At 41.1% G+C, this 72089-nt stretch overlaps 1 pseudogene and 2 gene segments (V, D, J or C); all 3 read right to left on the reverse strand.

Moving 5' to 3' along the window:
- Positions 1–29798: 29798 nt before the first annotated feature.
- LOC140487753 (Ig heavy chain C region-like) lies at positions 29799–46361 on the reverse strand. The segment is given in 6 exon segments: positions 29799–30224; positions 30679–30987; positions 32912–33217; positions 35045–35350; positions 45544–45634; positions 46274–46361. Coding segments are annotated over 5 exon segments (1332 nt in total).
- A 362-nt stretch (positions 46362–46723) lies between these two features.
- LOC140487754 (Ig heavy chain V region-like) lies at positions 46724–47364 on the reverse strand. The segment is given in 2 exon segments: positions 46724–47115; positions 47244–47364. Coding segments are annotated over 2 exon segments (426 nt in total).
- An 8469-nt stretch (positions 47365–55833) lies between these two features.
- LOC140488207 (heat shock 70 kDa protein-like) lies at positions 55834–57554 on the reverse strand (annotated as a pseudogene).
- Positions 57555–72089: the final 14535 nt, after the last annotated feature.

Here is a 72089-nt window from a genome sequence, read left to right on the forward strand (position 1 = left end):
AGGCACCAATCCAAGCCCTAAGTTCATCTGTCTTTCACACTATACTCCTTGCATTAAAGTAGATGCATTTTAGGCTACCAGATTTTTTGTGCTCTGTCTACTCTTCCCTTTATGAATGCAATCTTCATAATTCTTACATTCTCCACATCACTGCCTACTTGTTTTCTCTTCTGGTTCCCAGTCTCCTGCCACATTAGTTTAAATATTCCCAAATGCAGTAGCAAAAAAACCCACTAAGGACATTGGTTCCAGTCTGGTTCAGATGTACACCATTTTGTAATAGTCCTACCTGCCTCAGAACCGGTCCCAATGTCCAACAAATTGAGCCCCTCCTTTCTACACCATCTCTCAAGCCATGTGTTCAACCTGTCTTTTTTTTAAATTTCTACACTGGCTCGCACGTGGCACTGGTAGTAATCCCAAGATCACTATCTTCGAGGTCCTCCTATTTAATTTCCCTCCGAGCTCCCTGAATTCTTCTTTGAGGACCTCATCGCATTTCCTACTTATATTGTTGGTGTCCATAAGCACCAAGACAACTGACTGTTCACCCTCCCCTTTTAGAACGCTCTGCAGCTGATCGGTGGCATACCTGACCTGAGCACCTGTGAGGCAACATACCATCCAGAAGTCCCATTCCGGCCACAGAACCGCCTATCTACTCCCTTCACAAGAGAATTCCCTGTGACAATGGTCCTACGAGTCGTTTTATCGCCCTTCTGAACAGCAGTGCCTGCCACGATGCCATGAACCATGCAACTGCTGCCCTCCCCTGGTAAGTAATCTCCCCCAACAGCATGCAAAACGGTCTACCTGTATTGGAGGGAGATGACCGCAGGGGACACCTGCACTGTCTTCTTACTCTTTTTCTGTCTTTTAGTCACCCATTCACTGTCTCCCTCAGCAATTCTAAACTGTGTTGTGACCAACTCACTAAACGTACTATCCATGGCATCCTCAGCATTACAGATGCTCCACAGTGAGTCCATCCCCAGCTCCAGAGTCGTCATGCGGTCAAACAAGAGCTGCAGCTGGACACACTTCTTGCAAGTGTAAGAGTCAGGAGCATCAGCCACATTCCTGAGCTCCCACATCAAGCAAGAGGCACAGGCCACGGGTCTGAGTCAACCATTGTTGACATCGTACAGTGGAAGTTTATAGTATCCATTTGCCTTACAGACATCTTACATTTCATGATTTTCACATATCCATGGTGTGTGTGTGTGAGAGAGTGACAGAGAGAGAGGGGGGCTGACAAGAATCCTATTGTTATTTTGGTATACTCTAATTATATTCAGGGGTTCAGCCTTTTTTACATGAATGTTCATTACTTCGGTGTTTGGAACTGAGAATTAACCGGAGTTCAGAATGGTTAGGATCATATAACTTGAGCAGCTATTTAAAACAAATCTGAATCTGCTCAAATCTTCCACGTATTGACTCACAGTCCATGACTCACGAAGGAATTAATATAAAGCTAACATGACAAAAGAAAGGTTAAAAAATAATTTCAGATGACATTGGAGTGCTATAGAGAAATGTAGGTTAAGTGAGTCGTCAAAGGCCTGACAAATAGAGCTTTAAGTGGATAAAAGTGAAGTTGTCCATTTTGACTGGATGAAAAGCATTTTTTTAAAATTCCATAGCTGTGAGATGCAGTGGGATCAGAGTGTAACATTACCTGAATCACAAAGTGCTAGCAATACGTAATTAGGAAAGCGAATAAATGTTTTCCTTTTATCGTGGGGCAATTTAAAGACAAAGGTAGAGAGCACTGTTGAGCTTGTGTCTTGAATGCTCTAATTCTTATCGGTCACCCTGTTTATGGAAGGAAGTAAATTCATTGGAGGCAATTCAGAGAATGCTTACCAGAATAATACTTACAGAATGACTTTCATACAAAGGGAATTCGGATAGTCTAGGCTTTTGTCAGTTTGTGGTTAGGAGAGGAAGAGACAAATTAATTGAAACAAGATGTTTCCTCTTACGGAAGAGACGAGAATGAAGGATTGCTGTCTAAATGTCAGTGGTTGCCCATTTGAAACACATCGAGATGATTTGTTTTCTCTCAAAATGTGGAAACTCTGACACGTTATTAAAGCAGAGCTATGGAATATTTTAAAGGCAAAAATAAATAGTTTATTGTTGAGAGAGGGATGTTGAAAGGTTTTCAGGGTAGGCAGGAATGTGGATTTAACGTTACAATTAATGAGACATACTCATGTTGAATATCCTACTCATCCCTGTTTGTATGGGATGTGGCAGGTTGATTAAACTGACAAATTGGAGTTTCAATGTAAAGATCCAAAGTTTATAATGCTGAAATCCTCCATCTTCAGAGCTTTTTCAATGGTTGAATTTTTCAAGTGTTTGTTTAAAATCACCTAATTTGTGCTGTAACACTAATTGCCGATATGGAAACTGTGAAGAGATTCCAGTAATGAATGCAGTGATCACAAAGAAAGTTTTAGTCCAATGTGGGACTTAATTAAGATTCATCTAGAACTCAACAATGTGAAAGAAAATTAGTGTTACTTCCCGTAAGTTCTATGGAGAGGCTTCTGTCTGAGAACATGCCACAACAATGCAACAATAACAGTAAATTGCTGGTGGACTGACAGTTTCAGTAAGATAACGTAGAGACTCCTCATGAAAACAGCACACAGCAATGTAGAGAATACCATTCCCGACCATAGCAATCACATACTGCCTCTCCATTATCGACATTATCCTTCGGGTCAGAGAGTTTATTACAAAACAGACAGTTTTAGGAGAGGACATCAAGGAAGCTTGAATTCAAAATTGCTTGCAAATTTGAGTTACTTGTCCCTCCTCATTTTAGTGTCTTAAAATGGGTATATTCAAGAAATACGTATCCCATCACACTCTTACCTTTATCACCGGCTATAATGTTCATCAAACCTATGAAAGGGGTTGAAGAATAAAATCAGTATTGATTGCAGTATCCATCTGGGTTGTAAGAAGTTGAACAAAAGCAGCTGAACGCAAGCTGCAGGACTGCATCCAGAGTCTTCAGCCATTCAAGCAGCTGGCACTCAATAGTAGCTGGAGGCAAATGCTAACTTCAGGATTTAATTTATCTTGTCTGACCAGTTACAGGCATGGTAAGGTTGACAATCCAAACTGCAAGGGATATGTAAAATATAATTCTCCAAGATTGTTTGCAATAACTGGAAAATATGTTTGATCTTTTGTGTAATTCGTACTTCATTTGATATTATATTTTCCAAGGCAAAGGCTGGAGAAGAAGCAGTTCCTGTGAAGTTATGTAGATATTTCCTTCTGCATCCAGGAACCATGTAGCAGGCCCGAGTTACCACAGTCAGCTTTAACCCCCAAAAGATGTATTACATCCAGAAGTGGAAGATAGTGTTCTTTCTTACAGGAGACTTTTGCGGTCATCATTTTATGAACTCTGGTGAAGCCCTGCTGGTTGAACTGAGAGCTGGAGTCAATCGTGATGGTTGGCAGTGCCAAGGGTGGCATGGTACTGACAGTAGGTAGTAGAGAAGATGCTGCCTGATCACAAACCATTATTGAAATGGCATGATCCCAGGAGCTAACAGCAATAACAGAATGAAGACAGAGCAGTGACCTGTCCTTTGCTGCCAGTAGTGGTGGATATTGCTGAGCCTGTACTCAAGAGATTTGCAGGCCACGGCCCACTGCGGGAGTTGAGGAGCTCTCCTATTCACTACACAGGCAGACACGAGTGGTTCTCAATTGGTGACTTCATTTCCCCCCCCACTGACAGGATAATATAATGGGGCAGAAGGGAGTTGGGCTTTGCTCCTGGACTCCCCTCCGCTTGGCCTGACTCATGAGAATCTTGGCAAATGCCAGTTGACATGGAAAATGCAGCCCTGCATGTGGAGACAGTACCAAAGGTCTTCATTGGAGATATTGGAAAATTGGTTGCCAAGTCTCCATTTGGGCCTGGAGCTCTTCAGCTGAGATATTTTGAGACGCTGCAACAAGTATAAAGTTTTGAAGAAATGAATTGGTTGCATCGTATCTCCCTTTCTTTGCTTCCACACTCCAGCCTCATTAGCTTGTCTTGCCAACAGTTAATGAGGGTTTTGAGCTAATAAATCTTGAACCAGTTTTATAAAACTAGCTGTCAATCGCTTGAAATATTTACTCAATTCTTCAGGTTTATTATGATGATTTTATTGTGGATGTAGAGGTACGCTTAAAATGACTGAATAGCACATTTCTGACTATTTGCAGATCACCTGAGAGTCCAAAGTACAAGGTCGATGAAAAGCTGTACACTCCAAAATCTATCATGAAAAAAGTAAGTTTGAAAACAATATATGATTTGCTTCATTCAGAGGACACAAAATAGAAAGTAAATCACTTTCTCTGGACTTTTCAGGAAACATCACACAACAGCACAGGGAAGACCACTGCAGGCAAGAGCATTTGCATTACTGTCTCTCTGTTATCTGCATTAGAATTAGGGATTCAGAATTTTGTTTCAAAAATATCAGGAGAGAACATCGAAGACACTTCATTGTAAGTTTGCTTACATTTTATTATTGAAGTTTCTAAACTCTTAATATGAATACATTCAAGACCTTGCTATCCCATTTTTGTCTCTAATCATTATCACCAGCAACAAAGGTTTTGAAGAACAAATTCATCATTTATTGCTAAACATCACACAACACCAGGTTATAGTCCAACAGGTTTATTTGGAAGCATGCTAGCTTTCGCAGTGTCGCTCCTTCATCAGGTGATAGTGGAGGGCTCAATCCTAGCACACAGAATTTATAGCAAACATTTACAGTGTGATGTAACTGAATCATGAAGCTTTATTGCAGTCCCCCATCTGGAGTGTGGCCAGTTTCACTCAAACGGCTGAATGCAAGCTGCAGTCCTGAATCCCGAATCTTCAGTCTTCCAAACAGCTGGCACACAATTGTGGGATGGAGGCAAATGCTCATTTAAATAACTTCATGTATCTTTTATCATCAATTGCAGGCATAGTAAGTGTAACAATCCAAACTGCAATGGAAATGAAACCTATAATTGTCAGGAACAAATGAAGAAATTGAAGTGTCAGTTTGATCCAAAGTGCAATTTAACTCCTGAATAATATTGTATTTGGAATAAAGGCTATTGCTGCAGAACCAGCAATTCTTGTGAAGTTATGTAGGTATTTCCTTCTGCATACATGCAAGAACAATTTCAAATACGCTGTTCCAGGCCACAGTTAGCACATTGCGGAAACTGCTGGGTTCTGCCTCCCAAGTGTGTATTTTACCTAGAAGTTAGATTGTGTTGTTTTTTTATTTAAACAAGGCTTTTGCAGTAATAATGTTGTGAATTGTGGTGGAGTCCTGCTGCTTGGACTGAGAGCTGGAGCCAGCGCTGCTGTGGTGGATGGCACCACCAAGGGCAGCATGTTGCTGATGTGGCCTGACCAAGAAGATATTGCTGGGTCACTATCCCAAGGATGAAATGGCCCAATCCAAAGAGCTGATGGTGAAATCGGAACGATAACAGAGTGGCAAATCTTTCTGTGCCACCATTAATGTTTACAATTGCTGAGCCAATACCCATTGATGAGGAAAAGTCAATCCTGTATTAGAACCAGTATCCAAAGCTCTTCACTGGAGAAATTGGACAGTTAGTTGCCCTTGTATAATTGCCCCTAAGCTCTTTATTTGAGACTTTTCTAGACTGTGCAACTGTGAAGAAATAGGTTTGTAACGTCATTCATTTCCATGTTCTAGCCTGCCTGTCAGTGGCTTGAAATCCTGACACTCCTATTCAAGTTTCTAAAAATGTTTTTATTCTGAATGTAAATGTTTGCTAAAATTGACTTAATGGCACTTGATGACCATTTGCAGCTCTGAAAACATCAACTGCTGAAAGTGCAAGGGAGCTGGTGATTCTGGTTCTCCAGAAACTAAGAAGGTCATTGAAAAGTAAGCTGAATACAATGTGTGACTGTCTACTAATAGCTCGCAGGTCTGGCTGCATCTGTGGAGTGAAAGCAGAGTTAATGTTTTTAGTTGAATGACTCATGTTCAGAACTTCAGACCTCTCTGAAGAAGGGTCACTTGACTCAAGGTGAACTCTGCTTTCTCTCCACAGATGCTGCAAAATATGTTGAGTTTCTCCAGCAACTTTTGTATTTTTTTCAGATTGTCAACTTCCACAGTTTGTTTTTTTACATTAAAGAAATTATTGACTGGCATATAATCTTTGCTCTATCGTTAATCTTGTAAAAAGAGATTTTAGGTGGAAGCTTGCAGTGAATGCTGCAGACCTAATGCTGGGACTGAAACCTCGAGTTTTGGCGTATGCTAAGGATGGTATATTGCCAGCAGTGACCAATGAAGAGATTCTTCATTGATGAAGGGCTTTTGCCCGAAACGGCGATTTTCCTGCTCCTCAGATGCTGCCTGACCTGCTGTGCTTTTCCAGCTCCATTCTAATCTAAAATGAAGAGATTCCTGCCAGGGTTACTCATCAGTTGACAGTGCAGCTTAATTTCAAGAGTTGCTACTCCAGTAAGAGGGACACATTTCTGAGCCCTACTGTTCATACTGATCATTGTTGAGGCTGCAAAGGTGGGCACAATCAGGGATATGAGGGAGGCAGGACTGAGAGATCATGCAGAGTCAAGTTGTCAAAGAGAACTGGTCTATGTCAGCATGGCTTAGCAATGAGAAGGTGCCAGACTCCCTACTGCCATTTTCCAAATTCGACCACCTCCCAGTTAAAAGCTAGTGAATAATTGAGTGAATAATGCATTAATACAAAGTCTTTCAATAATCATTTCCAGCCCTTCAATGTTCAGGCCTTCAGTTGTTCACTTCAAAGCACTGAACTGTACAATGAGGCTAAACATATTGAAAACACATTGACTACCTAACGCTCTGCTTCCAGACAATATTATATTGGCCACCTCCCCTCACCCCATCTCTTCAAAAATAACAGACTAAGGTGTCCTGCAAACCTCTGTGGAAGTTGAAAAAAAGTCAGCATATATTGCAGTCATATCTTTTAAAAGTGGCCTTTTTTAACAGAATATAATAGAACTTAGAACAATACAGCACAGAACAGGCCCTTTGGCTCACGATGTTGTGCCGAACATTTGCCCTAGCTTAAGTACCTATCCATGTACTTATCCAATTACCGCTTAAAGGTCACCAATGATTCTGACTCTGCCACTCCCACAGGCAGCGCATTCCATGCCCCCACCACTGTCTGGGTAAAGAACCTACCCCTGACATCCCCCCTATACCTTCCACCATTCACCTTAAATTTATGTCCCCACGTAACACTCTTTTGCATCCGGGGAAAAAGTCTCTGACTGTCTACACTATCTATCCTAATGTAATCAGGAATTTCTGGAGTGCATTAATTTCTGTAAGATTTCTGTAGGAACTTCCTCTTGACAACATCTCTCAGTGCTATAGCAAAACCCACCATTCCAGAAAACAGCCCCTCCCAATATTTGCATTACTCCTGGTGATTAGAGTGATTCCTCTCTTTTTTAAAAATATGCTGTATTAGCTCAATAGAGCCTTTTGATCTTCAGGGTTTATTTTCAAATGTTTGCAAGTCATTGATAAGTGTAAATCCTTTGTTTAATTTGTGCTTCACAATGACTTGTGGCTGGGGACATTTTGACAGACTAGATTGTCAGGAAGATGGGAATCAAAGTTTGCCAGACATGAGGAAGCAAGTTTGATTTGATCTGATTTTGATGTGATTTAATTATGCTTCATTGGGAATACAACAATGTGAAAAGGGAATGTTGGAGAACCATTGATTCCTTCAAAATGTTTTGTGCAATGCAACGAATGCCAGTTCAGACAACAGCAGCTACATTAAAGAGGCTGCTAGACTGCCTCCCAAGAATTTAAGGTTAGTGACAGAGTTGTCTTAAACAGTAGTACCACCACCCTAAATGCTGAGACGGGAAATTACTTGCTGATCAATATTGAGGTTCTGTTTCTGGACATCGGAGCTATAGTGAAAACACTGAAGAATTGTGTTCCTTTCCTTCATTCCACCTCATCGCTTCTTTTTCTTTCTCTTTCCTGCTCATCCTCACTCCCCCACCCCCGATTCCTCACTAACTCCAAAATCATCGCCATGGTCTCCAGAGTTCAGTGACATTTGATGAAATATGGCTGCATATTTGAAGAAATATGGCTATGGATTGGGACCAGCTCCTGGTCTCCTCACCTTGGTCTATCTCCCATACAATGTCGCCATTGTATACTTCGCACTTTTTATAATTTAAGTTGGCCAGAGGCCATGTGTATCCACAGAGTCAGGCACATTCCCTCGTTATAGTCATTTGTTTGAATCAAGCTTATAAATTGCTTTCATGGTGAATTCAATACAGGCAGCATCACATCCACACCGTTTCACTGACATCATCAATGAATAGAAGACTAAATACTGAGGTCATTACAGTGCTCTGGGTCAGAGATCTGTAATTGCTCCCGGGTTTATTATGGTCAGGTCTTTCAGTAAACTCCAAACGGATGAAGGAGCAGGAAAGGAAAAGGAATAAAATTCTCTTTTCAACAAAACAGCCAATACTGACTAATATGACATGAACATTCAGTGAATTTGAATAATGAGAAATTACTATATTCGGATTCTGAATCAAACATTGAGCTACAAATTGTGCTTGTAAGGGTTAAATTAGCAATAGTGTATAAAGACCTTGAGTTTCTTTTTCAAAGATAAGGAAGTTAAACTTGAATCCTTGCATTTGGGATGTTTTCCCTCTGTCCCAGTACAGACAAGTCTTTATTTGACCTCTTTACTCCCCACCCACCAACTCCTACCCTCACAGCCAAAACTCTCGATGTTAATAAGAAGTGCCAAATATTAATTGTGTGATCATGCACATATTTAAAATGATTTAACTGGTAATTTATAATCAATTGCAGCTGTGAAAATGTTGACACCTCACACTGTGAATTAGGTGGAAACCTAAGTTTGTCAGAAACTAAAGGGAACAAATTGGCAAGTAAGTTTGGTATAATGTCAGATTTAAGTTTGCTATATTAGGGATCCAAAAACGTGAAAAGGAAGTGCTGGCAGTTGTTGTAAGATTATGTCAGGATTGCCTCACGAAGGCATCCCATGGCAGCGTGGTGAACACCAACACAGATGAGAACAATCGCAGAAAACAGCTGCTTAACTGGTTCAGAAATGCTTGGTTATTTTGAAAGACCAATCTTGAATCAGCATAAAATATCCAAAGTTTTTCAATGGTTGGTTGAATTTTGCTTGTCTTTCAGTATGAAGGTCTTGCATAGACCAGAAATAGCTATAAACAATGGTGACATACTAAATAAATGGTTTTCTCTTCTTTTCACTCTGTACTGTCTCTTCCACACCCCAACCCCAGCATTCCCTCATTGTATTGTACTGTCGAGATCCTGTGGAAGTCAAAAGAACCCCATAACAACAGGACCAAGATGGTTTATGATGCATCTTGAAAACAAATACCATTTTTTAGACCATAGGACAGCATTGTCAATACACTCCAGGGGGATGGGTGGTGAAGGCATCAATAACTAGTTACATTAGCAAGATTACAAGACTGGGATTCAAGGTATACTGCTTTGTCATTACCCCCTCATTAATTTCACCATTACAAGGCTAAAATCGGGAGCATTGGAATCTTCACTGCTCACCTGGTGATTGGTTTATTTGCAATAATAGTCAAGAAGCTCAATATGATCAAAGAGAGAGCAGTTTGATTGACTTGCAAAAGAACTAATGAACCTAATTTCCACTCCCATCACCGTCACTGAGCTACGATGTTGGGCTACCTAGTACTTACACTCTACGGAATGAACTGCAGCAACTTATTAGCCTCACACTGAAAGGACCTTTCCTGTCTATAATCTCTATTTCTGAACAGAACAACGATCAGCTAAAGGTCTGTTACACCAGATTCTGACTTTGTATGGATATCTCTGTTCTGTTATTATCGCTATGGCAAAATAATGTGATTTATTAAAATTGCAGTCATTAACTAACTTATGAAAACTAATCGATCAGGCTTGGAATATTGAATCGCAAGTCTGCGATGTTTTTTGTTAAATTGCTTTGGACTTAATTCTGAATAAGTTTACTGATAGCAAATTACTTAATTTGTGCTCTTCGATGAATTGCAGTTCTGGAAACATTGTCAGTGCAAACAGTGAGGAAAGTGGGAATGTAGGTTCTCCTGGATCAAGTGAAGTAATTGCAAAGTAAGTTTAGTTTCATGCATGACTGACGAAGTCATTATTTCAGAATATGACAAACCATTAGGAAATAACTGGTGAGCTGGGAGTTTGTGCAATGTTATACAACGATCAGTGGTAACTACTCGGAGGCAATGATTTGATGAACTCTCAAAGAGGAACATGCCTGTGTTCACTCCAAAGTCCTTTTAGTATGTGATACTGCAAAACCTCTCCGTATGAAAATCGTAGATTCCCTTTGAAGACCTCAGTTGAAGCTGCCTCCACCACTACACTATTAGGCAGAACATTCCAGTTTCCGAACTACGCTGTTTTTTTTTAAAAAAGGATTCCTTGTAACCGTTGTTTTATTTTGCTGATCATCTAAAATCGATGTCCTTTTCTTCTCAAGCCTTTTTAAAATAGAATCCGTACAGTATGGAAACAGGTCACTTGGCCCAACAAGTCCACACCAACCCTCCACAGAGTAGCCAATCCAAATGAATTCCCCTACCCTTTTACTCTACTCTATCCAAATCCCTCATGATTTTGAACACGTGGAAAATGTCTTCTTCATCTTTTGTTCTCCATAAAGAGCAGCCCGAGCTTCTTCAAACTATCCACTTAGTTCTCCAGTTGCTCATCTCTGGTACCATTTTTGTGTACCTTTTGTGCACATTCTCAAATCCCTACCTGAAGCATGCTGCATAAATACTAAACATGTGGGAAAAGCAGGACTGTTTATAACTATTTGTCATAATTTCTTTATTTTGCATGCGACGGTCCTATTTCTAATGTTCAGAATCCTAATGATATCTTCAATCTGCATTGCCAACTTCATAATTTGTGTGCATACACACAATATGTATAAAATGCATTAAATATTAGACCGGGATCATTTCAGAAAGCATTGATCATTGTATCAAAAGATTTTAGCTTGTGTATAGAATGAACAAAGAACAATCCAGAATAATTCTGAGTTGGAGGAGGGCTGAGTTCAATGGGGCAAGAGGGCATTTGTGCATGAACATTTGAGCACAAATCTGGGCAATGTTCAGCTTCAGCTGTATAGTACAGCTTAACATTTCCACAAGCAGGAAATGGTGACAAAAACAGTACTCTAATTCCCTGCATGATGTTGCAAAGGATATGGATTATTGTTAACTTCAGTGAGGACCATGCTAAATATAGACTGTTCAGAGGGGAAATAAAGAGTAAGGGAGACTGGCAGCTAACTTTAAAAGGGAATCCAAAAGTCATCATTAGTCACAAACAGTGAAAGGGCAGCAAAGGAATGAGTGGGGCCAATTCTCATTCATCTCCTGTTTAAACGTCATCGGGGCAGGTGCCTGACTGAGGTATTATGAAGAGGAAGTTGATGTCCAGTTCATGGTGAAACAAAATGTAGTTGAGACTTGGATGAGATGAAGTTTGACAGAATTTTAGAAAGGCTAAAATAAAACAAAATTGTAGATGCTGGAAATCTGAAACAAAATTGAAACTGCTGGAGAATCTCAGCAGGTCTGGCAGCATCTGTGGCGGGAAAGCAGAGTTTTAGTTTTTGAGTCCTGTGACCCATTGAGTATATCCAGCTCTTTCTTTTTCAATGAGAAAGGCTGATCATCATTGAGTGTTGTAACTGATAACAGCGAAATTGGAGATACCTGAGGATACAGAGGAAAGTAACATTGAAGCTGCAGTGGGAATATCCACAACAACCGAATCCTGTTCAAATAGAGGCATGGAATCAGAGACAGGAGAATCACAACATTTCAAATACTTTTGTTCAAAATTGTCTGGATAAATCCAGCAACCAGATTCATCTTAGTGGTAGGAAAGTTTCTAATGAACTGTAATCACAGTTCAAGCAACAATACTGGGAGATCATATGGACTAAATTTATATGCTGACTAAAGATCTAATATGTAACCTGTTTACCTAAATCAACTGATGAAGGCTCATAATTCTGAATCTTCAGTTTTCTTGGGTATTTAATCCAGTTTAGAAATGTAGAAAATAGGGCAGGAGCAGGCCATGCAATCCTTCGAGCCTGCTCTGTCATTCATCACGATCATGCTGATTGGAGTATGACCTTGTTTCATTAAATTATTTGATCAAGGCTTGAAATGCAGCATTGTGAGACTTCTGCTTTTTAAATGTCTGACAATAAATTACAGACCCAGACACCATTTTAGTTTGCTTTTATTTTTGTGGTTATTGATCAATTGCAATTTAACAGACAGAGCATTCAAAAAAATTATAGACTCAATTCTACAGAAAAAAAAGGGACGAAAAAGTAAGTTTGATTTGTCATGTGGCTAAATTGTATTTTTAATGTGGAATCTAACACCATGAGAGAAATTGCAGGAGAGTCAGAATATCCTGCAAAATAATGTAGAGACTTTCTCATGAAGACATGCCCCGAAAACCAGTCTACATTGTTTGTCCTTGAATTTTTCCAAAAAACTTTCAAGGATTATGATCAATATGTATGGTTGTCTCAGATACATTACTGGCAAATGTTGTATCGCCAATACCAAACTCAAGGTCTCTTTCTCAACTTTAAATGTTCCTAGGAGAAATTGAGGATGGCAGAGTCTGGAGATCAGAGATGAAAAATGTGTTGCTGCAAAAGCACAGCAGGTCAGGCAGTATCCAAGGAGCAGGGGAATCGACGTTTCGGGCATAAGCAATAGTCAGTAATTTCTATCAGTGTCCACCGTTACAGCTACAAAAAATCCTCTAATATCTCTCCTCAATGGGTCATTCTTCCCCTTTGAATGTGGGCAGTGAGCACTCAGCTCTATCTTTTTTTTGGCAGCAAATGGCTACCTTACTTCCAGCCTGCTCTCAACAAGAGGTTAACTTGCACTGTCAAAGTGTGGCAATACTGAGAGGAATCCTCCCCATACATGACCCATGCTATGATCACAAGAGAGGGGCTTATGCCCGAAACGTCGACTCTCCTGCTCCTTGGATGTTGCCTGACCTTTCAAATATTCCTGTTGATGAATGTTTAGCTTCCTGAGAAACAATTGATAAGTCTTTTTATCTTCCCGATGCTTTCTGTAAGAGTATAGCACCAACACTTCTATCACTTGCATCGATAACTACATTGAATAGCTTTGGGTTATTAGTTGTCGCTAATATTGGGGCAGTAGTTAACACAACTTTCAGGCTGACAAATGCCTTCTGACAGTTTTCCATCCATTGAAACTTCTTGCATTTCTACAGCAATTCAGTGAGTGAAGCAGCCACACTGCTAAGACTCCCTACAACTTTCTGATAAAACCCACTTGTAGTACTACCAAATGCAGAACAATCTCTGTTATATGAACGTCAATTATCCAAATTTCAGATTATCTGAACAAGATCTCAAGGTCCTATGTTTGCAATCTGATCAGTTATCCGAGCAATGCGTTATCTGAACAATTAGTTATCCGAACAATTAGTTATCCCCACCCGTCTAATGTGGATAATCAAGATTGTTTTGTAGTCGTACTGCTCTTTTGGTCGATGAGGACACCTGTCCATGTTCAATAACATGGTCCAGGAGAGTGATTTGTGTTTTCTTGAGTTCGCTGTCAGCCAGGTTTATCACCAAGCCTGCCTCTCAAAGTCGAGTGAATAATTTTGAGAAATTCTGCAAATTTTCCATTCACGTGTGACTAAAAACCAGGTCATCAATGTGTACCAAGCAATTGGGGAATGAAGAAATTGCGTCATTGGTTAGTCTTTAAAATGTAGCTGGCACATTCTTCATACCACATGACATGGCTGTAAACTGTACAGTGCATTTTGGTGTCATGAAAGCCGAAATTGTCTTCACCTTTTTGAATAGAAGTAGCTGAAGGGATCCTTTGAGTAAGTCGTACAGAGAAATATAAATTGCTAGTCCCATCTTCTCAATATGGTCCTCCAAACTTGATTTAGGACATGTATCAGATTTAGTAACTGCATGGATTATGCATAGGTCCTCACATAATCATTGGATATTATCTGGCTTTGGTACCACTGATGTAGGTGAGCTCTATTCACTACGACAGATTTTGATTATATTGTCTTTCAGCAAGTGTTCAGTCTCTTTCTGAACCTGAGCCAACCTTCAAAGGTTAAATCTGTAGGATATTATTTGATTGGAACTGCATTTCCTCAATCAATATTATGTGTAGTGAGATTAGTAATTCCCAGGTTATTCCCACATATATCCCCATGTGATTATACTATTTATTTTGGGTCATTTCGATTTTCATCTGGAAGGGAACTCAGCAGTTTATCCCAGTTTCCCAGAACTTCCTCATTGTTCAATTTAATTTGAGGAGACCAATTCACAATCATCTGAAATTATTTCGTCACTCTGTGTTGTAACCAGTACTACATTCTCTTTTGTTTTCCTATCAAAATAGCTTTTGAACAAAACACATCTCTTCAAGCCACAGAATGGTCACAGAAGTAAGTGGAGCAGTAAGCCATTCAGCCCATGAAGCATGCACTGCTGTTCAAAATGACGATGGCTGATTATCTAATCCAGTACCCTGTACCATCATTCTTTCTGTAAGCTTTGATCCCTTTAGCCCGAAAAAAAAACTATTACGTTTTGGACTCAATCAATTTCTATGACAGTGAATTCCAAAGAGTCACCACTGTCAGGGTGAAGAAAGGTTTCCTCATCTCAGTCCAAAATGCCCAAGCCAGTATCCTTAGACTGTGAGCCCTGGTTCTGGACTCTCCAGCCGTGGAGAACATCCTTCCTGATTATCTAATTCTGGACATAAACACTGACTTATGCTACATCTTGTGATCTTAGCCTGGGTCAATATGGGGAGGGTTGTTCTCTGTATTGCCACACTTTGACAGTGCAAGTTAACCTCTTGCTGATAGCAGGTTGGAAGCAAGGTAGCCATTTGTTGCTAAGGAAGAGATAGGACTGAGTGCTCACTGCCCATATTCAAAAGGGAAGAATGACCTATTGAGGAGAGATATTAGAGGACTTTTTATAGCTGTAAGGGTGGACAGTGATAGAAATTACTGACTCCCGTAGAACACACAGGGAATCAGCAAAGGTGACCCAAAGTGCTGATTCCTAATTTCACATGTTGCACTTTCCAAATGACAACAGCCCATTGGTTGAAGAAGTTTTCCTTTATTTAAAATTAAAATGCCCATCGATGTATGATACACTTCTGGAGTAGGTGGGACAGGAAGATAAGCCTACTCAGTCTAACCTAGGAACTTAAGCTACTGATCTAGGGTAGGGAGACTACCATTCGATGATAAGAGGCCTGTTTGGCATCTCATACAGAATCGATGCAATTGCCCTTAATTGCTTCATTAATCCCTGGGGATGTAAGTAATAAGCCACTTGTCAGAGTGTTGTGTTTTGCTCAGGTGTCACTGAGTCGTGTGCTGATCTTTAAGTCGGAACGTTCAGGGTTCAAGATCTACCCTCGGGGTTAAAATAGACTAATTGATACTGCCACAGCAGTGCTGTCCTGAGATAATCCTACACATCAGACATATATGAGGCATTAAACCAAAGCCACTTATTATTTTGAACTAACGTGAGGAGATTATACTTGGTGTCCCGGCCAATATTTATTGCTCAATCCCGATGAGCAGATGATCCAGTCATCATCTCCTTCCTGGTTTTCTCATTGCACACAAATTAAATATCACTTTTCTGACATGTGACTACATGATCAAAAGTACTTCGGTTGTTGTATAGAATATCTCTGATTGAAAATTGATTTGTCAGAACCTGGATGCATTGTTACTCAACTTTGCTGTTCATTTTTTATTCTCTTCACTCTATGCTGTAAGAAAAAACTCCTTTCCAACTTCCACCAAAGGAGAATGAGACAAAGCTCAGTGCTGTAATATTTCACTTTGTACTAACATCTGGATGAAAATAAAATACCATTCAATGGAAATATAAAACGAATTGAACCAGTTTTAAATGTTTAAAACAAATTGCATATTTCACCAAAGGAGTGTATTGAAATATTTCAATAGTTCTCGTTGTGTCAAGTACCAGCAAACAGTGGAGTCTGTTCCAATCTATTTTATCTTGTCGAAAGAATAGGCTGAGGAAAAGAGCAGTGCATTATGGGCTCCTTCAATTTGAGAATGAGGAAAGGAGTACAGTGTGGATCAGTGATTAACAGCAGGAACAGTACTCTCCAGGTTAGAATAGATGTGCAGTGGAATATACTAAAATGATAGAATGAGAGAAGCTGAAGTGGGATATTGTCAGCTGAATGTTTTATAAGTCTGTTCAAATCGGGTCAGTCAGGATCTTATTAAATGGTGGAGCGGGCTCGAAGGGCCAAGTGACCTATCCTTGTTCATTGTTCATACCTCGAAACAATAATGTTAGTTACTCAAGTGGAAGCATTAAACACACATTTTAAACTGTTACATGGACACGTGCTGATATTTCCATCTATGACTCCCTGGGTTTGATAACATGTAATTGACAGTGGCCCCAGGGGTTCTGCACTTGTTTCAGAGATCTGGAAAGAGATGTTTAGGATACTCTGAGATTGCATTAAGATGTTATATAAATGCACAACTTTTCTACTTGTCTTCCTGCGAGGGTAGAGAGGGTTTTGCTCTTCATCAAACCTGTGCATCATTTGACTTCAATCTGCTTTTCTTTTTTGCATTATTGTGTGGAGTTTATTCTCTGAAGTCAATAGCCTGGGTTTTGCCCAAAGTTTAAGAGGTTTTTACTCATATTGGTGAGTTTCTGTATCCCATGAGGTAGATTCATTGCAATCAGTAATGGGAAATATAGCAGATCAAATAAAATGTTGTTAACTGTAATTAGGTCATTTAACAGGGATAACTATGTGCTGTTCTATGCCCCTCAGGATTTAGAAGCCTTTTCAATGGGGCCACTACTGATTTACCCAAGGCACTATACTAGTGAACTCACTGAGACTGAAACCTTTATAATCTGGGACAATGATGAAATACACACTGACTGGAACTGCAACTTATCAGAAAGACGAGGGAACAGGGAGAGATTGGGGCCGAAGCTCAGAACACAGAGTCACTGTAAACCCAAGCACCCATTGACACAACTTCTCGAGATGAGTTATGATGTGGTTCTGCACTATTCGGGTCTGATCTCAGATCAGAACCAATGCTTCTCTGTCAAACCTATGTGGTTTGTGGAAACAAATAATGTCTGCTCGGAGGCAACTACAAAGCTCTCCTGCAATAATGTGACACACAATCAAGTGAAATTTGGAGTATCCCCTTTTGGGGCTTCTTGCATCCTTTCAAGTGGCAGCTGAATTTGTTGATCAGGTATCAGTTACCATCAAATTGGATGAAATCTTGTTAGTGGTTCATTTATTTACATTTCCCTATCTCTGAGGTTTGCCCCATTTCTTTATTAAAGATCCAATGGGTGTGAGATCTCTTTAGTGCTGTCCATAGGAGAGCCGTGCTCCTGCCACTGTGCAACTTCATATTGATATCTGCCTTTAAAAACAATCTGAATCTATGGTCACATACTGGTGTCAGAACTGAGTAGGGCTCATAATAGAATGACCAACTCGACAACTGCTACAAACCAATGTGGGCTAGATTTTCCAACTGTCATTATCACAAGGGTGCTTTTGGTGCCACATTCACTATTCAGATTAGCAATTGGTTTTTCTGCTCGTGCAGAATTTCTTTCTATTACTTTAAGTAATATTGTAATGATTGTGGTTTGTTTCTATTTATTTCTGTTCCTCAATGACTTTGAAATTCTTACTGTAAAAGGATCAAAGGCAAAGTAATGCCATTCTTCTCTCTCCAGAAGTACATTGTTGCTGGTTTTCCTCTGAGGCCAGTGCAGAACTCTACCAGTTCATTGTAGGCCTGATACATTATAGTTAAGCTTCACCTCTGCCAGCTGGTACAACATGGAAATTTTGAGTATTGATGAAAATAAAGATTTTTTAAAATTTAAGTCTTTATTATTGTACTTATCAGGACACGCTCAAGAATACCAATGGGAAGGAAGAAGACATTTAATCTGTCTGGGTAATGAGTGCTGATTGGTAAAGGCCTGGAGAATGGACCAGCTGATGATTGGCAGTTTACTGCCAATGCTTGTTGTGATTCGACTAAATTGGTGATGGCCATTCTCTGATTCATTTGGCAGGGCAATACCTTAACCACTCAGGCAACCTGCCAATTGAAAACTTAACAAAGTTTAGCTGTTAACTGTTCGTCACCATCTGACAAGCCCATTTCCATTGGGGACATCTCAATCAATCATTGTGCACTTTCCAAAGCAGCAGATCTCTTTTCCTGTTCAGTGTAAACTGTTGTTTCCCTTTACATCAAAATCCTTGCAGCTATGCTGATGCATGCAAGACAACAAAAAAAGAGTATGTCCTATTTTACAGCAATACCCAATTTCTGTATTTGCAAACAACTGTTTGAAAATGGGAACCTTTTGCTAATGGAGGATCCAACATCCGGCTGATATGATTAAAATGGAGGAGAAAGTGAGGACTGCAGATGCTGGAAATCAGAGCTGAAAATGTGTTGCTGGAAAAGCGCAGCAGGTCAGGCAGCATCCAAGGAACAGGAGAATCGACGTTTCGGGCATAAGCCCTTCTTCAGAAGGGCTTATGCCCGAAACGTCGATTCCCATGATTAAAATGGAATCTAGTTTTCGAATTTGAAATAATTTAACCCCCTGACAAGCCCACTTTGTACATGCAGATCCTCTTTGAATATTGTATCAGTCTGGCTGTTGAAAGACAGCTTTGGAAAGTTGTTTGATTATGTTAACTTCATTTAATGAATTGCTGAACCGGTGGAAAATACATTCTATTGCATTTACAAAACTAAGATATCTTGTGAAATCAGGAGATGTGCACAATGCAAATGAACATCCCATTTACTGCTGGCCTGGACAAGACTGGTAAACTTAAACTGGCGCTTATAGAGAAAAGACTGAGAACTTAACTGGCTCATTATCATCTAATGTATTGAGTTTAAACTTATGTCTGTCTGTAAATTCTTCAAGGCCTTGATCCACGCTGTCTCTTGTACCCCTAATATACACACTCTGTTCTTTTGGTTCTCTGATTGCTTTATATCTTTTTGTCCACGAGTATGGTCAAGTCCCCTTAATTAGCTGGACTTTACTGATAAACTTCCTCAGATGCCCTCCTTACTCATTCTCTCTTTGAAAGCTTACTTAAAAGGCAGTTTCATGTTTCTGGTCATTGGTCCAAACTCTACTGATACATGCCAACAACCTTCTCCTGTTTGGCTTTCGGTGCATCCTTTTCCAGTTTGGAAGGTCGAACTCAAATGCTGAATATAGGGTTAAAGACAGGATTCTTGGCAGGGTGGATGAACAGAGGGATCTGGGTGTGCAAGTACATAGATCCCTCAAAGTTGCCACCCAAATGGATAGGTTTGTTAAGAAAGCATATGATGTTTAGGCTTTCATTTACAGGGAAATTGAGTTTGAGATCCGCGAGGTTTTGCTACAGCTCTACATGTCCCTGGTGAGACCACGATTGGAATATTGTGTCCAGTTCTGGTCACCCTCCTATAAGAAGTATATAGAGGCTTTGGAGAGATTGCAAAGAAGGCTTACCAGGATGCTGCCTGGACTGGAGGGCTTGCCTTATGAAGAAAGGTTGAATAAGCTCAGACTTTTCTCTATGGAGAGAAGGAGGAAGTGAGGAGACCTGATTGAGGTGTCCAAAATAATGAGAGGAATAGATAAAATCAAAGCTAGAGAGTTTTCCGCATGGCAGGATTGACAGGTACGAGGGGGTCATAGTTTTAAGATATTAGGAGAAAGGTGTAGAGGAGACGTTAGAGTAGGTTCTTTACACAGAGAGGTGTGAATGCATGGAAGACATTGCCAGCGGTGGTGGCGGAAGCAGAGTCATTAGGGACATTTAAGTGACTGCTGGACATGCACATGGTTAGCAGGGAGTTGAGGGATGTGTAGGTTGTTATTATATTTTACATTAGGATTAAAACTCGGCACACTGTCGTGGGTCTGAGGACCTGTTCTGCGCTGTACTTTTCTATGTTCTACGCGAAAGCATCTCATAAATGTGAGTAATAATGTCCACTTTTGGCAGATTTAATTGATTCTAATTGGAATGTATCTGCCAAACCTTTAGCAAAACTGAATCAGCAAACAGCTTCAAACTGTGCGCACATCCATCACATAACATTGCTGCTCCTCATTAACTCTTCAAATGCACTGCTCCATTCCAAATAGCGGACCATCCCGTTCCCATTCATAGAAATTTGTTTCTGATGGATGGAAGCGGTTGATTCTGTACTTCTGCCATTTTTATTGAACTCATCTCAAGCTACACTTTAGAATTTGACAGTCAGGCCAAGACTGTTTGTGTTAAGCTTTATCAATTTTGACCAGTTTTCCAGCTCTTCATGTTCTTGAATATTGGAATGGGACTGGGGTCTATCAGGCCTCAAGGGTCAGGCAGCAAGGTCATTAGGTGGATAATACGGTGGAAGATGACAAGGGAAGGAAGGAGTTTCTGTGGCTCTCATATTTCCACCTCCGTAGTGTTTTATTGATCCCAAATTCGGGAAAGGATGGCTACTCAGGTGGTCAATGTAGAGTCTGTTCCCGCCAGTGCTGGCAGTTTATTAGCAGTAGGTGGGTCCTCCATTGCGTGGGAGACCTCCTCCTGCATCCTAGAGACACGCCTGCAGAATGTCCCTCCTAATGAAGTACCTCATGGCTCACAACAGGGTATCCCATCTGCATACTGGAACAGTCTCCTGTCCATGGTAGCGATCATACGGGAACTGGAAATCAGAGTATGTGAGTGAAAGAAGCCGTGAGGGCTAGAGTGTTCACAACATTCCCAGGACCAGGTTGGCAGGTCCTACTGAAGCCATTAATAAGTCATTAAGATCCCCCAATTGGTGCATGGACAATGGGTTACTCCTACTCCTAGTAAGAGTATTGTGATTAATGCTTTTTAGTGTTATTAAGCAAATAGTGAAGTGTGGCCATGTGATAAAATCATTTACATTCACTGCTGAATACTCGGGACTTTTTGTGAGAAACTTTATAATTTTTCGAGCTGTTCTGAATACACTTTTTTATTTCATACAATGGTGATTTTCTACATAGGGTTACAGAGGAAAAACAGACCATTTGGCACAATCAGTCCATGCCAGTGCTTCTGTTCCACTCAAGGTGTTTCACATCTTTCCTCATCTAAATCGCCCATTGTAATTCACTATTCCCATCCCTTCCAAGTGCTCGCCTAGTTTCCTTGAAATACATCTAAACTATTGATTTCAACTATTCCGTCTGGTCACACATTCCCCATTCTCATCATTCTTTCAGTGAAGAGGTTTCTTCTGAATTCCCTTTTGGATTTCTTGAGGTACCGCCTTATATTGACAGCCTCTAGTTATGTTCTACCCCAAAGTGAAATGTTTTCTCTGTACCTTCTCTTTTCAAAACCTTTTATGATTTTAGAACTGTCAGCCTTCTTTTCAAGAGAGAAGTGAACAGCACAACAATTCTTCCTTGATATGCACAGCCAGAAACTTGTGTAGCATTTTTATAAATCTTCTCTTCACTCTTTCTCATACATTCTATAATATGTCAACTCGACCTGCAAGCAATACTCTTAATTATAGTCAACCAAATTTTTATAGGGACCCTACTTTCAAATCTATCCCTTTCGGGATAAAGCTTAGAGCTTTGTTTGCATTTTTATGGCCTTTGGTACCTGTGGTGAAATTGTTAGTGACTCATGTAATTGTCTGAAATCCCTTTGTTTATCTCCCTCCCTTAGACGTGCATCTTTGAATAAGTGACCTGCACATTATTCCGACCAAGATGGAACACCTTACGTTTCTCTGTGTGGATCTTCATTTGCTAATTTTTTGAACATACCCTAAATTAATTAATGATCGCTTGCAACTTCTTGTAGTCTTCAGAATTGGCTACATTTCAACATTCCTTTCCAATTTGGTGTCATTGAATTGCTCATTTTTTTTTGTCGTAATTAGATACAATATTTAATTTGCAGTTTTACTTTATTTTGTTTTGAATTTTTAGAGAGGTGCAGTAATCCACACGGTAACTATAACAACTAAATGTAGAATGACAGATAGATGAAAATTATTACAAACACAGGGTTAATTAATAGACTCTATTAACTGCAAGGTCAAAACAGGGAATTATTTTTTACACGAATGATATGGTGAGATTATCCGTAGTGGAATAACTTTTTGTCCATTTTTTTGTTGCAGTTTATTTCCTCAGGTCTTTCTGTGCTACTGGTCCGAAATTGAAAAGGCACCCATCCTCCATTTTAAGCTAAATGATAATTTTTTAAAAAAGCATTTGTATAAAATGTAACATGATTTATGAAGCCATCCCTCTAGGCTTATACATATTCACAGCCATGTAGAGTTATATAGGGAGAGGCTGAATAGGCTGGGGCTGATTTCTCTGGAGTGTTGGAGGCTGAGGCGTGACTTTATAAAGGTTTATAAAATCATCAGAGGCATGGATACGGTGAATAGACAAGGTCTTTTCCCTGAGTTGGGTGGAGTCTCACCTAAACCTATACTCGTGAGTATAGGTTTAGAGTGAGAGGGGAAAAAGTTGAAAGTACCTAAGGAGTAACATGTTCATGCAGAGGATGGTGTGTATAGAATGAACTGCCAGAGGAAGCGGTGGAGGCTGGTGCAATTTCAACATATAAAAGGCATCTGAGTGTGTATACAAATAGGAAGGGTTTAGAGGGAAATGGGCCAAGTACTAGCAAATGGGACTAGATTAGTTTAGAATATCTGGTCAGCATGGGCAAGTGAGACTGAAAGGCCTGTTTCCAAGTTGTAAATCTCTATGACTCTATGATCTACCCCTTTGCTCTTAATGTACTAGTTGAATCTCTTTGGATTATCTTGAACATTATCTCCCAAGGCTATCTCATTTTCCTTTCTTGCCCTCCTCATTTCCCTCTTTAGAATGTCCCTGCACCTCTTGGACTCTTCGAGATTCACTTGATCTCATTTATCTATATCTAATATATGATTCATTCTTAATCTGAACCAGAGCCTCAATATCTTTATTCCTCCAGTGTTCCCTCCTCTTACCAGCCTTATCTTCACATTAACAGGAACATCACGCCTCCGAACTCTCGTTATCTCACTTCTGAAAGCTTCACTCTTGCCAGGCCTCCCTTGAGCTGTAAACAGTCTACTCCAATCAACCCTTGAAAGTTTTTGTCTCATACTATCAAAATTTGCTCTAGTCCAATTAAGAACTTTAACTTATGTATAATGCCAATCCTTTCCATAGATATTTTACAACTAATCGAATTATGACCCCGGCCACAAAAAGCTCCCCTACTAACCATTCAGTCACTTGCCCTGCCTTGTATCACAAGAGTAGGTCAGGTTTGATCCTTCTGTGATAGTTATGTCTGCATATTAATGAAGAAAATTGACTTTAGCACTTACCAAATTCCTCACCATCCAAGCTCTTAAGACCATGGCTGTCCCACTGTATGTTTGGAAGTTTAAAATCCTATTATTCTTCAATATAAATAAGATCTTTCAACATATTTGTTACTCAATTTCACTCTGACTACTGGGGGGACTATTACAATTGCATCAAAGTAATCATGCCCTTCTTATTTATGAGTACCATCCACATAGCTTCACTGGACCATCCCTCAGAAATCCCTTGTGTTAGAACAGCACTTATATTTCACCACAAGAAAAATTGACTCCAATCTCCATCTAGCTCTTCCTATTTCTGCCGAACTTTTGATGGTGGGATGGGCTTTGAACATAAATTATTCAGTTTACTGGTGATGGTTCGTAGTTGAAAATAAAGATACCATGGGTGATTTGGGTGATGGGAAATAAAAGGTTACATTGTGTGGAAGGAAAATTCTGGATATAAACAAGAATTTTAGAAATCGATCTCCATTCTGTCTGCCCAGGTCTTGCCTTCACCGCTGTACCTCCAGAGGACTTTCCTTTTATTTTGATGAGTTCAAGTTAATCTCAGCCGCTGTTTTGTACTTGTCAACTATTTCTTAACGGGGGTTTGCCGTTTCAGAATGTAGGTTACCTTATTGTGTACCTTCTCAGAGTTCAGTGTTTGGGGTCCTTGTTGGTTCACCCTGTGCTTTGGTATATAATACAAAATTACAGAAAAATATTAATAGCAATTTAAGGTAAAATGTTAGGATATTGGAAGAACAGCTAAGAGCATCAAGTTTGACAGAGGGTTGTGGGACAGGACATGGAAAGCAGCAGGGTTTCCAAAACTTCTCATCTCTGCCTTCCCTGATCGAAATCAACCTGCGATTTATCATTTATGAGGATTGTTATTCATTAATATCGGTGTGTCAGATAGATCTCAGTCTCAGGGAGGTGTGACATGCTTCTTTGTTTTGTGATGAACTCAGAGAAACATACAATAGTAAGGGTGTAAACCCAAAGGGGTGAAGGAGCAGAGGATCCCCCGTGTGTATGTGCACAAATCAGGGAATGTACCATGACACGTGGACAGAAGAGCAAATAATCCCTACTTCACCAATAACGCTGTAGAGAACAAACACAAAGCAATTATATTAAACTCAAATAAAACAGTCTCTTGGCTCACCTGGAATGTTGCATCTTGTTTCTGGTGCCACGTTTTTGAAAAGATGCGAAGTTATGAGATTGAGTGCGTGACTGATTCACAACACTATTCCCGGAATGATACACCTCACCAACTCTGAGAAATGGAGAATGTTCTCCTCTGCTGATAGTTTCCAGACTCTGTGAACAGTTGCTCTGATTGGTTCTCAATTCCGTCTTGCTTCACATAGATCCCAATTGCTGAATATTTCAAGTACTCATGAGCTCTGCATGCCTGATCAACATCGACCTCTGATTTATTATTTGGGAGGGTTGCTGTTCAGTAATATCCCTGTCTCAGATAGATCTCAGTCTCATTCCCTGGGATTTGACAGGTGTGGTGTGTCAAATAGACCCCAGGAATTGTGCTCCATGAGATTTAGGTGTGAGAAAAACTCCAGACCTGAGAATCCGCTCTTGGATTGTGCACGTGTTGTGTCTGAATACCTGACTGAACGATGACATTTTTGGCTGATGAATGTTTCGTTGGGCACTTTAGGTGGCGATTTCTGCATTACTAACCCAGGCTTTCCCCACATTGGGAGCACTTTTAGTTTAGACGGTGTAGAGTAAAGTTTCAAAGTCCTTTGCCTGCCTTTTATAGGCTTCTGGTGGAGCAAAGCTCCTCATTTGTATCATTAGATGACCCGAGGTCGTGACCCTTTGTGCATAAGAGGAAATGTTCTCTAATCATTCTGCCTCTGGAGTGTTCCATCAGGCATATCGTGTGATAGATGTATTGACATTAGTGGGCTGTATGGTAGCGCAGCATTAAACTAAATGACTGGATGAAACACAACCAAACAGAACAAGTGAAAGCATTTGGCTGGGAAAGGAGTAGGATGTGGGAAAATGTATTATTACTGACTGGCCTTGAAGAAAGAATTAAGTAAACTCAAGATTAGTGCATATTCATTTGAGATTTATTAACAATTTCAGAAAGCATTTTTATCCAAAAAGTTGATGTAAAAGATAACAGAAGTGAATATAATGGCTCGATGCCACATTGAGATGAGAACACATGCGCTGTGAGCTGGGAGTTTTCTGTACATCAGTAACAGTCACAAGAAAGGGAATACAAAGGCTCATCAGAAAGGGTTACATCAGTAACAGTCACAAGAAAGGGAGTACTAAGGCTCATCAGAAAGGGTTACATCAGTAACAGTCACAAGAAAGGGAGTACTAAGGCTCATCAGAAAGGGTTACATCAGTAACAGTCACAAGAAAGGGAGTACAAAGGCTCATCAGAAAGGGTTACATCAGTAACAGTCACAAGAAAGGGAATACAAAGGCCCATCAGAAAGGGTTACATCAGTAACAGTCACAAGAAAGGGAATACAAAGGCCCATCAGAAAGGGTTACATCAGTAACAGTCACAAGAAAGGGAGTACAAAGGCTCATCAGAAAGGGTTACATCAGTAACAGTCACAAGAAAGGGAATACAAAGGCCCATCAGAAAGGGTTACATCAGTAACAGTCACAAGAAAGGGAATACAAAGGCCCATCAGAAAGGGTTACATCAGTAACAGTCACAAGAAAGGGAGTACTAAGGCCCATCAGAAAGGGTTACATCAGTAACAGTCACAAGAAAGGGAGTACTAAGGCCCATCAGAAAGGGTAGGCAACCATTCGGAGTCAGGAACAAATCAAAACAAAACAAATAGGCTTCAAACAACTGGGAAGCTACAAATTCTTCCAACCACAACCATCTCAAAGATATCAAAGTAAAAAGGAAAATCCATCAATAATTGTCTCAGTTACACGCTGATAAACTGAAGTAATCTCACTGTTAGAGTCAGCAACAGGACAGATTGTAGATTGGGAATTCAGAGACCTTGATAAGCAGATCAGGAAAATCAAGGGGGTCCACAATTCATTCACTTAACCTGGAAAAGAGAGATAAAGCAATGATGCAGATATTTATGATCAGGGACTTTCAGACTTAATGTTTATTCAATGGCACACTTAGAGATTTCACAAAACATATTGGGCTGCTTGTCGTGAGAAAGATGTGATTATTCTCACCTTCACCAGAGTGACGGCAGCGCTATAGAAAATACTCAGGAAGAACAAGGTGATGAATGTGGAAGCAGTTGTCCAGATGTTGCTGTTATCATCCTCATAGTCTTCAATCCAAGTGCGATCTATTGAATCTATGAATATAAAGACGAGAGAACGCATTTAGATTGTTTATTGATCCAGATCGATCTATCTGCATCCAAGTCATGTAATTAGAGACCATTACATCTTCATAAAGCAGTCAGGTATTTCTCAAATGTGACTCTTATCTGTATCTATTAGTGCATTATTGACTCTCAGCAAGAAATTACAAATACTAACTGCACATGTTCTTTCTTCATTGTCCATGTCAGAACGTTTTAAATTATTTTTCTTTCAATCTATTATTTAAGGATATTATTATTTGAGGAATGCTGATAACTAATGATTATTTTAATTGAATCATTATATTTTAAATATAGGCTGTGACAGCACTTTAGTTGAAAATTGTGGCCATCACTGAATAAAAGTTCAAATGTGGTTCTCATCTTTATGTATTGGTGACCAATTGCTTGGCAAATCATGAATATAAGTGACATCACAGTCAGGACATTGCTTCATATTTTTGTTTGTAGGATCTGTACATTTAGGAATAAGTGTTTGTACATGTGTCCCTTAATTTATTTGATCTACTGCTTGGTGTGTTTGGTTTTCCTTCAATGTTTGTGTATGTGGTAATGAGAGTCTCTTACTTCACTCTTGCCCATGTTGGAGTCTGTGCGTGAATAAACATATTCCTGTTCCTTTACTGCTGGTGTGCTCATGTGTTTGTGTACCTAAATTTTGGTCTTTTCACATTGTGTCAGCATCATCATGCTAATATGCCACTTCATTGCTGCCTATGCTTATCTTGTAATTTCTTTGTGAGTGTTCACTTTTCATTAGTGCTATCTAAAATGTGTGGTTATGTGTCTGTTTCAGATCCTACCTACATTAGGTTATTTTCATGTTTATGCTTAATAAATGTTAGCATGCAATGTTATGTTTTGATGGATGTTTATCTTTATATGATGATGTTTGCTTGTGTGACAATCTTTCCCAAACCATCTCCTGAGAAGCTTGTTTGTGTTACTGTTTGTGGATGCTTGCTGATGCTTGTGCCCCTTATCCGTATTTAATAAACACCCCTCTATTTGTTGATCTATGCACTTGTGTGTCTGCATGTGAGACTCTGAATTTGTGTGTACGTGTGATATTGTATCCATGCTGATCAATGTGGTTTAAAAATAACTAATTAAGCTGCCTCTGTCATTGTATGTTTGTGATTCTGAAAATGGGAAAATTATGATATTAATATTTATCTCTGTGCACTTACGTGCCTGTGTGAGTTGACAAGTGGGAGGACATTTTTCGGAATTTCTATCAGTGTTCATGCGTGTATGTCTGTACGCATTGTGCTGTATGAATGTAAATGTATTTGTGTGTTACCGTGTGTCTATGTTTCTCATGGTTATGTGTGAGTACCCCTGTTCATTTGTGCAAAGGATTTTCATTCGGTGTATGTGAGTTTTTGTATGAGCTTAGAGAGTGTTCAAGTGCCACTTGCATGTGTGGCTCTGTGTGAGTATGCATGTGTGACATCTTATCTATATGCACATTTGAGTGTGCACATAAATATGTGTCTTTAGGTGAGAGCTCGTATATGTGTCATTACGAGTGTATTTGTGATCATCTCTCTGTATCTGTTCTTATACCAGACTGCAATTTTTATTATTCTAATTTATTGTTCTAATTTTAATGGATTGCCCATAATTAGATCTGACCTTGGTGTTGTAGGAAACATTTCGCATCGTCATGGAGAGATAAGTGTTTTATGAGCAACACTTCTGTTGCAGTGATAGAATTTCTGTCTCTGAGAGAAAAGTCTTGAGTTCAAATCCCCACTGCCCCAGAGATAACATTTCTGAATATATTTATTAGAAAATGTCGACTTGTGTTCTGTATGTGAAACAAAATGATATCAGGTATTCGAATAGCAGAATTGATCCCATGTGCTCCAGAAAACGGAGACAAAACTATGGAATTCAAACTGGGACGATGCAAACACCAGTTTTGGATTATGGGAATCAATGTTAATCATTTGTTAACAGAGCCAAGCATGTCCAACATGCTTCAAAGGTATTATTTTGCATGGAAATGTTAAATCTTTGGACAGTAAGCAAGACGCTGACTGTTCCTGTTAGCAACTGGGTTACATTACAGAGGACATCTTCCATGAAAACTCTTCACAGGGAGCAAGAGGACAGACCATTCATCGTTCCCCTCCCCTCTGCTTCACGACAATTTATCTGTTGATTCTCTTTGGTGTGAAAGTGAAGATACATTCTGTCAACTCATGCGCTGGTGCAAGATCCCTGGCAGTTCCCCAGAAACAAAGGTTACATTCAAACTGTTCTGCACTATTTACGATTGGTATGTTCCAATCAAATTTAATTTTTACGTGTCTTAAATTTACATTTCCAATTGGTGCAATGTGGCAGTTTAAAACTGACATGAATTTTGTAAGAGTGTCCAATCGGGGGAATCAAGAACACCAAGTTCAAAACTCGTGCTCTACCCTTGACATAAAATGGACATTGTCAGATTTTGTCACAGAGGGATTTAGGATGGATAAGGTATTTGGCGGAATCCTGCAATGAGTGAGCTTTACTCTGTCTCTAACCCAGGGTGTATCTGAGCAGAGAACATTAACTGCACAAGACACTTGTCCAAGACCTGTTAATAATCCACTTTAACTACACAGATGGAATGGAAGTCAGGGTGGGAAACAATTAATTCAGTATTTAACTCACAACTGGAGGGAAAAAAAAACACTTCTATTACTTCTGTTGAATTATTAAATGCAACTTTGAGATTTTTATTGACATGAATTAACAGTGTCCATCAGTGCAAGCGAAATGTTTACAAAACTTGGTTTACCGCTGGATTTATCGACTGTTCTGTTGATGATCTTCAGTGGAATCGCTTCATGTCCCACCACACAGGAGTAAGAAGCACCGCTGGCCCACTCCTCCGCTGTAATGGATAACAGGCTGTACATGAAGAAGGAGATGTTGTCACTCTCCGCCATCACCTCAGTGTTCTTGTAGTTACTGGGATTCACTGGCTTGTCATTGTTTGTCCACTTGATGAAGATCTCTCGGGGGGAGAAACCTCTCACTAAACAGGTGAGGGAGAGAAACCTCTGAGCGGAGATTTCTTCTGTTGGTGGCAGGAGGACCGATACTAATGGCTCCAGCGGATTAATCACTGCAAAATATTTGAGACAAATATAAATCAACCAAAAAATGCTGAACCAATATCACAATTTCACTAAATATTAAAATATGCCATGTTTAATTTGGGATTTATTCACTTCCGTTTACTAAAGGAGCAGAATGGTAGACATTCTGTCCAGTAAAAAAGGTCGAGTTTAATGTGAAAGTTGCCTCCATGTTTCCAGCCCACAACAAGGACATTCTGTCCAACTGTCATTGCTGATGGTGACGTCACAACCCAGGCTTCTTCCCACTTTATCTGACTGAATCAGAATACAATATCCTTTGGTCCATCTTTTTCTTAATCAGCTACCTAGCTATCCTGCCTTCACATGCATCATTAATACTCCCAACGGTGTTTGTTCATTACCAATCAAAGCCTGACATTGATGTAACTGGATCTGGATTACACATGGGATCCTTTGTGTTTTAATCTCACCGCTCACCTTTCTCCTTGTGGATGGAGTCTCTCAGCGGAGTCGGTAGATTCTGATGGTACACCATACATTCAAAAGTAACGCCACTCAGCCAGGCTTCAGTAGAAATGTCTAATTTGCTGATCACGCTGTCGGGATTCTGTCCAGGCTGGTCAGCAATCTCTGTTTTCAGAGGCTTCTTTTCTTGTTTCCAGGTCACGTTGACTCCAGAAGGAAAATTGGACACAACGCAGGTTAACGTCACCGTCGCCTCCAGTAAGACTTGTTCTACTGGCGGTGGGAGGATTTTAACGGTGTTAGGGTGGCACTCGGTATCTTCTATGAAACAAAAATCAAAGTCAATGAAAAATGCCCCTTTATGATACAAACAGTCAATCTTCAGATTCCTTCTTCACAGGGTGAAGACACCACCTTCAAAATGGCAACTCCAACTATTGCTGAAACGATGCTTACTGTTGTTGATGTATTTTGATTTGTGAAAGCATTTGTGATTACCTATAACATACCCTGTGTAATTACTCCTAAAGAACACTGGCTTTGTAACAAGTGAAACCTGAAAAAAAAAAATAATCGAAGATACCATCATATAACCCATGGAATTACCTTTCTTTCAGAGTCTGTCTCTCACTTAACACCATCTATTGATACTTGTGACAAGAGTAATCTCAATATAATGAGTTCATTTCCATGTTCATAACCCTTAGGTGCAAATGCTGCTGGTCATGCTGACTGCCAAATCACATCCTACATTTTAGACAAATTATAATAAATAATAATTATTCTTTTGCAGAGTTCTAAACTGTTACAGGAGCGGTGAACAGCCATGGAAATTCTGTTCATTATATTTAACGTGATCAAAAATACTTTGCGTTATTGGTGTGATGTCATTCTCTAATTTATGTAATTGTTCCTCGTGAGCTGTGTTTGGAGTAGATCGAAAAACAAGACATTGAGTACAGCATTGGATATCGAGAAGGACACCCATCTCCTTAAGTCTTTCCCTCCATTCAGTTTGTTCGTAACTGGTCTGTACTTTCACTTTATTTACCAAGGTGCGTTTTTTAATTTCTTCATAGAGCAGGGGAGAAAAGAACAAACAAAAGCGTCTTAAATTCATCTACAAACGCGATGGAAATGTGCACTAGTTTTATAGACAACCACTACTCACTGTGTAAACATCACTACCCCAAACCAGGCTAAATCAGCCTGTCTCGAGTTCCTAGTTCATTCATCCCTATTGGACCGTTCTTACCAGAATTTATTCTCCTGCCTCATCCACTAATTACAGAGAGCATCTTAAAGAAGCTCATTGAGATCACGTTTATCCCAGTTGATGTGATACCCCCTTGGTCTGGGGTCTGATCCCATAAATGAAGTTAAGGAGTTCAGTACCAGATAAAAATCGATGTCGTACAATGTCCAAGGCCAACAGGTCATTCCTGAGCAGGGAATGAAACATTGAACGCATTTTGATTTATTTTCAAGTAAGGGTCACTGCATATTTTAACCACATCTTTTTGAGACCACGACATCATAAGATAGAGGATCAGAATAAGGCTGTACGGCCAATCCAGAGTTTAGATGCTGGAAAAGCACAGCAGGTCAGGCAGCATCCGACGAGCAGGAAAATCGATGTTTCGGGCTACAGCCATTCTACTGTCTTCTCTAAACAAGAGCCGATCTATCTCTGGCTTGAATACACACAATGGCCTGGCCTCCACAGCCCTTTGCAGCAACAAGTTCCACAGCTCATCACCCTCTGGCTGAAGACATTTCTCCCCACATCTCAGTTCCAAACGGTGCCCCTTTGACCCTGAGATTGTGCCCTTGGGTCCTAGTCTGGCCTACCAGTCAAAACATCTATTCCACGTTCACTCGACCTCAGTCTTTCAGTATTTTCTATGTTTCAATCAGATATCTCTCCAATATCCCCCCTCCACCCCCAAGCTTATCTTTGAAGCGGACTTTGAACGCCTCTCCCAGCATGGTCAGGCAATAAACTATTTAACAAAGCTCACTGTCTATATATCTATCTTCAACAGAGAGGAAACATGCTTTTCTGACTTGCCAAAATGTTGAGTCATGAGCGATGCTAATGTAACATTCAAACTGAAATGCAATATGTGGCATGTTGGGAAACGAGAAGCTGTACCGTACTGTTTACTACGCCTGATAAATGAGCGTGTTTGATTCACATCTGAGTTTAGAATGATTTGTAGCTCTCTCAGTGTGTGTCTCTTACCCTGGAGTGCGGTGATGTTTTTACTTTGAATGTTCTCTCCATGAGTGACCTGGCAGGTATAGACTGCGCTGTTGAACCATTCACCATAAGGGACCATCAGCCGACTCATCACTGAGAAGTTCCCGTTTGCCTCACACACGGGAGACGTGAAGAAGCCAGAATCCAAGGGTCGGCCATTTTTCAACCAACTCCCGGAGATTGACTTCGGATGGAAATCGATGATTGAACAGACGACGGTTGCAAACTTGCTGCTTGTGATTTCTTCACTGGAGCTCACAGGTAGGAGAAGAGTTGGTGGGAGAATACCTAGATCATTAGGAAACACATCGCATAAATTATCTGACGAAATATCAGAACAAATACAATCAGTTCTCATATATCAAGGTTTCTTGTGGTTAATGGATACAAGAATCATAATTGTGCAGAGTGCTGGAGAAGCTGGGATCCACACAGAAAGATCAGCAGGACAATGTGAAAGGCTAAAATTATAGGGCACAGCAAGGGAGTCAAGGAGGCATGGAAACTATAGGCCGGTAACATCAAAAGGGAGATAGCAATGTTGGATGGTATTCGTTTTAATGACAGAGTCTGATGAACAAGGCAGACGAATTACCGGCATAAATGAGGAAATGATGCGGTTGCTATCACGGAGACATATTGAGAGCCAGGCAGGAGTGGGCTATTCAATATTCCAGGATTTAGTGCCTTCAGGCGAGACAGGCAAAGATGGAAAAGGATGAGGGCTGGGGGTGTGCAGTGCAGAATGTTGCTTCTGTCGCAATTCTGACAAGAGTATTTTAGGCTGTAAAGAGAAATGAAACCATGGATACCTCCTCGAACAAAGGCAAATGGACAGTACTTCAAAACCAAAATACAGCAAACATAACTACTGGGAGAGCACGATAGACCTTACTATCGGTCCAAAAGAGCAAGTGAACATACATGGGCAAATTTCAGAGAAATGTAAATTAAATAGGGGAATGAGAAAAGAGGTTTTTAACTTCCTCAGCATAGGCTTGGATATTCATTTTGTCAAAAATTTAGAGGGAGCAGAATTCTGAAAATGCCCCCAGGAGAATATTTTAACAAAGTATGTGTTTAATATTGAGAATTTTAATCCAGACCTTGCAAGAGAGGGTTGAACCTGAACTTAACTTTAGGGAATGAAGTCGACCCAGTGGGTAAAACCTCAATGGTGGAGCACTTTGCAGACAGTGATCGTCAATCAGTTGGATTTCAGATTGTACTGCAAAGGAATAGAAATTGGCCCAAAATTCTGAAAAAGGGAAGGACAATTTTAGTAAGATCAGGTAATGACTTGACCAGAGTGGACTGGAAGCTGACACTTATTGGTAAATCTGAGTCAGAGCAGTGTGACACATTTAAGAGAGAGATAAGAAAATCACAGGGAGGACGTTTCCCAGGAAGCCACTGAGTGGGACCAAGAATGCAGTGGGCTCGAGACATTGACAATGAAGAGTAGGGAGATGATACTGGAACTTAATAGAACACTGGTTAGGCCATACTGAAGCGTTGTATGCATGTTATCAAAGGAATGTGATTACACTGAAGGCAGTATGATGAGATTTGCCAGGATCTTGCCTGGGTTGGAGGGTTTTAGTTATGAAACTAGTTTAGATACACAGGGATTTTCCTTGGAGCAGAGGAGAATTAGGGAGAAGATTATCATGATGTCTAGAATTATTTTAGGCATAGACAGGGTAAACTGGATGAAACCTTTCCCCTTGATGGAGAGATCAATGCCTCAGGAGCACAGGGTGAAGGTAAGGCCAGGAGCTTCCAAGTGGATCTCAGGGGAAAACAAAATCAAACAGAGGGTGGTGTTAGCCTGGAGCTCAGCACCTATAAGTCATGTAGAGACTGAGCCCCTCATAATAGGTATGAAGTATTGCGATGCATCCTTGCAAGGGCAAGTCACACAAGGCAATGGATCAGCTGCTGGCACATGAGACTGGAATAGTTAGGTGGCTGTTATTGATAGGCGTGAACTGGATGGATCAAAGGGCCTTTTTCCTGTGCTGTATAAGGTGATTCTGTGAAAACGGTTATAAATAATGCCTTCTTCATATTAATCCCAGATGCTCTGTTTATCTCAGTTCCCACAACACGTACCTGAACATGGCATTTCTTTGCTCTTGTGTGACCCGCTGTGTTGAACCTCACAGTAGATTTTGCTGGGGCAATCTGCCGCTGACCCGGGCAGGGTTAACTGGCTGCTCAGGGTGTAGGTTCCCTTCTTGTTTCTCACTGATGGGTAAGTCTTAAATCCAGTCGTGATTAACTCCCCACCTTTCTTCCAGGTTACCTTGGTGACGTCAGGGGAATAGTCCATCGCCAAACAACCAAAGGTCGCAGAACCGGTGTCGTGCTCCTGACAGGAGGAGACCAGGCCATAAAGCGTGGGGGAAGATGGTGTCTCTACAATAGAATGACCAATTGAGCAAGTTAGTTTCTGTTCATTTGACCTTATCAGTTACTCAAATGTATCCTCAGCTGTAAACGTTTGCCAGTATGCTCCCACTGAGTCTACAGCGTAACTGGAGTTTAGTTTTGTTTCCTACCAGTTGCTGATCATGATCATTGGTTCCTTCTTTAGAAACATGCCCTTGACCTTGACCATTGCCATATAATTTAGGAAGAAGAACATCCTGATCCCACCCCAGTAACTTTGAAGATCTCACCAACTGACACTTTCACTGGATTGCTGTGAAGAGCAAAGACGTTTCACAAAATACAAACCAAGGAAATGCAGATTCATCGAAATTCTACAGTGTGTGCAAACAGGCCATTTGGCCCAACAAGTCCACACCCACCCTCTGAAAAGTAACCCATCCAGAACTAATCCCCTACCCGATTATGCTACAGTTAACCCTGACTCATGCACCTAACCTCCCAATCACTGAACACAACATTTGCAATTCCCCCAGCTTGCACATCTTTGGACTGTGGGAGGAAACGCACACAGACCTGGGGAGAAAGTGTCAACTCCACACAGACAGTCACCTGAGGCTGGAATGGAACCCGAGTCCCTGGTACTGTGAGGCAGCCGCGCTAACCACGGAACCAGCGTGCTGTCCCACTAAGGACCGTGCTGCTGGAAGTACCCAACCGCTGTCAGTACCCCCGGAGAGAAATCAGAGTGAATCATAGAACATAGAACATTACAGTGCAATACAGGCCCTTCGGCCCTCGATGTTGCGCCACCCTGTCATACTAATCTGAGGCCCATCCCACCTACGTCTGTATGCCTAGGTAAAAACAATGACTACAGATGCTGGAAATCCGATTCTGAATTAGTGGTGCTGGAAGAGCACAACAGTTCAGGCAGCATCCAAGCCTGTCCAATGATGACTTAATCTTGGCGAATCTACTACCGATGCAGGCAAAGCATTCCATTCCCTTACTACTCAATGAGTAAAGAAACTACCTCTGACATCTGTCTTATACCTATCTCCCCTCACTTTAAAGTTGTGTCCCCTCGTGTTTGCTGTCCCCATACTTGGAAATCAGGTCCAGTGAGCCTTCCTCACTTATCAATGCAAGGCAGAATGTTCTCTGTGGGAGGAAGGTCACTGCAGCAGCAGCACAGGCAGGAGCTGAGCACTGGGACGGGGAGGAGGGCTCTCACGGCTGAACTCATGCCAATTGTCTGGAAGTTGAAACATCTAATTTACAATTATCTGAATTCTGGAGGCCTCTGAAAAATGGAGGACCATTAAGGTTCAGAGACTTTGGAGTGTTACAGCTGAGTATTTACGTAAATATGATTTGAGAAATGAACTGGTAATCTTTAACTTTAATAACTATCAAATTGACACACAGTTCAGCACCAAACCTCATCTTTCAGACTAACCACTGCACTTACTCTGTCTAGACCTAAATTTCCACTCACATTGACAAACCCTACCCATTCATGCCCGGAACACACAACCCCTATCACACAAAACACATCCAAGGCAATCCATATTGGTAGTATAGCTGAGAAGAGAGATCTCGGTGTCTATGTACATCGATCCCTAAAAGTTGCCAGCCAGTTTGATAAGAGTTATTTAGAAGGCATACTTTCTGTTGGCTTTCATCAATAGAGGGACGGAGTTTCAGAACCACGAGGTTAGGCTGCAGCTGTACAAAACTCTGGTGTGGCAGCACTTGGGAGTATTGTGTACTGTTCTGGTCACCACATTATACAGAGAATGTGGAAGCTTTGGAAGAGATCAGAGGAGGTTTACCAGGATGTTGTTGGGTATGGCGGGAAGGTTTAATGAGGAAAGGATGAGGGTCTTGAGACTGTTTTGTTTGAGAGAAGAAGATTGAGAGGTGACTTAATTGAGACATAAAAGATAAACAGAGGGTGGACAGTGAAAGTCTTTTTCCTTGAATAGTGATGGCTAGCAGGAGAGGACATAGATGATAGATGTCAGAGGTTGTTTCTTTACTCAGAGAGGAGTAGGGGCATGGAGCGCACTGCCTGCAACAATAGTACACTCACCAACTTTAAGGGCATTTAAAGGTCATTGGATAAATATATGGATGGAAATGGAATAGTATAGGACAGATAGGCTTCAGATTGGTTCCACAGGTCAGCACAACATTGAGGGCTGAAGGGCCTGTACTGCACTGTAATGTTCTATATTCTATATTCCAGAAGGACATATGATCTCAATTCCTTTCACTCATTTACACTCCTGCCGCCCTGTACCTGGCCCATGGTGAATCTGGCCATGACTGGACCTGGCACCATCATTTTCACAACCTCTGACAAAAGCCCACTACCCAAGACATGACCTCAGCCCTTGATCACTGACCTCTCATCTTACCCAAGTCAACCTGTGCACATTGCATCCTCGCTCCTTTCGCATCTGTGCTTTATAACCTACCATTTTGCCAGACGAGCTTTGCATTTTGACAACACGTCCACCTGTCACTTCATTACAGTGACCTTCCACCCTGAAACATCCTGGCACTCTGCCCACCTCTACACTAACCAGCCTGGCATCCTTCCCACCTCTCTATAAACCTGTCTGGCAAAGACAGACCTCCTGCATTTCAGCTCAAACTACCCCTCACCTACCAAGCACAGTTCGAACAAATTATCCTGTGACCATTACCATTTACCTTGATGCCACCTTGCCTGACAGAGTGCATGCAAGCTTACCCAGCAGCCAGCCAACACCTCACAGCCTACCAGCCCAAACTCTCCCACATGCCCAATCTAGCCCCTCACTTGCTCACCACCTTCCAACTTTGAGCCTACTCCAACATAAAGCCAGAGAGTCATAAAGTCGTACAGCACAGAAACATCCATGCTGACCAGGGTTCCCAAATTAAACTCATTCCACTTGCCTGCCTTTGACCCATATCCATCCAGACATATCCTGTTCCTTTAGCTGTTCAAATGTCTTCTAAATGTTGGAGCTATCTCTGCATTTACCACTTCCTCTGGCAGTTCATTCCAATGTTTTGGACAGTTACAACATGAAGCCCTAACTCCTGCACTCAGTGCTCTGACCAATGAAGGTACATGTGCAAAACACCTTCAACGCACTGGGTACTTGAGACAACGCTTTCAAGAATCTATGAGTCTGAACCCTCAGGTTCCTCAGTGTTCAACATCACTACCCAGTGCCCTACCATTAACTCTGTAAGACTCTATGAGTCTGGACCCTCAAGGCCCTGTGTTTAAACATCACTATCCAATGCCCTACCATTAACTCTGTAAGTTGTGACCTGATTTATCTTCTCAAAAAGCAACACGTCGTATTCATTTAAATTAAACTCCATCTGCCACTCCTCAGCCCATTGGCCCAGCTGATCAAGATCTCATTATACGTTTAGATAACTTTCACTGCCAATTATACCACCAATGTTGGCATTACATGCAAACTTACAAACCTACAAACCATGTCCCATTCAATGTTTTCATGGCTTTCAACCAATATTGTAGCCTGTTTCCCTTTCTCCCACATATCTGTAGCACTTTTTTAAAGATTGAAGGAATCTATCTCCTTATTGAAATCATTTAATGTTTTATCCTCAATCAATTTCTGTGGTGGAGAATTCCAAAGGTTCACCATTCTTTTGCTGAATAGTAAACAATCAGGTTCAATGTTATCGAGTGTTGGGAAGATTGGTGAGCAGCAAGATTAATGATGATCCCATGAATGGAATAGCATTCTAGAGGGGCCAAGGTGCCTTCTTCAGCTTCCATTTTGCATGCTGTCATGTCCCTTCAGCAGCATGTTCCACAATTGTGACCCTTGAGGATAAGGGCGCACATGTATGTAAATGCTTCTCCTGAAAGCTTTCCTCCAAATCAGACTTCAACTTGACTCTCAACTATTTCCCTGCCCGTTTCCTCTTCCTCAATCACAGCCATGGGACGCACTTCCTACCAGCGCTCTGAATGTGCTAATACCACACCAACTTCAGCAATTCAAATAGACTGATGATAACTGGTTTCTCAAGGCAATATAAAAAGTCTGACACTTCCACACCGGTCTAGAGATTCAAACAACCACTGGAAGAATTGTAAATAATTTGAGGCACTTGTGTGTCTACACAAGATGACATGGTTTCCTTTTGTGTGATTTGACTGTGTTTTCACTAAAGGAACAGAGCTATTTCTAAATCATATAATAGGAATCAAGCATCCCTCATTTTTAGCAAGGCAATCACATATTATATTTCTTTATTCCAGGGAAGTATAGTGTTAACTTAATGAAATATGATGATTGGGATGTTTCAATTGGAAATAGTCAGAGATTTAAAGTTTACTTTCATGAGCAATTAATTCCAGCCTCATTGTTTCACAGTACTCACAGGAATGTCTTTCAGAAATGGTGTCTCCCTTTGTTTACTGAATCAGTAAATCTGGGATAGTTTTTGCTTGTTAATCAAAGGTGTTAAAGAGTTTTAGCCAAAGGGAGACCTGCGGATTTAGCTCACAGATGCTCCATGATCTAAGTAAGTGATGGAACAGCTCGAGGGGCTGAGTGCCCTCCTCTTGCTCCTACCTTCCTATCATTGTGTCATTCATTAAACTAGCACTGGCGGTGAACACTTTTTATTAAAATATTTCAACAAATTAATTGTTTCACACATGCTTTAAAAAGAATTCTGTTGAGTATTTGGAACGAGATCATTGACATTCTCTATTTGAGTGATCAAAATAACTTCCACCCAATTACAGCAGCCACTGCACTCTGGAGTGGGTTGTTACTTCATAATAGTTTCTTGTGAAACTCCAGCTCGAGATCAGGGTGCTCAAATTCAATGATTCTCTGATCTTTCATATATCTGAACATTCGCAATTTGTTCAAATGCATCTTTTCTCTGAAGAACGTGTTTAATCGAACAGAACTTTTTTTCAATGAAACAACAAACTTTGAATGCTAGAAAACCAAAATAAAAGACAGAAATTTCTGAAGAAACTCAGCAGGTCTCGCAGCTCCTGTGGAGAGAAGGCAAGGTTAACCTTTCGCATCCAGAGACCCCCTCTTCACCAAATTGTTTTCATGTTTTTGACACAAGAGCTCACACCTGTTGAGATAAACAGCGATTATGTTGGCTTGACTCCTGTTGGAGAAAGGATTCTTAGCAGAGGGACTGGATGGTCGGATATAGCAATTGAAGACCATCTGAAAAGCTATCTCCATCTGCTGCAAGTGTTGGATTCAGCGGAACTCCCACCGTACTGAACAATCAAATTCAGCTACAGCACTGGTTTAATATAAAGTAAAAACAGCCGAAGCATCATCTCATCAAATATGCTTCGAAAATGATTCAATCTGGATTAGTTATAAATTATATTGTTAGAACAGCAAGTCAAAAGCTGGGATTTCTTTGAGCACTTACTCCATTAACACCATCTAGCGATGCCCAAACGCTTGTGAACAAATATTGATCTGGAAAAAGCTGCTAACTGCCAAAATTCTGTTTAATATCTAAGAGACACAAGTCAGGATAGCGATTGAATAGATTTCACTGGCCTCTGTGAGTGGAATTCCAACAAACACCCAAACATCTCAATCTGCTTTCTTGCACTGAAGTAACCTGATAAGAGATGGTGTTACATACCTCTCTAACAGGTTGTAAGTGAACACAGGCCACCTGGCACAGAATCAGGAACACTACTACAACATCACAACAGACCTGAACACAATGAGCTCGACACTATCACAGAGAACACAGTCCACCTGTTTTTACATGTTAGTTATTAACACCTTCCAACAACCAGGAATTGTTCCAGAATGTTTGTACAATGAAAGTAACATTTCAACATTTATCCAATAATACTTCGATAGCAGCTCCGAATTGTTCAAACTCTATGGGAACTACAGAGGAATAAAACTAGGAATTGCATTGCCATCAATTCACTGTCACTGGATTCCAACCTCAAACTCCCTTCCTCTTTCCCCTGTGAATGTTGCTGCACCAGATGGTCTACTTAGTCTGAAAACGATTAAAATGTTTTGAAGTGTTATATGACCGTTGCCAGTGACATGAAAAGCTGATAATAGGTTTTCAAATAATAAGATGCAAAAACATTCTGATTCTACATTGTGCCACGAAACATGTCCTGCATAACTGAGGCACAAAGAAAGTATACAGCATATTTCCATCTGCCTCGCTCAATCAAATATCTCTTGTTGCCAACAACCAATTTCAAAACTCTTGCTATCTGCCTTTTGTTCCTGAAACGTTTGTTCTGATTGGAACAACTTAGTCAGGGCTGTCAATTCTGAGGCACCTAATCGAATATTGTATTTCTGGCTGATAAAAGTGGTTTTGAAGGGCGAGATGAAATTGAACTGTCTGAGATTCAGGGATCCGAACTGAACAATTTACAAATGGTCAGGACCGTTGACAAGTTAGTCAGAGATAGCACTGAAACAAACTGTACAACAGACTTAATCCTAGAGGATACATTGCTCAACTCCTCACGTCAAATATATTCACTGTACTTGAACATTCATCAGAGGAACTAACCAGTGGATTAATGTGAACGAGAATGTGTTCACAATGAACATAAATAACCACTGAGTTAATAAACTTAATAAGTCATTGTATTTAATAAAATGATTGAGGTGGGAAATATCGCCAATTAAAGCACAGATCCAGAGGCAATGGATTATTCTCTAAATTATTTTTACATATTTTTAAAATGTTCCTTGTACTGTGGAGATTTTGCATGCACTGCATAAAGTCAATACTGCATTCCAGTGTGGAAAGCATTTCTGTTGAAGGAATCAGGGCAAGGTCATTTTCTTGTTTACTGCTTTTAATGAACGAAAATGTTTAAAAAGGTATGAATTGAAAACATGCTTCTGTCTGCAGTTGCCTGCTTTAACAGATGTTTAAGTAAATGTGGGCACTGCTGCCTCACAGATCCAGGTACCCAGGCTCGGTTCCAGCCTTGGGTGACTGCCGATGTGGAGTTTACACAATCTCCCCTGTGTCTGTCTGGGTTTCCTCCCACAATCCAAAGATGTGCATGGCAGGTGAACTGGTCATGCTATATTGTCCATAGTGTTTGGCGCATTAGTCAGGGGTAAATATAGGGTAGGGGATTGGGTCTGAGTGGGTTACTCTTCAGACGGTCGGTGTGGACTTGTTGGGCCAAATGGCCCGATACATACTGCAGGAAATCTAATCTAAACGATTGTCACACTTAACAAATGTGAGCTGATTCCTTCGGATCGCTACATTGCAATAAATCGGTCAAGTATATTAATTAAAATAAATATTACTCTATTTTCAGTGTCTGAATAAACAATGTGCTCCGTTATCCTCTAGTTCATGTCTTCTGCAAATTTGTGAACTCTGCACACGTCTGAACACATCGATGTAAAATGAATTCTCTGTGTTTGCAGCAAGTACTCCCATGGTTTTAAGAGTAGAGTTCCTACAGTATGGAAACAGGCCATTTGGCCCAACAATTCCACACTGACCCTCTGAACAGTAAGTAGCCCACCCAGACCCATTCCCCCTAATTTATATTTACCCCTGACTAATGCACTCTAACCTAGTCATCCCTGAACACTATGGCTGTGCTAAATTGCACAAATCACCTGACCTGCGCATCTTTTGGACTGTGGTAGGAAACCAGAGCGCCCGAAGGAAACCCACGCAGACACAGGGAGAATGTGCAAACTCTACACAGGCAGTCACCAGAGGGTGGAATCGAATTTGGGATCCTGGCGCTGTGAGGCAGCAGTGCCAACCACTGAGCCACCATGCTGCCCTGCGAGTTCATGAGTGAATTATTTTAATTAATTCAAAATTTGTCCTTGGTCACATAATTCACTATAGCAGTTGTTTCCGAAAGAATGACTCTTCAGTTGATATTTTTTTGTAAAATGTAACTATTTAATTAAAATGCACAGATTGGGAACACATAAAGCACTGTGCAGATTAAATAATTCAGTTAGTTTTATTTTTATTCTGCAAATCCAGTTTAATCAGGGACATAACAATGAATTAACTCAAGTTATGTATGAAACTGATCAAAGCAGTGAAACTGATCTGTTCTTCATAGAATTGTGCAGAATTTCCAAATGGTCTTTGCCAATGATCTTTTCCAGTCAGAAACATATGTATGTAGTGTACAGCGGAATTGAAAGGTGTTTCTTGATCAATTATAACACAGTCATGGCATTTTTGGTCAAGAGCAAGAACTATTAGAACATTAGATTTTTGAAATGCTATTTATATTTCTCTATGACTTGTAAACTGTTTAAAGACAGACCTTGTGATTGAACTAGATAGTGGAGTTCTGAATTTGGATTGGAAAGCATGGATTAGATTAATCCTTAATTATTACTTTTAAGTAAAAATGGTGCCCGAAGGTATCTGTTTTCCCTTCATTTCTAAAACCTTTGCGATTTGCCTTTCACTTAATAATAGGCTTTATGAAATTTCAACTCGCATGCTGATTGCATTGAATGAGGAACCTGGAGCGGTTCACTGTCACCAACCGTGTTAACATTGCAAAAACAATGTCGAAACCAGAAATGGTTTCCCAAATATAACACATTTCATGTTACCCAAGCACAGTCCTTCCTCAACAGATGAACGATCACCAGATCACAACATGGTGTGTTTGCAGCAGAACTGGCTCTGCAAACATTTTCAACAGAACCAAGAACATGATGTAACCTCACACAAAAAAAACCAAATTGAAGTCTAACAAAGCTGCTCAGAATCAAGCAAACTAATGATTAAATTGAATAGAAATAACAAGTCATAACAGCAACCTTGTTTGTGAGGGGACTTAACACTTCAAGCTGTAACGTTTCTGGCAACAGTTCAATTTATTTCCAACCTGCACACCCTTTTTGATCATGACAATCCTGTGCAGCACACAGTAGAGCGGTTGAAGGCATATATTGATTAATCACTTCATGGTCAAAACAAAATTACTGAATGGACAAATATTATCGCATTATAATTTTAAGTTAGTTTCAATTACATAATCTGTTCAATTCTGCAGTTTCAGATTTTAGTCCCAAATTTTATTTTGAATGAGGCGACTCAAAACAAAATTCAGTTAGCTTCCAATTAGAACTGAGTTCTTTTTAAAAAAATCCAATGCATTAAAAACTTATTTTTTTCATTTCTCACACTTCTGGGTTTCTGCCTTAAGTTGGTTTTCAGACCGTTACAAATGGATGTAATGTTTTCAATCAAGCAGAGAAAAATGTGTCATATAAGTTGAACAAATGCAGAAATGATTCATGAAAAACAATAGAACTTCACAAATATTGGTAATGAACAATAATCCAGAGAGACAATCTCCTCACCAGAAAGAAAACACCAATTACAGAAAGCATGAAAACGCTGATCAATTCCACAAATTGAATAAGAATTCAATCAACTCAATTCAACAGAATCAAGGAAAATAAAATCAGAATCCAATCAACTCAAAACAACAGATTTGAATGAAACATAATCAGAATCCAACCAATTCACTTCAACAGAATCAAATAAAACAATTACAAATACCAATCAACACACTTCAACAAAACCAAGTAAAAACAAAGCCAAAATCCAATCAACTCAATTCAACAGAATCAAGTAAAACAACTCAGAATCTAATCAACAAATTGCAATATTGCACCACAAGAAAATTTTATGACAGTTTCTAACCTGCTTGTCATCAACAAAATAAATGAGAAAATATAATCATGGTAAGAACATATATTCAAGAAATGAATAATGATATTTGAGCATATTTTAATCATGTTTGGTAATATCTCAAACATCTTTGAATTCTTAGCGTTTGTTGTTGGCAATAAAACTCACAGTCAGTGTGTCACTGACATTAAACATTATTTATAGCTGACTGTTTAAGAGACAATAGTGTTTCAAGTAACCCAGCCACATAGAATGCCCATCTGATCAAAAACAAAAGTGATACACGGAGCAACTGAAGCCATCATCACCATTTTAGCTATTTGCTGAGCCTTAACTGAAGTCTATAATCAGTCTGAACAAAAATCAATCCGAACCAAACCAAACTCAGCACAGAATCTGAGTTTCATTTAATTCAGAAATTAGTCACACGAATAGAAAGTTTTTAAAAAGTCACTAAGAAAGTTCAAATTTCTTACCTGAAGTCACTGTCACCATGGTCCCTTGGCCCCAGTAATCAAGATAGTCACAGTGTTACATTCTCTGGACTGGGTCACACAATAACTAGCTCTGCATTAAACAAATCAAAAATTTACCAACATTTTAAATTCTCAGAACCACAGGCAAAATAAAGTCACAATAAATCTTCATCACATAATTGCGCTAGTGAATTCTGATCATTCTTGATAAATTTTAATACTGTTTTATACTTCAGAGAGTAACACATGAGTTGATTCTCAAAATCCCCAAATGGTGTATCGATAATTACCCAACACTTTTACAAATTAAATAGTGATACTGGCATTAAACCCCACAGAATTAATACTGCACTGCAAGTTAAGACGGTTTGTAGAAGTAATCACTGACTAGTTTCAAACAATGGAGGCTGAATAGGTTTTTGTATTGATCATAATTGCAGTGTCACTCCAGCTATATCACTGTGAGACACGTTGTGTCAAATACTGTGACAGACTGTAAACTGTAAAATGCAGATAATTTCTTCACTTCCTGGAAAGCAGTGATTCAGGCTCCTCTAAGAATGATTTGGTGCATTATTTCAGCTTTTACTCTTCATTGTATTTTGAAAGCTTGGAATACTTTTCCAGGTTTGGTCTGCATTTAACTTGACAATCAACACGAAGAAGGGAGAAAAAAATTATACATTTGTACAAACTAGCACGACTGGATTGTGTTTAAATTGCATCTCACATTATTTCTCGCTCCTGCCATGGTAGAAATCACCAATTTGAGATAATCACTTGTCAGTGGTTATTGTATGAGGATGTCGCTGTGCACAACACTGTGACCCACTGTAGTATCACAATGATTTAGACCAGTACACTCATTCTCTGTTCTTTACTCTAGGTCTCAATTTTCATTTGAAAGAGCCATTTAGTACTGATCATGTTTAGAATTAATGCCATAGTTGACATAACAATTAGCAGTGATTTCCTGAGCTGTCAGATATATTAAAACTAACATTTTGTCCGAGCATTTAATTGATGGAAGTGTTAGCAGTACATACGACATGCCCAAAACATTGTCCCATTGTGTCACCAGTTTGCTAGTTTAAATGGTACATTTCCTCTTTGATAGTTTTGTAAGAGGCAGCCTGAGGTCTGCTTCAGATCGCAGTTGGTATAATTGCATTTAAAACTCGTACTGACCGTCATTTTATGATGGAATTGACAAAATGTTCACTCGAGCTGTTTTTGAATGGGTCCAGCCCTGGTTCCTCTCGCTGTGGTCTCTTGCACAGTAATAGATGGCGGTGTCTTCGATCTTCAGGTTCCCCATGTCCAACGCGAAAATGTTGTTTGAATTGTCTTTGGAAACAGTAAATCGATTCTTAATCGCTGGTGCATAGTAACTGTTGGATGAACTATAGTAGTACAGCAGCCACTCCAGACCCTGTCCGGGAACCTGTCGGACCCAGCTCATGTAGTAGCTGCTAAGATCGAAGCCGCTGGTTTTACAGGTCAGTTTCAGGCTGCCTGCGGGACGGCCAGTCTCTGCCTCTGGCTGAGTCAAAACAATCTCCGACTGGACACCTTTAAAAAAGAAAACAAATAAACCATGAGCATTAATGCTGATGAAATGATGGCTGAGTCTTTTACATTCCTGCGGTAGACTAACATTGAGACAGTGACAAAGACAGATTTCAACAAAAAACACTCACATGATAAGAAAGTAAGGAATAAACTGAGAAAAATTGTCGACACAATCATTCTGATAACTTGTGGGAAGCGGTTCTGTCAAGATCGTTCTAAACAGAGCCGACCCAGGAGTGTTGAATTACGGTCTAGTGCCCAGGATTTATATGGCCATCGGAAAGGGGCAGGATCACAGCTTCTGCCTGTTGGTTTCCTGCTGGAGGCTCAGATTGGATCCTGGTCTCAGCTTGTACAGCCTGAACACATGGGATCATGTATTTACGAGGTTACGCTGAAACATGGACATATACACATCTTGGGATATTTATTTTGCTGAATAGCTTCTTTGGGAGTGTTTTTATTTAAATGGTGGAAGTAAAATTGAGTAGCTTCAGGTCTGTTTCACATGATAGTTGTAAGTATTTTGTTTAAGAAAAAACAAATTCATTCGGATGTTAGCTCCCTTTATTTCTACATTCATTCACAAGCAGATAAAACTAAAATCAAAGTTCAAACATATTACCAGCTAGTAAAACAATTGAGCTTGTTTTCCCAGGACATTGCCAGTCTCTGTCCCACTACAAAATAACATGTAATTCATACTAAACATTTCAAAATTCAATTTAGACAACGAAACACAGAGCTTGTCCAAAGTGATTATATTTAGAATATTCAATTAGAAGTTAACTCCCTTTAATTCTACATTCCACCACAAGCAGATAAAGCTAAAAAGAACTTCAATAATATTATTAACCAACAAAATTAGTGACTTTATTTTTGCTGTCAAAGTCTCTCTCACTTTACAAAATAACATACCATTTCTAATCTGCGTTTCTATATTCAGTTTAGGCAACCTAATATGGAGCATGTCTAAAGTGATTATGTTCAGAATGTGAGTGTGTGTCACTAAACAGTTTGGACTCGGAGATTAGAAGCACCTCCTTACATTGCAGAATGTCTCTCCCTGCATCTTTATTTTCAAATTGCTCCGACCCTAAAATGCATAGTAAAGGAAAGCTGTGTGCCTGAGAAACAAAAAAAATGAGTTGGCAGTGATACATAACACCTAGGTAAACTTTTGAAAGAGCATCTAATGAACTAGAACAGGACAGTCCATACGTCCATATCTAACAGTCTGGGTACATCAGGAATGTTTGGTTAAATTAGAGAGTATTACAATAATCATTACCACGGATGTAGGTTATAAACAGTACATGTCTCTGCTCACTGATAGCTCTGACAGGGGCAGATAACTCATAAAAATCAGTAAAAATTCGCTGTTACACTCAGTTTTAATGAGATGCATGAATCCGAGAATGGTGTAACAAGTGATGTGAGTTTGAACCAATTCAATTTTGCTAATTTACTTTGAGATGATAACAAATGTTACTGCAATGTGGGATTTTGGATCCATTAACTTCATATTCAGGAGCTTTAAAGATACTCAATAAACAGGCTGAACTAACCAGAACGTCACTGCATTCAATGTCCTGTTTTCTGACAGTCACACAGTGAATGCTGTATTTAGTGACTTTCCTTTTTAAAGAAGAAATGCCAAGTGAAATGTATCCATTGTGAGTAAATGGGAAATTATCGTTTGTTTGGTAGGATTTTACTTGAGTTGATTCATTTTCCCTTTAATAGGCCAGATACAATAGTTGGCAGCAATTAAACTGACTGCCGAAGGGGTCCTTGAGTTCCCAGTTTCATTTACTGGAAGCAGGTGGAGTTTCTGCAGTGGATCAAAGATATTTTGTCTCACTGTTGACCAGTTGGTGGAAAGCAAACTGCAAACCATAACCACTGCCTCCTCAGAAACAAATCGACTCAGCAACAATGCTGGAGGAAAGTTTATTTTTCAGTTATGTAACTTGGAGAACTAGTCACTCCTCTCATTGAAAGAAATATTCACAGAGTCTCAGACACAACCTTAACATCAACAGTTCATTCGATGATCACTACAGCAGTGTTTAATATTGAGAAAAATTGATAAATAGTCAGAGTCATGTAGTGATACAGCATGGTTACAGACCCTTCGGTCCAACCAGTCCATGCCAGTCATAATCCCAAACTAAACTAATCCCACCTGTGTGTACTTGGCCCATATCCTTCCAAACATTTGATATTCATTTACTTATCCAAATGTCTTCTAAAGGTTGTAAGATCATCCCACACAAAAACCATTCTCATTGTAAAAAGTTGTCTCTGATATGTTTTTTAAAATTTTTCTCCTCTCATTGTAAAAACATGTTCCCTATTGTTGAAATCCCACACCATAGGGAAAATTCGCCAATGTCTCAGTCAAAAATTGAAAACAATCCCAGCTCCAAACACTTACAAAATATCACTATGGATCTTCCTCGAGTCCAAAAAAAGATTGTCCCCTTTGATCAATGATTTGTAAAATTTACTCGTGTATCTACTGTGATAGACGTTTTCAAATAACTTCTTAAATGCAAATGGTTCATATCAATCGGATTAAAGTAACATTTCGTGCACTACCCCACACACAAAAAAAAAGAACTAGTTTGTTAACATGATTTGCTCTGAGGAAGTCTACGATGGATTCTTTTATCAAACAAAATCATTTCCACTGTTGTGAGCGCTCGTCTATCTTCTGTGCAATGGTCTGAATTTTAAGTTGTGTCTGACTGCAGATGAAACTGGCTGATCTGGGTAAAAGTACAGTTTGTGCCTTTCACATTGTTAATGTATATTGCTGACTTTAGGTGTTGTCCCAGGCATCGTCTGGCACCATTAATTAGACCATTAATTTCCACATCACTAGCCAGATTATCAGGTGGAGTTTATTGATATTTGATATTTTTGAAACGAAAGCTTCGTACATTTCCAGTATGAATCATGTCAATTAGAGCCATTCACCTTTCCACTCATGGCTTGATAAACTTATATGAGGTCGCCCCCCCGAACTCTCACCCTCCAGTGATAAAGGTTCCAGTCTATCTGGATTTCCAATGGTGGTTCTGTTCCCTCACATTCTGCTGTTTAAGATCCTCCTGCCACCCCAGGTCCACAGACAGTGTCCCTTGATACCAATTCAAAGAAATGAAAGGAACTTGTCCCACCATATTTTTCAATTTTCTTTGGCTTCAAACACCATCAAAAATAAATGTTTGTGTCATTGCTGATTTATGGGAGAATTCCGTGTACACAATATCTGCTGAAATACCTGCCATACCATCCTGAATCTGGTTCGCAGGTTCATCTGTTGCTCACAGACGCAACCAGACATCAGGGAACAATGAACATCGCCCACACCCAACCCTCCACCATTCCCCTCTGTACTTTGCACTTTGTGAAATCCGTGTTGTCAATAATAATTTAAAAGAAAGTTTCTTTTTTAAACTTTCTTAATTCATGTTGCTCATCTTGGCTGAATAAAGGTATGTTGCTGTCAGCATTTCTGGGGAACATGTCTGCATTTTTTTCATGTCAGTTTACAATGATATTAAGTCAAGAATTGTCAAAATGTCCTGAGAAACAAGTTTAGAAATGGGCCTATTAGCTCCTCAGGGCTGTACCAACTGTTTGAATATTGATACAGTTCTGCCCCTACTTTTTCCCCATAAGCCAGGATTTACAGCATTGGAGATCATATCTATGTTGATAATGGATTAGACCCTACACAATGTTCCCGAATGTTTACAGTGCTATCACCTGCAGGGTTATGGACAACATGCTATAAATTAGGTCTTGGCTGGAAGGCTCTGTCTTCACGTGATACAAGTGCGATGGGCGAAGTGATCTCTCTCTGTCGTGAAAACTTCCTACTACTCTAAATTCATCTTTCCTACTTTGTCTCGTTCAGAGGCTCTTCATACCAGAAATATTCCAAGCATTCGTTTCAATGAGATCAATACATTCCACCTGATAGTCTGGCTTGTGATGTGGAAATTAATGGTCTAATTAATGGTGCCAGACAACATCACTTTATTCAACTAAAGTCAGCAATATACATTCACAATGTGAAAGGCACAAACTGTACTTATACCCAGATCAGCCAGTGTCATCTGCAGTCAGACACAAAATTCAGACCATTGCACAGAAGGTAGACGAGTCCTCACAACATTGGAAATGATTTTGTTTGACAAAACAGTCCATCATAGACTTGCTTAGAGCAACTCGTGAATATTGCTTGATATCTTTTTGTGTGGGGTAACACATGAAATGTTACTGTATTCCGACTGATGGGAACCATTTGCACTTCAAGTTATTTGAATACTTCCTTCAAAACAGATATGTGAGTAAATTTTAGAAATCATTGATCAAAGGGACAATTTTTTTGGATTCAAGGAAGATCCATAGTGAGATTTTGTAAATGTTTGGAGCTGTGATTGCTTATATTTTTAACTAAGACATTGACATACAGTGGACAACTTCACAATTTGCTGTAACATGAAATTCGCAACCACTGTGAACCTGGAAGGTAATGGTTCAGAATTTAACAAGGACCTAACAAGGTTCGTGAATGGACCAACGAATGATTCATGAAATTTAACAAAGGCATTTCTGAAATGATTAATTTAGCTAGGATGAATGTAGAGACACAAATTCACATCTCTGTTTGCATTTCAATATGCTATAAATCACTTTTCTATTATATCCTAAAATACTTGCTTTTTCGTTCATATTTAATACACTCTATCTTGTTCCGGAGTGAAGATAGTTTCTTTATTTATTTCACTCAAGACTGTAAGCTGTATTTTTGCCTCAGTATTGACCAAACTCGGTTTGGTGCAGATTATATCACTTGATCTGCTTTTTCAGGAAGTGAATCTCTCCAACTGTTATGTCAAAATAATCTGTTCATGCTTAGTTCGAAATGAATCCTGTTAATATCATCCCAAATTCAGACTCGGTTATTTTGTATTTATTCATTGGAAATGAACAGAATATGACTGATCTGTTCTTGGTGGAGTGGGAGAGGGAGTTAAAGTGTTCAGCCACAGGGCCGTGGGGTTGGTTGGCATGGGTGTCCCAGAGATGTTCTCTGAAATGATCAGCAAGTTAGTGTCCTGTCTCCCTGATGTAGAGGAGTCCACTTCAGGTGGAACAGACACAGCAGATGACATTTGTGGAAGTATAGATAAATTTCTCTGGATCATTTGGGGCCTTGTCGGAGGTGAGGTGGAGGTGTGGGCACAGATTTTGCACTTCCTGTGGTGGCAAAGGAAGGTGATAGGGGTGAGGAGTGGGCTGGTGGAGGGGCATGGACCTGACGAGGGAGTCGCGGAGGGAATGGTGCCACCGGAATGCAGATAGGGGTAGGGAGCGAAATATACCCGAGTGATGGGGTCTGTTTACAGGCGGTGGAAGCAGCGGAGGATGATATGATGTATGCAAGGTCGGTGCATTGGAAGTTGAGGACCAGGAGGGCTCCCTGTTGAAATTGGAGGAATGGGGTTCAAGGGCATCGTTGACCACGTGGGAGGGGAAATTGCAATTTTTGAAAAAGGAGGTTATCTGGGATGTTTTATGGTGGAACTGGTCCTCCTGGGAGTAGGTGCGGTGCAGGCAGAGGAATTGACAATAAAGGGATGGCATTTTTACAGGAGGTCAGGTGGGAGGAGTGTAGTCCAGGTAGCTGTGGGAGTCAGAAGACTTGTAGTAAATGTTTAGTTGGTCACTGGAGATAGAGGTGGAGAGGTCTAGGAAAGGGAGGGAGGTGTCCGAGATGGTCCCTCTGAAGTTTAGGTCAGGGTGGAAGGTCTTATTAAAGTTGATGAACTGTTCAACCTCCTAGTGGTAGCATGAGGTGGCATTGATACAGTCATCAATGTAGCGGTGGTAAAGGTGGCCAATGGTATCAGTGTAGCTGTGGAAGATTGACTGTTCCACATATCTGACAAAGAGGCAGGCATAGCTGGGGTCCATACAGGTGTCCATGGCTACCTGTGAGAGGTAATTTCGGTTTAAACTTTAAGATGTGCCTGGACCACAGACTGATCTATAATAAAAGACAAAACTTTTGTTTCTTTTCTAAAACATTTTGTATACTCAAAAGTAGAATAGTTTAAATTGTGCAGAATGCTGACAATTTGTGAGCAGAGTAAAAACAAACAGGCCCTTGATTGATGAAACCATTAACACAGGCAGGGAAGGATGAGTCCTTGACTGATAATACTGCAGGGTGAGAGAAACAACTTTGGAGACTCTGAAGACTTTGTGATAAGGGTGCAAATCAAAGAATAATGATGTTTTTAAGAATGTGAACCTCATGGCTCGTTAGAGCCAGGGAGGGGAGGGTCTGGAGGCATTTGTTGCAGACTTTGTGATAAGGGTGTAAATCGAAGAATAATGATGTTTTTAAGAATGTGAACCTCATGGCTCGTTAGAACCAGGGAGGGGAGGGACTTGTGCTGTATATAATGAGAAACTTTGTAAGCCTCAGCGCGCCTTTTACTCAGAAGGCTGCCCATCTCTGCAGACTTGCTAATAAAGCTTTGTTTTCCTGAATTTGTCTAGAGCGATTATTAAGAAGCAATTTTCGTTTCTAACAATTTGGGGGCTCGTTGTCCGGGATCAACACTCCGGCCGCGGGGGGAGCTGAGGAAGGACATCGGAGAAGGTGCACCCTGCTGATTTCAGCAGTCCCTGATTCCTTGCTTGTCGCCCCGCGCGGCTTGAGCGAGTGATATCCGGGAGGCTCAGGAAAACAAAGGAGGGGTGTGGCCGAGGCAGTGGGGACGGTTAACGATCGAGTAATTTCGGTGCACCGAACCCAGGTAAGAAAAACTTGCGGGGACCGTGTTTCCGGACGTCTGGGGACCTACGGGGTGCCTGTGGATTTTTCTACAGAGACGTAGGACTCAGGAATCTAGAGACCGGGGCTGGCCTGTGAGGGATTTTGCAGAGACCGTGTTTGCGGAGGAACGTGTACCTACGGGGTGCCTGTGATCTGTTTCACAGAGACGTAGGACACAGGAATCCAAAGACCGGGGGTGCCTGCAAAGGAACCTGGGCGATCACGGGACTGAAGGTCCGGGAATTGGCTACATTGTGATAGATTATCACGGGAGAAATATGAAGTCCTCGGAAATGGTAAATAAGGGATCTAAGGCGATTAAGGGATGGGCTGGGGTATGTTTTGTTATTTGTAGATAGAATAAGTATAAGTAGCAGGAAATGATCTTGGAAACATATGTTGTAAAATCCATATAAGTGGAAGCTTATAAAAAATAATGGGTAAAGATGCTGCTGGGAGTTGTCCACAGACCCATCAACAGTAGCTTTCTTTGGGACAGAATAGTTCAGGGAGAAAATAAGGTGTGTAAAAAACAGGCAGTATATTTATCACTGGTGATTTTAATTTTCATGTAGATTGGGAAAATCAAGTTGCCTAAGGAAGTCAGAAGGACACTTTTCTAGAATCATATGTTCTACATCCAAATGGGAATCAAGCTATTTTGCGTCTGATAATATATACTGAGGAAGGTTTAATACATGATCACAAAGTAAAAATAAACTCTAAAGGTTACAGTGACCATAATATGATAGAAGTTAGCATTCATGTTAAGAGTAAGAAACTTGGGTTGAAAACAACTGTGCTATAAACTCGAAGAAGGTAGGCATTGTGCAGAGTTAACTGGAGTGGACTCAGAAAGAAGTTTAATAGAAAAGACAACTAATGAACAACTGCACACTTTTATGAAAATAGTTCATGACTCCCAGTTTCCTCAGTGAGGAAAAATGATTCCAGGAAGGGAATATCAAAGAATGATTAACCAAGGGAAAAAAACAGACAGAGTTGAAAGAAAAGTCATAAAAATGGAAAAGATTGTGAGAGAATCAATGTCTGGAAGGTATCAAAAAAAAACTTAAATTTTGCTGCAAACAAAAAAACATTTATGACAGCAACAGACACACAATGCATGAAAATTGGTCCTATCCACTTAATGATTCAAATGGTTAAACAAGCTTTTGGAGAACACAAAGGACATCATCTGAAAATTGGTTGTGCACGGAGAGAAATTGTATTATTGATAGCCACTGCTCGGATGTTATGCATTTTCCACCAAAGATATTTAATTGTGATTACTTTCCCCAATAATTGCATACAAATTAAGTCTGCAAAGGCTGCCAATTGTTATAACACCACCTTCTTGTGGTCTGTATGAAAATAGAATCTCTGTTGTATACTATTTATTATAAGGGAACACTGTTCCAACTACATGACAGAAAGGATAGCTGGCTTGCTTAACTGTAAGTATAACCTGTCTAAACAATAACTTCTCAGGATTAGTGACAACTGACTGAATTTCTGAATCATACGGTGCATTCTTGTAGTGTGCAGAAAACTGAGAAAGAACTCCATTAGCAGCTAAAAGGGTGTAAACTACTCAATGTATAAAACATACAGGAAACAGTTTGCAGAAAAATTCACCATTGACACGTTTAATTGCTACCATTCAAACACCCAAACTTCAGAAATGTAGGCCATCATTTACCTAACTGTGCAAATGTCCAAATCAACTGGGTTTACAGAAGCCCCGAGAAATTCTAAAGGACTGTTGCAATTTCAGGGAGGTGGGGGGATGGAATGGTGGAGAAGAGAGACCAACTGAAAATGATATTACTTTGAAGAGAGTTAAAGTTTCAATCAACCTCTTCAATTGTTGGTCCACCAGAAGGGTCCTTTCTGACTTGTTCTGAGAATGGCCCTTCGGGCATACCTCCCTGGTAAAGTTTGGCAATGATGGGCTTGCATATTTTTTTTTCAAATCTTTCAACTGCTGCTCAAAGTCCTCCTTCTCTGCTGTTTGGTTTGCCTCCAGTCAGGAGATGGCCTGGTTACACTTTTCGATGACTTTGTTCTTATCTTCCTCACTGATCTTGCCTTTCGTTTTCTCTTCCTCCACTGAACTCTTCATGTTAAATGCGTACGACTCCAGGGAATTCTTGGCTGTAATTTTCTCACGCTGCATATCATCCTGACCTTTGTACCTCTCCGCTTCCTGCACCATCCTCTCGATCTCCTCCTTACTCAACCTGCCCTTGTTATTGGTGATGGTGATTTTGCTCTCTTTGCCGGTGTTCTTGTCCACAGCAGAGACATTCAAGATGCCATTTGCGTCAATATCAAAGGTGACCTCAATCTGTGGTACACCACGTGGCGCAGGAGGGATCCCACTGAGGTCAAATTTGCCCAAGAGAACTCCGGAGGAAAGGTCTCCTGGCTCACACTACGCCGCTCGACTTCCTCTTGCATAAGGTGGAGCCCGGAGACTGGGTACTTGTTAAGACCTGGAAGGCCGAAAAGCTCCAGCCGTGGTGGGAAGGACCGTTCCTGGTTCTGTTAACAACTGAAGCAGCTGTTCGGACGAAAGAGAAAGGGTGGGTCCACGCATCGAGGATAAAGGGGCCTGTTCCGTCTGAAGGAGAAAGCACTTGGAAATGCGAGCAAGGGGACAAGCCGTTGGTGGTCAAACTGAAAAGACAGCGATAATGAACTCTACTTGGACTGTATTGGTGGGGATATTGATCAATTTACTCCTGTATGTGGGGGAGAGTGAGGGGAGATGTGATAAATGTCGACCTACAGTAAGACTTGGGATTCGAATCTACTCGGGATCATTTGTGTCCCATTCCTATGTGGACGATAGGTGTTACGATGTGAGTGCACGCCATGAATGTTGGGAGGATGGGAGACCCTATTATCAGGTATATAATAAAGGATACGGTGGCAAAATCCGTGGATGCCCTATAAATGACCGCTGGGTGTCTATTAGCAAAACTGGGAGGTGGGACCTATCCTCCGTGTTGCTCAGGGAGCAGGTTGACAGAGTCAAGGAGACCAAGATACAGATCACTGATCGGGGGTTGGGGAAGGAGCAAGACCGTTAGGGAACGGTCGTGCTCCCTAAAGTGCCATCCGTATACGAAGAGGTAGAAGGAAAAATTGAACTCCCTGATGTTACACAAAACCTGTTTATTGATCTCACCTCTAGAATAGCCACTGTTTTAAATGTTAGCAATTGCTGGGTTTGTGGGGGGCCGCATATGTCGGAACAATGGCCGTGGACTGGTCAAAGCTTAGACATAGGGGAATTGCAGCAAACCACTTGGACTCATGTCAACGACAGAAAAAGCCAGGGGTGGAGACTGACAAACAGCCCTGAGGGCCAGTTCTGTATTGAAGGCAAGGGGACCGTGGAGGTAGGGATTAGTCCCTGTCAGAATATATTGGATGCAACCACGCGAGTATGGTGGCCTGAGGATATTACTTGGTACATTGCAAACCGAGGTCATAAAAATTGCGTTCCATTACGTACTGATTCCTCCTCTGACGAACTAGGTTCTGATTCTTCCGATGGCATGATGAGAGTCTGGAGTGGTGGTTGTCGGGGGAATCGATGCTGGGATACTCCTGTCCAGACTCTGGGTCAGGAGTCCGAATACTGGAATTGCAGTGGTCCTGGTCCTTATGAGGGCGTCCCCGGGGTAAAGGAGCTGTGGGATGACGTTGTGAGGCAGGGAGGGCCTGCTCCAGATGGCCTATTTTGGATATGCGGTAATCGGGCATACTCCAAACTGCCCATGGGATGGGCTGGGGTATGCTTCCTGGGTCTAATACGACCTGCGTTCTTCCTATTACCCCGGGAGGAAGGCGATGATTTGGGGATTAAACTCTTTGACTCCCTCCGTAGGTCACCAAGGGATATCCAAGTCGGTGATTGGGGGGATGAGTGGCCACCGGCCCGGATTATTGAATACTACGGGCCAGCTACATGGGCACAGGACGGATCATGGGGATATCGTACTCCTATCTATATGTTAAATCGAATTATCAGGCTCCAAGCAGTCGTAGAGGTTATTACTAACCGGACTGCCCTGGCCCTGGAGTTGCTGGCTAAGCAGCAGGATCAGATGAGGGCTGCTATATATCAAAACCGACTTGCCTTGGATTATCTGTTGGCCTCGGAGGGGGGTGTGTACGGGAAGTTTAACCTGACTAACTGCTGTCTAGAAATTGACGATAATGGTAAAGCGCTTTTGAAAATTTCCGATGAAATTCGGAAATTGGCCCATGTGCCAGTACAATCTTGGCGTCCTCTTAGTGGCATCGGATGGTGGGATGGTCTCCTAGGTGGTAGCTGGTGGCGCACGGCGTTGCTGGTGGTTGGGGGGGGGCATGATTCTTCTTCTCGTATTACCCTGCCTAACTCCCTGTATTCAGTTTTTAATTCAGAAAAATATTTCCCGACTCCAGGCAGTGGTGGTTCCACAATATGGGACGCGTGAACTTAAAGTGATGTTGCTGCGAAAGACCAAGGATTTCCCGGGCCCTTGAGGAGGGGGGTGCTATCTTGGTCAGGCACATCTTAAAGAAAGAAAAGGGTGGAATTGTGAGAGGTAATTTCGGTTTAAACTTTAAGATGTGCCTGGACCACAGACTGATCTATAATAAAAGACAAAACTTTTGTTTCTTTTCTAAAACATTTTGTATACTCAAAAGTAGAATAGTTTAAATTGTGCAGAATGCTGACAATTTGTGAGCAGAGTAAAAACAAACAGGCCCTTGATTGATGAAACCATTAACACAGGCAGGGAAGGATGAGTCCTTGACTGATAATACTGCAGGGTGAGAGAAACAACTTTGGAGACTCTGAAGACTTTGTGATAAGGGTGCAAATCAAAGAATAATGATGTTTTTAAGAATGTGAACCTCATGGCTCGTTAGAGCCAGGGAGGGGAGGGTCTGGAGGCATTTGTTGCAGACTTTGTGATAAGGGTGTAAATCGAAGAATAATGATGTTTTTAAGAATGTGAACCTCATGGCTCGTTAGAACCAGGGAGGGGAGGGACTTGTGCTGTATATAATGAGAAACTTTGTAAGCCTCAGCGCGCCTTTTACTCAGAAGGCTGCCCGACTCTGCAGACTTGCTAATAAAACTTTGTTTTCCTGAATTTGTCTAGAGCGATTATTAAGAAGCGATTTTCGTTTCTAACAGAACTTAAGCAATATTTTACAATAACAATAAACTAAATGAATGTTACTCTTAAATAAACAGGAATCTCATGACAATTCTTTGAAAGACAAATTGACAAAACTGCGTGATCATTGTACTTTGATTTAAAAATGCATCAGTCATTCAATGTGAATATTCAGCTGAAGACAATTTCCCTTCTCTTCAACAATGTACAACTTCCACTATTTCAAAATGAACAGTCATTGAAAAAGGAAGGAACAAGCAGATGATAATTCTATTTTCTGTACATAAACGTGTGATGAATTTTAAGTAAGTTTTATATATGTAAAAATGAAACTCTTACTGTGGTTCGAAATACAATAAACGTTAGCTTGAAGTGAAATATAATCAAATCAATTCAACTGTGTTTTCTCAGTTAAAATACAGTTCAATATTCAAAGTAATCGAGTGATTGTACACTGCATTATCTTTACATTAATTCAGTGCTGAGGCGTAATTCCACATTTATACCCGTTATAGTAGAGCAAGCTTGTGTCAGGAGTCAGAGGCGGTGGGGGAGGTTCTTAATGAGTACTTTGCTTCAGTATTCCCGAGTGAGTGGGACATTGTTCTTTGTGAGGACAGCGTGAAACCGGCTGATATGGTCGAACAGGTCGATGTTAACTCTGAGAATGTGCTGAAAATATTGAAAAGTCATGGGGATAGATAAGTCCCCTGGGCCAGAAAGGATATAATACAGGTTGTTATGAGAAGGGAGGCAAGGGATTACTGTGTTTTGGCGATTATCTTTGCAACCTCACTGTCCACTGGAGTCATACCAGATGATTGGAGGGTGGCAAATTATTCTTATTCAAGAAAGGCAATTGAGATAATCCTGGGAATCATCAATGAGTCAGTCTTATAACAGTTGTGGGCAAATTATTGGAGAGGATTCTGAGAGACAGGATTGATGATTATTTGGAAAAGTATAGATTGATTAGAGATGGTTAGCATGGCTTTGTGAGCGGCAGGTTATGCCTCACAAACCTTATTGAATTATTTGAGGATGTGACAAGCACATTGGTGAGGACAGAGTAGTGGATGTGGTGTATATGGATTTTAGCAAGGTGTTTGATAAGGTTCCCCATGGTAGGCTCATTTAGAAAGTAATGAGGCATGGGATACAGGAAAACCTGCCTGGTTAGATAATAAATTTGCTGGCCCATAGAAGACAGGGTGAAATTACACAGATAGTTTTCAGCTTGGAGCACAGTGACCAATGGTGTTCTGAAGGGATTAGTTCTGGGACTTCTGCTCTTTTGTGATTTTTACAAATGACTTGGATGATGAAGTGGAAGGGTGAGTTAGGAGGTTTGCCAATGACACGAGGGTTGGTGGAGTTGTGGATAGTGTGGAGGACTTTTGTAGGTTGCTGGAGGACATTGACAGGATGCAGAGCTGGGCTGAGAAGTGGCAGATGGAGTTCAACCTGGGAAAATATGAAGTTATTCATTTTTGAAATTCAAATTTGAATGCATATTTTGAGATTAAATGCAGGATTCTTGACAATGTGGAGGAACAGTGGGATCGTGGGGTTCACGTCCATAGATCCCCCATAACTGACATCTGGTGGCACAGTGGTTAGCACTGCTGCCTCACAGCGCCAGAGACCCGGATTCATTTCCCGCCTCAGGCGACTGACTGTGTGGAGTTTGCACGTTCTCCCTGTGTCTGCGTGGGTTTCCTCCGGGTGCTCCGGTTTCCTCCCACAGTCCAAAGATGTGCACGTCAGATGAATTGGCCATGCTAAATTGCCCATAGTGTTAGGTAAAGGGTAAATGTAGGGGTATGAGTGGGTTGCGCTTCGGTGGGTTGGTGTGGACTTGTTGGGCCGAAGGGCCTGTTTCCACACTGTAAGTAATCTAATCTAATCTGAAATAAAAGGTGATAGGGTTATTAAGACGGTGCATGGTGTGTTGGCTTTCATTATCAGGGAGATTGAGTTTAAGAGCCATGAGGTTATGTTGCACCTCTATGGATCCCTGGTGAGACTACACTTGGAATATTGTGTTCGGTTCTGATCACCTCATTACACATTGGATGCGGATGCTTTAGAGAAGATGTAGATGAGATTTATCAAGATGTTGCCTGGACTGGAAGGCATCTCTTATGAAGAAAGGTTGAGGAAGCTGGGGCTTTGATCATTGCAGTGAAAGAGGATGAGAGTTTACTTGATAGCTTTGTGTAAGATGATGAGAGGCATAGATAGAGTGGATAATGAAAGTCTTTTCCCCACAAAATGGCATAGTTTTAAGGTGAATGGGGGAAAGTTGTGGGGAGATGTCAGAGATAGTTTCCTTATAGGTAATGGTGGGTTCATGGAATGCACTGCCAGTGGTGATAGTAGATTCAGATCCATCAGGGACATCTAAGCAATTCTTGGATAGGCACATGAATGATAGTAAATGAAGGGCATGTTGGTTAGTTTGATCTTAGAGTAGGATAAAAGGTCGGAACAACATCGTGGCCAAAAGGCCTTTACTGTGCTGTACTGTTCTCTATTCTATGGACGGAAATGAACATTTATATATTAGCAACACATAGATTTTCAAAATTGTATGAGCATACTTACGAATAATGATAAATTTCATCTTGCTATTTGACTGTGCTATCTGCAAAAATGAACAGGAATTGTTGCAGGGAAAAGTAATTAGTTTTTTCTAAATTTATAAGGCTGAGATAAAACAGATCATTCAAATGAGCAAAAGCCATATTTTTAACAGTGCGTGTTGCATCAGAAATAATGGATTCTTTTGTAGGTGTGTGATTGGAAATAAAATGGATTTTTATATTACTGTGTAGGTACTAGGGAAGATTGGATTAAATTGAAATATAAACTTCACTGTGGTTGTTAGCAAGATAAACTAAACTATCTAATAATTATTGTCATGCAAATTCTTTAATAACTTCTGTTAGAATCCTGAAAAAAGGATATACTGTAGCATTTTTCAAACAGTCAATAAATTAAATTGTTAACCTCAGTATACTTGTTACCCAGACCAATTATTATGCAATTCTTGTAATGGTAATGACTTAATAACTAATGCTAAAACCTAAACAGATACATTGGTTCAATACTTTGTCAGCATGTTGCTCTGAAATTGATTGGATATTTATTAAGATCGGTAAACTGAGGGATCAAATATAATAGCTCATTTGATAGAATTGAAGGGAAAAGGAATGAGAGTGTTTATTGAACAGGATTGTTTTTGTTTAAAAATGCAGTTGATGCAAGAATAATATATTTTCCTCCATTGGTTTTCTTGTAGAGATATGTTCTTTTAAAAAAAATGTCATGATTCAATGTTGAGACACTTCTGTCAGAGTCTGTAAAATGGAGAGTGAGGGAGAAAGAAATTTTTTAAAAAGAGAAATGAAAGGAACGGGTGAGCAGAGGAGCTCTAACTGTAGTGTCTCACCCTGCTAACATCTTATTGGGTGAGCTGGAACGCAGGCTAGTCAAGCAACAAGCTGACACAGTCATACGCAGAGAATCATAGCTTACAATGACTTAGACACCATCGTCACCATCCCTGTATGTCCTGTCCCACCGGCAGGACATGGATGTAACTGAAATGCTGGAACATGCAGGGTAAAGGACTAAGATCTGCAGAATGTGATCAATGTGATTTATTTGACACTCCTCCAGAATATTAAACTCCAGTCCAATTTGAAAAGTTACTAGCGTCATCAGACTTTAACTACAAATGTCAGAAAAAAAATTATCAGAAAGTTACAGCACAGATCGAGGCCACTTGGCCAATCCTGAGTATGTGTTGGCTGTAAACTCCCCAGGCTTTACAGCTTTTTGTACTCACAATTGAGAGCAACAATTTCAGACTGTACTCTGCCCTCTATGCTTTTATAATCTGTTTTTAACATATCTCTCTGACAGCAGTACACCATGTTTCCTGGTTTCTTTCCCAGCCCTAACTCTATTCGCCGTGGCCTTGAGGGACGACCATTTCTGCTGTTTAATCTCTCCTGCCTTCCCCCATGTGACAGAGTGTCTTTATATCCTTGTCTCACCCCCACCTTGCTCACAACCTGTTACATTCCTGATGGTTCCCAGATCTCTGAAACTTTCACTGCGCCCTCTGGGTCAATGGTGTGAGTTTTGAGTTCTCTTCCTCCTGAGATAATCAGAAATCTTTCCGGTTGCAGTTTCCCCCAGATTTTATTTTGAAAAGCAGAGCACTTGTGTCAGAGTCAAATATTTGTGTGCCATCATCCACAATTCCGAGTATTTGGATGTAATTTGTGACCCTCCCACAGATGTGTAACGTTACTGGATTGGCCATGCTAACATGGCCGCAGTGTGCAATTTATGTGGGTTGGGCTAGCCATGGTTAATGTGGGGTTATGGGGGTAGGGTGGGTGAGCAGGTCATTGCAGACTCGATGGGCCGAATAGACTCAGTCTGCACCTATGGGATTCTGTGATTCTAACTAGTTGTGATTGTTGTCCCATTTTCCTCATGCCCGGTTCATTCAACTCAGATACATATGATTCTGTGGGTGCTCTCTCACTCCTTCCCTTCAGTTTTACATCAATTTCACACTGTATGTGAGGGTGGGAATGGATTTGTAAATATAAATACTCCAACCGAAACCCCTCACAGGTCAGGAACTGTTTTTGCTACTTTCATCACTCACAAGGAACAGGAAAATAAAGGTTCAGTCACAAAGCTTACAGGAACATAGCGGTTTATAATCACCAGACAAGGCTGAACAGCTCAAAATGCTTTTCTCAAGAAAAGAGGAGGCTCAGAGACAGCCTGGTACAAGTAGAAAGTTTTGTGTCTGTGTTTTCAGAGATTTGAGGTTGCAATCATTGGATTGGAAGCATGTTTCATTTCCCCAGATCGTCAAAGGTGAATCTTAATGTGCATCTTTCTTTCTGTCTGTCTGAGTTAACACTCAGATGGACAGGTCAATGTCTGAGTGTCTTACCAAATCCCTGATTGAATCTGCCTCCCCCACAATCTCAGGTGCCTCGCCACTCACTGGGTCACAGAGAAACTCTGCCCTTACAATGAGAACTGTCTTTGCTGTCGCCTCTCCTTGTGCTTCTGCCTAATCCCCACTTCCCTTCATTAAATCCCAGCTGCACCTCGTCCACCCACATGGACATGTTGAAGAGCATGACAGGAGAATGGATTGAAACCGAGAGTTCAATCGCCAGAATCAAAGAGGAAGAAGGAAATAAATGGTGATTGCGGAGCCCAGGGGATACAGACTCCAGGATTAGTTGTTGTGGTTCTGTTCGCCGAGCTGGGAATTTGTCTTGCAAACGTTTCGTCCCCTGTCTAGGTGACAGCCTCAGTGCTTGGGAGCCTCCTGTGAAGCGCTTCTGTGCCGTTTCCTCTGGCATTTATAGTGGCCTGTCTCTGCCGCTTCCGGTTGTCAGTTCCAGCTGTCCGCTGTAGTGGCTGGTATATTGGGTCCAGGTCGATGTGTTTGTTGATAGAGTCTGTGGAGGAGTGCCATGCCTCTAGGAATTCCCTGGCTGTTCTCTGTTTGGCTTGTCCTGGGAGAGAGAGTGTTGCCGGATTTTGGCCGTATGATTCTCCATCTTTGGTTCTTCAAATTCTGATTAACTTTATCGCGATCGGCAAATGATGTTGAGATTTCAGTCTGCAAATCTTCACCATCTAGCACCCTGTATAAAGGAATATGTACAGATTAGAAATTCAGAGCAGACTATTCTAGTTTCTCTGGAATATCTTTTCCCCCTTTCTTCCCCCAAAGCTGTAACCCTCCAGCCCACTTACTCTCTCCCACCATTCTGATTCTACTACCGCCTAATGTACACCCTCCCCATTCTCATGGAGTAACTGATAAACAGGTCTATGCCACCACTTCCCGTCCCTGGTTAGACTCTGCACCCTTTCTGGGTTCACTTCCTTTCCCTTCAGTTGCTGCAAGTCAATAATGTAACAGCAGAATGCAACAAAAGGAAACAGAAAGGGAGGTGGCAGATCCTGGACAGAAGAGGAACCTTCAGTCTGGGAGAATGGGTCAGATTCTTCCTTGCTTCCCATTGGTCAATTCCCAGTGTTATGACAAGTTGCGAATGGAACTTGGTCCCATCTGGGCGTAGTGTCACTTTGACCCCCCCCCCCCCCCCCCAACAGATCAATACTATAGGCAGATGCGTCCCTTCTCCAGCCAACCACAGTGTGAAATGCTTTCCGCTAGTTACCCCAAAGAACATGCTCCAAAACCCGCCCACATTCTGTACATGTACAGTGCTGGGTTTCCCCACACACGTGGTCCCTTCCTCAGGGCTTGTGGGAGTTGCAGTCCCCATGAAGCCTCTGGAGACCTGTCCCTGGAAAATAAGAGAAAGTGTGGGCTGGAGGGTGTTGTGTATAGGATACCTATTCAGACACACAGGACATGTGGGCTGTCACTGGGATTTACTGAGACATCCGCTTAGACACCCGGACTTCTGACCTAAGGAATATACATTCAGCCAATTGCGGGGTGGGGAGGTTAATAATGGGCAGCAGATTTTAAGCAGAGGTGGCTCAGTGGCTAGCACTGCTGCCTCATAGCGTCAGCGACCCGGCTTTGATTCCAGCGTTAGGCAACTGTGTGGAGTTTACACATTCTCCCCATGTTTGCATGGGTTTTTTCGGTGCTCCAGTTTCCTCCCACAGTCCAAAGATGTGCATGTTAGGTGGATTGGTCATGCCAAATTGCTCACAGGGTCCATGCATGTGCTGGTTAGACAATCATCCACAGGAAATGCAGGGTTACAGGGAATGAGTGGGTCTGAATGGGATGCTCATCATAGGGTTGGTGTGGATTAGAGGGATGAATACCCCGTTTCTGCACTATAGGGACTCTGTTCTATTCTCATGAAGAAGAATGTACCTATCTCAATGTGTTGTGAATCTGTGGAATTTCCTATTCAAAATGCGGTGGATGCCAAGACATGAGCAAATTTAATGAAGAGATACAGATGTTTAATTTGCAATGAGTTGAAGTGTGAGAGAGAGCAGGCGGGAAAATCCAGCTGAGACCGAGGTGAGCTCAATCATCACCGTATTAAATGGTGGAGCTGGTTCGAAGGGCTGCATTGCCTCTCCTGTGCCCAGTGCTTATCTTCTTACAGTAATAACCAGAAAGATGAATCCAAAACTCACCATCTTCACCAAAGGAGATTTTCAGAAAGAGCAGCATAGTCAGGTGGATTAGCGTTCCAAACTTAGGTAGTGAGGAAGCGTGTAGGAGATAATGATTTTGCAATTTTAAACTGAGGGGAGACAGTTATTTATGGTTTTAGACTGTGTAGTACATTCACAGCGTCCAGAATACTCTGTTGTGAATATCTATTCTGGACTTTATTACAAAGCCAAGGTCGCTGACAATGAAACCCAAAACACCCAGGAAACATTGCTTCCCCTCATAATCTGATAAAAAGACTTGTCATAAGTCTGATAGAATTTAGAACACAGAAGATTAAATCCAATCCCAAGATACTGTTCTTAAACAAAGGAGACTACAATAGGAGGAGGCAGGAGTTGGCGAATGCAGAATGGAAGCAAAGACTTTACACTGTGGGACAGTTGACAGACAGTGGAGGAATATCAAAGTAATTTTTCAAATTTCTCAGCAAAAGTATATATCAGTGAAAAGGAAGGACTGTAGGAAAAGGAGTAATCTGCCATGTCTAAGGAAATAAGGGAGTCTATCAAATTGAAGTAGAAGGCAGACAAACTGTCAAAGACCAAGAATAACTTCGGAGATTGGAAAAACTTCAAAGATCAACAGAAATCATGATGGAATTGGGATAAAAAGTGATGAGTAGCTATCCCCAGGGACAGAATAGCAGTTTACACTGCTAGAGGGGAACCTATTGTGTGAGGAACATATGGCCTCTGTAATTGTTGAAGTACTTAACTGTTACCATAGAGATAATCCTGATCAAGTTAAAAATCACAGCACACTCCAAAAGCTTGTACTTCCAAATAAACCTGTTGGACTATAACCTGGTGTTGTGTGGTTTTTAACTTTGCCCACCCCACCACCGGCTCCTCCACATCAGAATCCTGATAGACAGCCCCACTGAAACTGAAGCGCCTGTCAGGTACTTGAGGGAGCCACAGGGGCGTGGGGGAGGGGTGTGTGGTTTAACCACAAAGTGCTGAACTGAACTAGACTTTCTAACTGCCGTTGCCATGGAGATAATACTGAGAGACAGTCTCTATTCAGGGTCCCAAACCACAAAGGTTTAAGAATGGGAGCAGCACATCGGACAGGCAGGGAGTTACCTGATGCTGCCTGGAGGTGTTTTGCATGTACACTATCCATGTAACTGCCATGTCTCATCAATAAAGACTCAAAGAAGACCTCTCAGAGTTCTGTGCCGAGTTATTCCTATCCAGCAGGGTTCAGGAATATGAGTACACAGCAGTCAGTCTTCACAGCGGAGGATACGAAGAACATGCCAGAAATTGATAAGGAGACTAAGGAAGGTGAGAACCTAGATAATAACCATTATCGTGAAAGAGTTAGAGCTGGGCAAGTTAATGGAGCTAAAGGTAGACAAGTCTCCTTGCCCTGATGGAATACATCCCAGGATACCAACAGAGTTAGGGGGAGAAATAGCAAATGCACTTAGAGTTATGGAATCCTACAGCAGAGACAGGCCCTTTGGCCAAAACTGGCCCATGCCAATCAGAATATCCATCCACGCTAACCCCATTTCCCTGCACTTGGCCCATCTGCTTCTGAAACTTTCCTATCCATGTATTTGTCCAAATGTCTTTTACTTGTTGTTAATATACCCACCTCAACCACTTCCACTGGCAGCTCATTCCGTATACATACCACCTTTGTGTAGAACAGTTGTCCCTCAGGTTCCCATGTATTCTTTCTCCTCTAATTTTAACCTGATGCCCTCCAATCCTTGAGTCCCTGGGAAAAAGACCGAGTGCATTCACCTTACCCATGCCTCTCATGGTCTTATACACTTCTATAAAATATTCCCACAGTGTTCTCTGCTCTAAACAAAAAAGCCCTCACTTGTCCAACCTCTCCCTGTACCTCAGACCCCTGAGACCTGGCATCATCCTTGTAAATTTCTTCTTCACCTTTCCAGTTGAATAACTGAAACCTACACTGCACTCATCAAATTTCCAGTGTTTCCCCACGGCACTGGAACCGATGTGACAACGCCAATGGATTACAATCCATGATTGATAACTCACTCCATTACAACAATCCCATTTTCCATGATGCAGGAATCCTTTGGTCTTTCTGGTTTCATGGCTAATTGTCCTCATACAAAACCAATCTGTGGCTTGACTGTTCCAGGGAAATGTGCCATGATTTTTTTAGACTTTCAAAAACCAAGTCCTCATGCTAACATGGACTTCACTGTCTCAGTACTTTTTTCGTCACACTGACATTTGAAATATTCGCCCACGGACAGAATGCAAACCTTCCTTCCAGATGAAAAGGCCAATGATACTCAGATCGGCACGGATCAAGTAACATGAAGTTCAATTTGAATTTCTCAACTGCAAATTCCCCCCTTTCAACATTCTACAGCAGAGAAAACAGAAAGTGCTGGAGATCCTCAGCAGGTCTGGCAGCATCTGAAATGGTGACAGATGCAGGAAACATTGCAGCCTTGAAGAAGTGTTTAGATGATCACACCAGGCATGTGTGCTTGATGACCATTATGGATAAGATGGGAGCAGGGATCCCTTTCTGGAAGGGCCTTGGTGAGACCACACCTGGAGTACTGTATATACCTTTGTTCCCTTTTTCCAAGGAAGGCTCTCCTGGTTATTGAGAGAGTGTAAAGGAGGATCATCAGATGAGTCCTGGGATGGGAAGATAGTTAAGGACTGCAGATGCTGGAAGTCAGAGTCTGTACAATGTGGACCTGGGGAGTTGCAGCAGGTCAGGCAGCATCAGAGGAGCAGGAAGGTTGATGTTTTGGGTCGGGACCCTTTGTCAGTCTTGATAAATAACCCTGACCCAAAATGTCAACTTTCCAGCCCCGTCGTATTCATGCTGGTCATCAAGCACCTATTTATGCTAGTCCAACGCTCTGGCACTCAGCGTGTAACCGATATTGTAGTGCTTGGTATGATCATCTAAACACTTCAAGGCTGCAATGTTTCCTGAATCTGTCACCATTTCAGATGCTGACAGACTTGCTGAGAATCTCCAGCGCTTTGTTTTTTTTTTTGCAGGTTTCCACCATTTTCCTGAAGCACAGAGTCATTGACATGTATACAGCTCCAGATTTTGTTGACTCACCTTCCTGGGATGTCAGGACTGATGGCTGAACAGGGACTCGATCTTCGTTTAATCCTCCTTTCCTTTGGCTTTCTGAGCCGCTGACTACATCACGAATATTCTACCTCCCATTCCCTGTCCTGAATCTGACCCATCTAAGCCTACACTTTAGTTCCCATCCCCCTGCCAGACTAGTTACAAACTCACCAATAAAACTGGCAAAAGCCCCCACCAGATTTGTCTCAGCTCTGCCCAGGGGTAACCGGTCAGGCTGGTACAGGTCCCACCCAGAAACAGTCCCAGTGCCTGAAGAATCATAACCCTTCTGTGGTACACCATTTCCCCAGCCACACATCCAGCTGATCTACCTTCTCATTCCTGCTCTCATTGGCACATGGCACTGGGAGTAAGTCTGACATTATTACATTTCAGGAGCTACATTTTAATGCATCTCTGCTCTCCCTATGTCCAGCTTTCAGGCCCTCATCCCTCTGTTTAGCGATGTCCTTGGTATCTGTGTGTTGCACGACCACGGCCTGTTTACCCTCCAGCTCCAGAATGTCCTGCAGCCACTCCATGATATCATGGATCTTGGCACCAGGGAGATTACATCCCATCCTGGATTCATGTCTGTGGGCACAGAAGTGCCAGGCTGTACCCCTGATTATTGAATCCCCTGTCACTATGGCCCTGCCACTCTCAGTCCTCTTGTTCTGATCAGCAGAGCTCTCTGTGGTGTCATTAACCTGACTGTTGCTGATTTCCCGAGAAGCCACCCCACCCATTCCCGCGCTTACAGAATCCCAAGCGGTATACAGTATCTGTATGAGAAGGGGATAACAACGGGGGACTCCTGTACTCGCTTCCTGAGCCTTTTACTAGATCTGATGTTCACCCATTCCCTTTCTGCCTGTGTAACCCTCACCTGCAGTGTGACTAGCTCACTAAACGTGCTGTCCATAACATTCTCAGTAATGCAGATGCTCCACAGTGAGTCCACTCAGCTCCAGCTCTGAAAAGCAGTTTCCCAGTAGCTGCAAATGGGAACCCTTCCTGCACAAATAGCCGTCAGGGACACTGGAAGCGGCCCTTATTTCTCACATTGTGCAAGAGGAGCACACCACGGGTTGAGGGCTCCTGTCACAACGTCTCTCTACATTCATCTAGTTACTCCCATTAAGAGAATTTAAATGAGTGAGTAACCTTCCTTCACTTCAAACATGTCCATTATAATAACAAAAAAAATCTTTACTTAAGCTAATATGTCATACTTTAAAAACTTAAATACTCCACAGGTATCACTGACAAATTGGCTATTCCCATTGGGACTGTGAATTTCTGAAAGGCCTGAACTAAAACGGAGTTTCAGCTTCACCTTCTCCCTGTCTCACCTCACTATTTACACCCAACTCCAGAACACTCTCATTGAGCCAAGCAGCCCTCACAGTGCAGCCCTGTCATTTTCATTATCTGCTCACACCTACACTTCCCTCAGCCTCCTGTACTGTTCCAATGCATCTCAATGGGAGCTCAGGACCAGCATTGCATCATTCAATTCAGCCCTTTGTAACCCCAGAGTCAAAATGGACTTCAGCAGTTTCTGAATGAACAGACAGTTGTCAGAATGTGGAACATTCCACCTGAAATGGTGCTGGAATTTGAGTCCACGAGAAATTTGCAGAGAATTGGAAGTAGGGAGTTTACAGATTAACATCATAAAGTGGATGACTGAGACAAAATCTGACTGTTCCTGCAAGAAGACGAGGTGTAATTTGGATAAATCTGTGCTCTCTCAGGCCAATACCTCCTTCCACAGCTAGAGGGCCAAGAAGTGAACACATACCCCAAGGGTGATCCAACCATGAACTTGAACATCTGTCTGCTTTTGGCTTGACAAAAATATTGAAGATATTTTCCCACAGACAGAACAGACAAACCTTTCTCGTTCCACAGTTAAATCCCAATGATATTCAGATCCTGAGGACTCCGCTGACTGTAGAAACTTGTTTTTTTGAGATCCCAGTCTCAATTATCCTCAATTAATATCCTATAAACTGAACTCACAAAACAAAGCTCACAGTCAGTGCAAGATGAATAGTGAAGGCAAACACTTCTCTTGGTATGTGTTTGATGTGTAAATGCTCCTCTTCAAATCACCCCGCCCCCACCCAGGAAGAGGACACGTGCATGCTCCTTGCCCCAAATAAAGATGGCGGCTATAACCCAGGACCTCTCACAGCCTGAGGCCCAAGCCATCTTCCCCTTGGCTGCAAACGTGGGACCAAGAGTTTCTAATTCAGACTAACGACCTGCACAGAGCGTAACTAAACCCTCCCAGTCTACACTGATACATTTCATCTGGTTTCTGCTGCCACTCCCCTTTCTGCCTCCTGCACACACCATGGGTTATCGCGGGTCCAGTGACCCTTCCTCAGAACCGATGACAGCTGGGAAAATTAGAATCCCTTCAGGAAACAGGCCCTTTGGCCCAACAATTCCACACCCACCCTCCGAAGTTTATCCCACCCAGACCCATTCTCCTATTCTATTACTCTCCATTTCCCCGAACTAATGCACATCCCTGAACACTACGGGAAACTTAGCTGGGCCAATTCACCTC

The sequence above is a fragment of the Chiloscyllium punctatum genome, chromosome 17 (genome assembly GCF_047496795.1).
Source record: "Chiloscyllium punctatum isolate Juve2018m chromosome 17, sChiPun1.3, whole genome shotgun sequence".
NCBI lineage: Eukaryota > Metazoa > Chordata > Chondrichthyes > Orectolobiformes > Hemiscylliidae > Chiloscyllium > Chiloscyllium punctatum.